Genomic DNA, 72,089 nt, shown 5'->3' with positions numbered 1-72,089 from the left:
AAGACTTTATATTCGTCATTACTTATGCTGCTGGTTAGCTGTGCTTTCACATTGATCCCAGTATTTTATGCTTAGCATCACTTTCTAGGGAAATGCAAAACCATGTTGGTCCTTCTTCTCTTTTCACAGAGTACAGCGGTGGCACAATCAAGCGCACAGTGTGGTTTGGGTTACCTTGTGTTTAATTGAAGTTAGAAAATATGTACCCTTATTTCATTCTTATGACGCTCTGAAACAACCATGAAACAAATATAGGTTGATACCAAAGGATCAGAATGATGTTACATGCAAAAGCATTTATCAAGTTTATTTAATAATACATCAAATCACAAGTGTAGCCACCTGTTTTATCACATCGAAATAATGTGTTAAAAACATATACAGGCATCAGTATACACATTTTGAAAGTAAGTAATACTCCAATGTAGTAAACACATGGTACACTGCATAAAACAATCAAGTCTTCGTGACCTGATTGTACATAGAGATGGTTATTTACACCCAGTTCACCACTATGATAATCTTTATTAAAATACTGCACCGGATTTCCAGACTCCTATGGACAAACGCTCACAAGGTGAGGGAAGAAAAACAACACTGCATCCGGTCCATCACGCATCTACATGCATGTTTGCAGCCTGCAACAGTGCATCGTGTGTAGGTCTTGGGCAGGATGAAGAATGCAATCCGTGTCACTGAATCGCTGACGTCAGCATCAGGCCATGTGTCTTCCAGCATGAGTATTCATCGCTCCCTGCAGGGGCACTGCAGCAGGGCACGGGAGATGATAGGAACACGGTGTCCTTTAGCCAGGACCATTAATGACTCAATACGTCCATTGTGCTGAAAACTCATTTAATTTTAAATGAATGCCGTAGAATTCGATTCCCATTTAGCCTGTTTGCATGTCATTGTCGAGGTCAGTGCACAACCTTATCTCTACATTAATTTAATATCAAATGAGTTTTAACCACCATCGATGTATGGGTTCATTAATAGCGCCAAGAAAAGAACACCATGTTCCGTATCCTCTTTCCCTTGCAAACATTGATGAGCACTCGTGCTGAAATGCACACTGTCTGGAGCACCTAAACAGTAAGGGAACATGTAAGGTACTTCTTTGCATATGGATAACTCTGAAACGCATTCATAATGACACATGCAATTGCAAACAGGCTTATCTCAAAGGTCTGGTGTGCACAGGAAGAAAAAATATTCCCTGTACCCAGCCAGGGCCGATAGATCATACTTCCTCCCACCCGCATGTGGAGGTCGTTGGCTTCTTGGACCCTAATGACATTTGGCAGAATTGTCCTTGAACATAGTGTTGATGTTCTTTAGTGGGTAGTAACATCTGTTTAGAACATAAACATCCGTGGTTATTTAACAAAAATATATATATATCAACTTGCACGCAGGGGGGGTCCAACATGCTGGGTCCGCTTCATGCAGTTTTCACTATTTACGAGTCAAGGTGCAAAACTGAAGAGCGAAACCCGATGAAAACGCCTTTACTCTTCAGTGTTCCTCTCCATCTTCTAAAAAAGTGAAGGCTGCCTGCAAAATATGTTTTGCACGTGGTGCTTGCACTCTTGGGGTGCTAATCTGAGGCAGATTCCATAGAAACCCATCTGTTTTATTCCTGCATGAATGTCATGCAGGGGCAAAGCAAAGTACTCAAACAAGATGGGGGATTACAGCAGGTCAGAGTGAGGCGTAAACGCTGCTCTGCGCCTCTCCTCTGCCTTGTGTAGCCATGAAAATGGACGGTCGTAGGGGAGAGCAAACAGATTACGCTTTGCTCACGCTAATTATAAAACAATGGCCATTGTGGTGTCTCTTGACATTGGCTGAAAGGGTCACCATATCCAGTACTTTAACTGCAGTAAGTCACATTTTAACTTTTACTTATTTCGGTACCACTGTTACCCACTTCTTCAACAATCATTTGTGCTCCCCCTTGGCCCTCTTAACCAACCACAAGAACTGCTTTTGGGGTTCTTAATTTTTAGACATACAAAGGAGCAATTTTGTCAGCATTTCACGTGCAGTTGATTTTGGAAACGCAGTTACTATGCTAATCTGAAGATATTTTAAGGCACGTGTTTCCCTCCTAACCAAGGCTTGTTGTATATCCAGCTTTCTTCTTTTATGTTGACATTAATAATGTCAAATGGGTGGACATATTTTAATAAAAACGCACAGAAAAAATAGCCAGGAGCGTTTGTTCTTGTCTTCACTTTACGTTTAATCACCACCAACAGCCATGCTTAAATTTGGAAAAGGCCAAATTCATTAAGGATGGTGTAGTTTGTAAATTCACATTCCTGCCCTGGATAGAAAGGGAAGTTAGAGAGTCCAAACGGCTCTTCATCCCCCGCCTTCTGTCCCTGCACTCACCCCTGCATGAGTGTTCTGTAATGGAACATCTGCAGCTTCAGTGAGCCTTTTGGCTTACTGCACAAAAACCCAGACTCATTTAAAAGTGGAAAAGGTCGCTTTAATGTGACAGGCCAAAGCTTACAATCATAACGCATAACTGGCTCCATGGCCTAACAAACTAAATGGCTATTTAAACAATCAATTAAATAACTTAAACATTTCCCATTTTCCCCCAACAATTAAATAATTAAATAACCCATTTCCTCCCTAATGATCCCTTGGATCCTACCGAATCCTTGCCCCTTTTCCAGGCGTCCCGCTTTTTTCCCAGGGGCCATGCCCCTCCAGGCTCAATACCTGATCCACCGGGGTGACCTGCTTGTGCAAGCAGCGCCACCCCCTCCTTTCCCGTGTCATTCCCCATTGTGCTCCCCCCCCCCCACATCAAAAGGGGCCATGCCCCCGGCACCCCGGACACCTTTGACCCCTTGAAACTCCCCTCTACACCAAACTCCTCTTACCTGAGACCTGCAGCCAGCCTGACCTGCCACATCAGCAACAATATTACACATAACTTCCCCGATGCCCTGGCCTGTCACACCAAGCTACCAACCCTACCCTCTTAACCGACCCCCAAACCATAAACCCCCCACTCTTCCTCATCATCCCCTGCCACAAGACCCCCCCATTACAAATAAATCCCCTAAACAAAATGAAGGGGAGGGAGGGCGGGACAATCGACAAGTCCTAACCGTCGCCTGTCTCCCGAACCTTCCCTGAGCCCTTAAGTACCCCGGGAAACAGGCGCTCTACCCCCCGCGGCCACTCGCTGGCCGAGTGCAGCGCCAAAATACTCCCCGGGGGGAAACGCTTCGCGTTCCCCCCGGGGCCCCCCTTTTGGCTTACTGCACAAAAACCCAGACTCATTTAAAAGTGGAAAAGGTCGCTTTAATGTGACAGGCCAAAGCTTACAATCATAACGCATAACTGGCTCCATGGCCTAACAAACTAAATGGCTATTTAAACAATCAATTAAATAACTTAAACATTTCCCATTTTCCCCCAACAATTAAATAATTAAATAACCCATTTCCTCCCTAATGATCCCTTGGATCCTACCGAATCCTTGCCCCTTTTCCAGGCGTCCCGCTTTTTTCCCAGGGGCCATGCCCCTCCAGGCTCAATACCTGATCCACCGGGGTGACCTGCTTGTGCAAGCAGCGCCACCCCCTCCTTTCCCGTGTCATTCCCCCATTGTGCTTCCCCCCCCCACATCAAAAGGGGCCATGCCCCCGGCACCAGAAAAACCCTCCCCCGAGGAGTTCTTTCTGCCCCAAACCCCCCCCCCTTACTACTTCAAACTTTTCACCCAGTCTCCCAGCCACGAACTCAAGTCCGCCAGGTAGTAACTGTTCCCGTATATGGACAGGTGTACCCCATCCCCTCTAAAAACAAGAAACCCCCCGTATGTTATCTCCTTATGGTCCATGACCCTCACTTCCACTGACGCACAAAATTTCTCCATTTCTCTGTTTATCCCCTTCCTAGCCCGTTCTATCGCTCCCTCATTCCTTGCTCCCCTCCAAACTCTTCTCGGCAACAACTTCGTCCACACCACCACCGCTTGAGGCCACATATCCCTAACCCAACCTAAGTCCCTCTTCATCTTTCTCAGCAGGGCAACCCCCGTATCCCGAACCAGGTCATTCTCCCCAGCATGCAGCATCACCACCTGAGGAACTCCATATCGCTCTTTCATTCCTGCCAATATGGGCAGCAGCTGATCCCATCTCAGGCCCCCCAAACCATGCCACCTCACCACCACTTCTTTATAACTACACCCCAGCTGTCTACCAAACACCCTTTTCTCCGCCTCTTTGCCAGCCCACTTCACAATTGAATGTCCAACGATCCAAACTTGCGCCAACTCCCCAATTCTTTGCGCAGCATCTGAAACAAAAATTACACAAATTACTGCCAAGTCATCTTATTACAACAAAACCTCTCGCCCTCCAGTCCTCCACTAACTGACTTCAGTAATCCCTTTTACCAAAATCCCTAACGTAACCCTTGTATTTTGCCGATCTCCAACGCCCCAAGCTTTTGACCCGTTCTTCAGAAAAACCCAGCCTGCTACCCTCAGATGCTGCGCCCATCCTAAAAGAATGAGTCCCAAACTCCTCCCCCTTTTCTCCTACCCTGCACAGCGCCTTACGCAATACTCCCAAAACCTGCGCTGCTGAAACCGGGGATCTATCCGCATGCTGGAAAACCAAACCAGAGTTAAACCCACAGCGCTCCTTCCATACCTTGCCCACCTTAATTGGGCATAGACCCTCGCTCCCTCGACCCAGCCGGACCCAAGAGCCCTTTCCCTTCTGATCCGTTTTTGACTTTTTAATCTTGATGTCTAGACCTTCCTCTGTAATCTGCACATCATCCCACTGCAGCCCCCCTAGCCCCCCTTTTCCCCCTACCAACTCAGAAACCCTAAAGGCCCCAAAAAATAACCATGTAAAACAAGCTGCAAACAATTCCACCTCCCATGCCGACCAGCAAACTCCCCCCAAAACCCCAACCAAACTCTGCAGTAAATCCGCCGATATCGGCCTCCTCCTATCTTTGTCCCTCTTACTCTCCCTTGCCCATCCTTCCAACATCCTACTTGCCATCTCCCCTCCACTTGGCTGAAAACCCCAAAACCATTTTCCGTAAAAGGATATCCCTGCTAGTTTTCCTGTTATCGTTGCCCTTGACCAGCCCCTGTCAATGCACCTCAGTATGAAATTAATCACGTCATCCCTCCTCCGCTCTTCCGCATCCCATCTACCCCTCCAACTACTAGCTCCTCCTTTAATAAACTCCTCCCAGGCCCTCCTGTATGACTTCTTGGATGCCGCGGCCAATGAACCCTCCACCAGTGCCAGCGCTCTCAGCCTCCTATCTTCCACAGCTCCTTCGGAATCTGCCGCCCCTCCCGATCTGCCTCTGGAGCCAATCCACGGAATCTCTGCCATTGAAAACGAGATAATGCATCAGCGATGCCATTATCCTTCCCTGGCACATGTGTTGCTTTAAACACCACATTCCATTCCATGCAACGCAGGACAAATTCTCTCATCAACCTTGCCACCCTCTGATCCCTTGCTGACTGCCTGTTCACCACATGGACCACGCATTCGTTGTCTACATTGAAATTCACCTTCTTATTCCGTAGCTCCTTCCCCCACAACTCCAATGCAACTAGCAATGGAAAAAACTCCAAGAACGCTATGCTCCTCCCTTCCTTCAACCATCTCTCCGGCCATTTTTCGGCACACCATTTTCCTCCCCAAAACACTCCAAATCCACCCGCCCCTGCTGCATCCGAGAGAATCTGAACTTCTCAAGTCACTGGATCTCCCTGCAACCACATAGACGTTCCATTGAAACTCTCCAAAAAACGCAACCAAATCCTACAATCCTCCCGCACTGCCCCCGATATTCTTATCCTGTGATGTGGGCACTTTGCTCCCGCCATGGCCCTTGCCATATTTCTGCAAAACGTCCTCCCCGGGGCCACCACCTTACATGCAAAATTCAGATGTCCCACCAATCTCTGCATCTCCACCAGCATCATTTTCTTGGCCCCTACTGTCTTTTCCAACAGTACCACCAATTTTCTCACCTTGTCGTGCGGCAAGCGTGAGGTCATGGCCACTGAATCCAACTCAATTCCCAGGAATGTTAACACCACTGCCGGCCCTTCTGTCTTGTCTTCGGCTAATGGTACCCCCAGTTCCTCCATCAAGTCTTGGAACAACTTTAGCATTCTTCTGCACTCCTCTTCCCTTTTTGCCCCGCTAATAAACAGAAAGTCATCCAAATAGTGCAACACACTCTCCCACCCTGAGCTGAATGAGAAAACCCACTGTAAGAAAGAGCTAAATCGTTCAAACAGTGCACAGGAGATTGCACAACCCATAGGCAATGCTTTGTCTATGTAAATACGGTCCTCAAATTGCAACCCCAACAACCAAAAATCCTCTGGGTGCACTGGCAATAATCTAAACGCCGCTTTGATATCGCACTTGGCCATGAAGGCCCCTCGCCCTTCTTTCCGTATTAGCTCCACCGCCTGGTCTACACTCGCATACACCACCCCACACTCTTCCGGGGCAATTAAGTCATTAACTGACATACCCTCCGGCCAAGACAAATGATGAATCAGTCTGAACTCTCCTGGTGCTTTCTTGGGCACCACCCCCAGTGGAGATATTACTAGGTCACCCGGTACTTCATCAAACGGCCCCACCATCCTGCCCGCTGCCAATTCCTTGCTCAATTTTTGCCTTACCACTTCCATGTTCTCTCTTGCTGACTTCAAATTTTCCGCCCATCTCCGCACCCTTGGACCCTGGTAACCTAATCTAAACCCCTGCCCAAAACCCTCACTCAAAATCTTCGCGCCTTCCCTATCCGGGTAGAATTGCAACCAATCCTCCAGCACCTCCACTTTAATTGGAGTAAAAGCTTTTCCCCCCAACCCCTCTTCCTGCCCCTCTCCCCCTTCCTCTTTCTCCTTGTTGGAAACACTGCGTGAGAGGATGTTTCCCCCCACACTTGCTGCACTCATGCTTGAACCTGCACATGGTTCTTGCGCAGCTCTCCTTATTGTACCCCCAGCATGCTGCTGAGGATTGGCCCCTGCCTCCTACCCCCGCCCCTTCATGGGCGGGGCGACCAAGAAAGGGCCGGAAAGGCACTGGCAGCCCGCTCGCCGTGTGTAATGTCGGGGCTGGCCCCGTTGGGGCCATCCATTGCAGCCAAAGATCCATATCTATCTCCCCCCAGACCGCCTGACTGTCCTCCGCCATTCTTGCTCTAAATTCCTCGTCATACCTTAGCCAAGCAAAACCCCCAAAGCTCGTGAAGGCCTTCCTTATTACATCCATGTATTTCAACAGAGCCACGCACCGCTCCGGGAATTTCTCGCAATACACGCTGGCATAAATGATAAAGGCCGACGTCCAATTCTCAATGGTCACCGGGACCCTCGGGCGTGAAGCCAACTCTCTCTCTTCCTCCTTAGACCCCTCTTTCGCTCTCACCTCCCTATGCAGCAACTTGAAGACATCCACAAACTCACCTCCCTGTATTTTCTCCCTGGTTGCTGCCATCAAATGTGCCCCCAATGGCTTTGTTATCCCCATGTATGGCAATTTCTTCTCTTTTCCCTTCACCTCCACCTCTTTATCTTTTCCCGCCTGCACCTCGAGCCCCACTGGCTCCACCACCTTGTCCGTTTGGACCTCCACTGAGCAAATGTTCCTTCCAACCCCTTCAGCTCCAAAAGCCTGCACCCCCACTTCCTTCATCACATTTAGTGGACCACCCCGATCATCCCCCGACCCCTTATTTGTGACCCCTCTCTGCCATGCAGATGACCATTCCCTTTCCCTCTCACCTCTTTCCACGCCTGCCATCTGCGGCCTGGCCTCCACACCGCTGCTCCTCCTCTCCATTCTCAGAGGGCTCCTGCTGCGGGGGCAAAACATGTCAGCACAATCGCCCAGCCAATAATTTCCTCGACCCGTTTCGCCCCGACCCCCTTGTACTTGCCTTTCCTTGTCCCACCTTGAACTTCTTCTCTCCTCCGCCCATTCCCTTTCCGCCCTGTAATCCTCAAATTCCCATTGCCCCCCGTATTCCTCCCAACCAACTTGATCATCCCTTAAATACCGTTGAGGATGCGGGCTCCTGCCCGAAATGATTTGCTGATCTTCTTCCGAGCCCGGGGCGTCCGCCCCGCCACTCCTCTGACGTCTTCCCGGCGGGGCTGTGGGAACCTCTGCCTGGTCCTCTTCTCTTGGGCGAGGCGTTCCGACCTCCACCCTGACATCCTCGTTGCTAGGGGCCGTGCTGTGCCCTCTAGGCTCTCCTTGCGATGACTGAGGAGGGGCCGTACAAAAACCCTCAACCTCCATCTGCACAGCGGGGGCTGCGCAGCGCCCTCCGCCCCCACTCCTCCTACCCGGGGGGGCCGTTCCGCGCCCCACCCTACCCTCCTCAAGTGACGGGGACCTCTCCCTCCTTCTCCCACCCGCACTCTTCTGCAGGTATTTTCCCCCTCTTCCTCTCTGCCCTGCCACACCCACCTGTCCTCCGCCCCTGCCCCCACTGTTGTTCCCTCGGTCTGTACCCTCCCGCGAACTCCCCTCTACCCTGGGGCTATCATACCCTTCCTCCCTTTCTAGCTGACCCCCAGCACTATTTAAACCCCCTTCTGCCCTCCTGTCTATCTCCCTCCTCATCTTCCTGCCCCTAGATTCCCAAATCTCCCCTTTTCCTGCCGTAGGGGTGCAAGCTACCACCGCCGCCAATGCACCGTCTGCCGCCGCTCTGCGCTGCGGCCGGCCCCCACCGCTCCCTTCTTCTCCCGTAACTTCCCCCACTGCACTTTCCAATTGGGCTTTAGTTGCCCTGCTAATGATTTCCAGGGCCTTCTTCAAGGCCCCGGCATCCACCAACCCCTTCTTGCTCGCCCCCCGGCCTGTCATTGTGCACACTAAAATGTATGTGCCAAGCCAATACAGCCCTCACAAATTGCCCTAAATAATCTATGCCCCCGAGCCGGGACCTACCCGTGGACTAGCCCTCACCACCTTGTAACCTCAGAAACTCAAAAGGAGCAAAGCGCCCCCAAAATTAACCACAAACCACCCACGCACCTAGTGTGAAAACTTTGAAACTAGCCTCCCTAGTAGAGACAATTAATAACAGGCCACCAATTTAAACTCACCTGCCTTAACTGTATATTATTTATTTATTTATTTATTTATTTATTTATATATATATTTTTTTTTTTTTTAAATTCCTGCTTCCCTACTGACAAATTGAAAATTAATAAATTAACCACAAAATTTTTTTTTTTTTTTTTTTTTTTAAATATTTTATTATTCCACCTGCCCCCACTACCACTTATAACCCTGCCTACCCCTTCCCCACCCCTATTACAAAAGAGGGAGCCCTGTAAAAGCTCCCAACAGCAAGCCCTTGTTAGCACTTGCTAATAAGCAGAACACTGCCACCTGGCTGTGTCCGGAGCGCACCGCACTCCACACAAACACTGGGGAGCGGCTCCTTTAAACCCGCCGCCCAGCCCCTTATATGCTCGAGCGTTAGATAAACAACGCCCACGCACGCGAAACGAAACGCTCGGAGCGGGAGGAGCACAAGGAAATCCCCGCGTGACCAGCTCTGCGGATCCGCTTATGCTCCGCTCCCCTTTATTTTATTCCTAACGCAGACCCGAACTGAGAGGATGCCTACTCCTCAACCGACACGGAGCCCCACAAGCCCTTTCCCTTGCTCGCGTGCCGCCCACCAGCAGGCCCAGGAACCTGGATAGGCCGGTAAGCCTAGAGGGGTGTCTTATTTACGGCACCCCTCCTACCCTGATTACAACCAACTTTACTTTTTTTTTTTTTTTTTTATATAATAATCCCCTACCCGCCCTAAAGCTTACCAAATCCCCTCTCTCACCTGAACTACCTGACAGCTAGGCCCAGTTACCCAGGGAAGGCTCGGGAGCAGGCAACGGGACCTGTACAATCGACAAGTCCTAACCGTCGCCTGTCTCCCGAACCTTCCCTGAGCCCTTAAGTACCCCGGGAAACAGGCGCTCTACCCCCCGCGGCCACTCGCTGGCCGAGTGCAGCGCCAAAATACTCCCCGGGGGGAAACGCTTCGCGTTCCCCCCGGGTCCCCCCTTCCCCCATTTATTTGTAGTCCGGCTTGGGGCAGATAACAAGCCCCATGCACAGCACAGAAGCAACCCCAGGTGCAGCCGGAGAGCATCCACTACTAGGGGAAGGTGGATGAGGAGGTTATGGCCCAGGTCTTTTGGTTGTAGTCCCTGATGGAAGCTCAGGGGCTACAACTTTAAGGCTATAGCTAGCCCCAAGTCCCGCCAGTCCTGACATTAGCTCAGCCCCTGATCTTTTCCAGACCGAACAACACCCGGCGCTACTGAGCGCACAAGCAAGGCGACTGGGAGTGGCACAGGCAAAGCATGTACTAAGTGATGCTTGCTGCTCTCCACCTTGCCAATGCCCAGTGCGGCAGTCTTACCGAAGGACAAGTCCAATGCAGATTTGTAGGGACCAGCGTATCCCAATGGGGTGCAGGAGTACAGTGAGCAACTTCACACCTGCATGTCAGCTCCTCAGAGGGTCTCTGCACAGTGGTGAGCCTAAACTCTTTTGACTGGGGTGGCACACGTAGGGCGCTGACTTCTGCAGGGGTGGCATAAAGTACTAGCAAACACACACATAATGATCATAGTTCAAGATAATGGGGTGGTACCCAGGGTGGCCAATCATATTCCAGGGGTAGCACGTGCCACCCCAGGCCACTCCATGGACACGCCACTGTATCTGCAACCCTTCATTCCCCTACAAACGAGCATTATCGGGTGCATGCTGTGTGCATGTTTGCTGCTTCCTGGTTCATGCACAGGCAAAGGGTCTGATCGATGTGCATTATTTGCTAATATGTGTGCGGACACATTCACACATTTTAATGAGACTGCCCCCATGTAAAGGAGGGAATGACACATCAAGAATGAGCACCCGAAAAGGTAGCAGGTGGCATTACCTCTTACAGGGTGGGACTTGTGGCCGCTTCTTTAATACCATAGTCTGCTCATGCAGATCAAACAGCATAATATGCCATTTGTGTAGCGAGTGCACCTATTGTAATGAGAATGCCCTACCTGAAGGAAGAGAGCTGCTCCTAGGTTATCCCACTCTCATTCATTGGTGTTTTTTCGTTTGGGCTATTAGGTGTCACTTGTATGCCTATGAGCCAAATCTATTGCATTAGAATACATATAGGTAGAAATGGCATGTGAGGGGAGACACAAAGCATGTAGGCGTTGTTCATTTATTTGCCCAGCCATTGACTGTCCATGGCCCTGCTAATCCCTATGGCCATTCGCGGCCCATTCCTGCCCCTCCCCACCCAAAACACTTTCTCATGGGAACTATTTGAGCTCACGCTAAACAAGCCTTACCAGCAAACATTGCACTTGAAGTGCCTGCAGGTGCTTAATGACTGAACTCCTGTTAAGAACAAACATTGACAGTGCCCATTTTGATTTGATTTTGAGTATTTGTATCGCGCTCGAGATGGACTAAACCGTATAGTGGCACAGCTGGAAGTTGAAAAAAAGTTGACAGGCAGATTGAAGCCAAAATCTAATTTGAAGCAGAAGTTCTTGTCATAACATGATGATATTCAATTATCTGAACAGGAACATTTTTAGTGCCCTACGGAATTGGTAAAGAGTGTCCAAAGCCCTGATCTCTCTAGGATTAAAACTATTCCAGAGCCAGCAAATCTTATATGCCTCCTTGAAACAAAGACAGATGAGGGGATACCCAATAGTAATTGGTCTTTTGATCGTAGGTACAGGGAAGGTTGGTAGTGGCTAATCCTACCCCTTAGGTAGCCCGGTGCTGTTCCATTTTGACATATGAATATGAAACATGCCAGTTTAAAGTTGATATGCTCTTCCACTGCCAGCCAATGAAGTGCCCGGTGGGAAGGTGATACATGGGCTGATTTACTCAGCCTACAGATAAATCGAACTGCCGTGTTCTGGGCCTTTTTGAAACCTATAAAGTTGTTGCAGACTGTTGCAGTAATCCAGATGGGCACTGATCAAAGCCCCCACCACTGTTGTCTGATCTTCTTCTGGGATGGCAAGACCTGCCGAAGTAGTCTCCGTGAATAGAAAATTGTCTGTACCTCTGGTCAAACTTGGCCTTCACTGCCTAAATTATCCTGCTAAATACATCCCAGATTCTTTAACTTAGAGGCAAATCTTAACTTTACGCCCAAGAGGTTGGGGACTGGCTGTTCTTTGGAGGCTGTGAGTAGCTGTCTATGTCCGAAGAGGATAAACTCTGTTTTGGATGCATTCAATTGAAGCTGTCTAGTAGACATCCACTCACTAACTTCTTCCAGGCAGTGTTTAACCCTAGTAAATGTTTCTTAAAGTTGCTGATTTTAATGAGGATCTGGGTGTTGTCAGCATGGGAATGGTAACTCATCCCATGACGCCTCAAGATCTAAATCAATGGTTGAAGGTATAGATTGAAAAGTAGTGGCAATAGAGAGGACCCCTGTGATACGTCACATCCCATGGTAATGGGGTCTGAGGTGAAACCTCCAAGTTTGATATGTTGTTGACCATTCTCCAGGAATTATTTGAACAATTTGATGGCATGATCTGATACTCTGCCAACCGTCTTCAGTCAGTCAATCAAGGTGGTATGATTGACCTTATCGTAGTCGGCAGACAAGTTTAGCATTACCAAAAGTGAGAGTTCATCCTGTTCAGCGAATTCCAGAAGCTCATCCTGGACCACTAACAAATCTGGGTCGAAAACCCATTGAAAGGGGTCCAGAAGTGACTCTTCCTTCACTAACAGCTGCAGCTGTTGGGTAATCACTTTCTCCATGAGTTTCGCCGGCTATGGAAGTCCTGCAATCGGTCGGTAGTTCTGGAGGACCAAGGGATCCAGTTTAGATTTTTGTAATAAAGGTGTTAAACTTGTATGTTTTAGTGTATGAGACACTGAGCCCTGATTCGGGGATTTGTTGTGTGTCAGGAATGGTGCAATTGCCTGGCCCAAATGCTTTGCTGCATATACGGCAGGGGAAATAAAGAATCATTAGTGGGTTTCAGGGCTTTAACTAGGGAGCATATATAGTTCTTCTAGTTCTTCTTTGGGCTCAGGTCTGGACTTTAACTGTAACATTATTCTTGATGCGTTCAATTTTCTCCTAAAAAAATGTATTGAAAGTATTGGCTTGTGCCAGTGATGGTGTAATAGAGGAGACCTTACAGATACGTTGACAGAACTTGGATACAATAGAAAATAGTTCTCTTGGTTGGTTGGTTACTAGCAGCTGTGATTTCTTTGTGTAAGACATCTCTTGTGGCTTCGAAAATGGCTTTTTTATAATTGATAAGTGCTCTGCCACCACTGCCTAGGGTTTGATTTGCTCGCCATTTACGCCCTGTTAGAATAACTAGTTTACACAGAGGGGTTAGATTTTGCCTAAACCAGGGTTTTGAAACCCTCCTCCTCTTGGGTTTCATGGGCGCTATGTTGGAACATATGGCATCCATGAACTCGGTCCCAGCAGTGAGGAATTACTCACTTGGTAGGGTAGTGTCAACAGAGGCTAATAGTTCCCTGATCTCTGATGTAGAGGTTTTGTCTAGACCTTTGAGTTTCCAAGTTAATATAGCGGGATTGTCTTTGGACCCTTGGTTATTCCCCGTAGAGGCAGTCAGGGTAAATATTTGATCTGACCAGTGAATGGGTAGGATGTCGCTTATGGAGGTATGATTGCCTGTCACCATGAGCACATCCAAACAGTGACCTTAGATATGAGTTGGTGAATTTCCTAAAGGCCGTAACCCATGCGTTTCTAGAATACACCAGAGTTCTTTTGAATCTTGCCTTTTAGAGTCATCTAGCAGCTATTCCAATCTCCTGCTGATAGAATCTCTCTGTGTTTGCTGCCTGCAGTTGTCAAAAAGGAGTCTACATTTTCTAAGAAGGTTCTACATGGTCCTGGGTGTCTGTATCCCAGCACAATGTAAAGAGCCACATTTGTAGACGATTCAATAGTCATTTGTCCCACTTGCGAATAGTGGTCCAATTCAAGAGTTATTAGATGGGATATTTTCAATGATCTCCTATAGATGATATACCCCCCTCACTTACTGACACGTTTGATGGATTGTATCAGGACGTTTTCTTGTAAATCTTGAAAGAGGGCATGTGAAGTGTCTGAAAACCATGTTTCAGTAATCAGGATGACGTCGAGGTTATGTTCCTCAATCAGGTTAGCCACTTCTGTTGCATGGGCACATGTAGATATGACGTTGATTAACGCTGCCTTAATACCCATGTGATGCTGCTAATAGGTACTTTCTTGCTAGACCGTAAGATACCTAAGTCTCTGGTTTTGTTTAACATTCTTAATGTAAAATCCCCATGGGTATTATCCAATGTCCATAATGTGGGTCCTTTGTATGTGTAGCCCCCCCATGATTACTAACGCAGTCACTCTGCGCTGATGAGATATAGGAGAGAAAGACCCATCTGATAGGCAGTATGCCCATACTGCACGCACAGTCATGACCTCGGACCGGCAACTTCCCCTTCCGACAGCCGTCCAGGCCGTAAACAGGCCTAAACAGGCTTCAGGTCTGCGCTTCGCGCTGACAAGGACCACTTAAAGCCTTTGGCACCCCGCAGTGCTGTCACACTGGTGCGCGCCACAAGTTCTGGTGGTATATGGAGTTCAACTCCAAAAAAGTGCTACGTGCTTTCAATCAATCTTCTCGGAATCTACTCAGAATGAGCATAGTATGTAGGCAATAGTTAAAATCACAACACTAATATAAAATACAATTTATAAGCTATTTATAAGCTACCCCAATGTCATAATAAAACCCTGTTGCTTTAAAAGATTCATGGCTCAATCTACTTAAAAATGCTGTCACTCTGTCCCGAGGGACAGAAAACTAAAAACATGTTTTGCATTGTGTATACGTTTTAGGCAATGCTATTAGATGCCCAGGTATTCATACCATTTTGCACCTGCTACCATAAAAAAAGAAGCAAACAAGTGAAGAGGAAGCCATTTCCGCTTCCCGCCTCCTCTCCAGTTGGACGCCATCACCACGAACAGCAGGTAAACCAATACTTTCAGGACTGTAAAAGCCCCCGTCCCATAAACTTAAATTCACACCCACCCTTACCCTTAATTTTAATCAATTTATCCTGAACCCTCTACACTTAATTTAATTATTTAATCCTGACCACTCTGCCGTTAATTTTAATTATTTAATTCCAACCCCTCTGCCCTTAATTTAATTGATTTAATCTGACCCCTCTGCCCTTAATTTAATTATCTAAATCCGAACGCCATAGCCTTAATTTTAATCAATTTATCCCGACCCCCTTTGCCCTTAAATGTAATTCATTTATTGTGACCCACTCCTTAATTTTAATTATTAATCCCCACCCATTTGCTGTTAATATTAATTAAGTAACTCTAACCCCTCTGCCCTTAATATTAATAATATTAATGATTTCATTCCAACACCTCTACCCTAATCAATTAATTCCAATACCCATACTTTAATATTAGTTATTAATGCTGACCCCAGCTGCTTTTAATTTAATTAATTAATTGTGACCCCCTTCCCTTAATTTAAATGAATAACACTGACTCCCTTCCTTTGTTTTACTCAATTAGCCCTTAGCCCATAACTTTATTCAGGGATGTCATTTAGGGGTCACCAGAGGTCACAACCGCGACCTCTGAGGTCTCCCTTGCGACCTCTAAAAAAAGCAAAAAGTATATATATATATATTTTTTTTGTAATAGAATCTCCTGGACTGTGGACAGCACCATGAGGCTCTTTACTTCTGGAGTGGCTGGCTTTATTGTTCAGGCCCCTTAAAAAAAGAAGAAAAATAAAAACAGGAGTGCATCAAGTCTAACACTTTCAGCACTGACCCTAAATAAGAAAGAATAGGAATACCAAATAATGTGTCTTTCCGGAATTCTATACAATAATTGCTAGGCTCATTAAAGGTTTATTTCAGGCATACTTCAGGGGGTGAGTCACTGATTTAGTCTGTTCTTAAATTCCTCAACTCAGCCTTTCATCCTTCTGAAGTCGATAAATGAGTACCAACACAGGTTGGGTGATATTGGGTGTATATTTTTTCTATATAAAGTGCTTAAGCGTAAGTACTTTATAATAAGACATCATTATCATTTGGTCATATAATAACACATCATTATCATTTTGTCATCGACGTCTGCTTGCATTCACAGTAATTTGATAATATGGGCCTATACACACTGATCTTAACGATACATATGGCGATCCATTCTTGTATGAAATGTGCATCACATTATAGTGATATCGTAACCATATTTTTCGTAGTGTACAATGCTATATGATGCCACTTCCTGTTTTGTCAACGGGTGAAAGGTTGTGTTCCAACGCTTCCCACGATATCACTTCGGGGTGGGGTCAAATGACTTCACTTCCTGTGATGTTGTCAAGGGTCGTGTGATGTAACTTCCGCTACACCTGGCATTTTGGTGAAATGACGTCCCTGACTTTATTGACTTTCACCCTTAAAAAAAAGAGAAAACAAAACACTCCTGCTTCCTATCCACATCCCAAGACTCTCCCCAACCTAAACCTCCACCCCTGATTGGTTCTGTTGAGGGTCACGTGCCCCTACCAGTAAAACCAAAGGAAAAAATAAGCTAACAAAGCAAGAGGAATCCATTTTCACTTCCCGACGCCTCTCCAGATGGACCCCAGCAGCCCGAGCAGCAGGTAAACCTAATCTTTCAGGTCTCTATCCATGCCAAAAGTCCCCCTCCTTTAAACGTAACTTTACCACAACCCCCTGCACTTAATTGTAATCAATTTATCCCAACCCCCTGCCCTTATTTTTAGTTATTTAATCACAACCCCTCTGCCCCTAATTCAATTGATTTAATCTGACCCCTCTGTCCTTAATTGTAATTGTTCAATACCAACCCATCTGCCCTTAATTTAATTAACTAAATCCGACTGCCTTATCCTTAATTTTAATCAATACATCCTGACCCCCTCTGCCCTTAAATGTAATACATTTTATTCAACCCAGCCCTTAATTTTCATTATTTAATCTTCACCCATTTGCCCTTAATATTAATGAACTTTGACCCTGCTACACTTAATATTAATTATTTAATTCCTACCCCTCTGCCCTTAATTTAATTGATTTAATCTGGCCCCTCTGTCTTTAATTGTAATTGTCCAACACGGGCCCCTCTGTCCTTAATTTAATTAACTAAATCCAACCACCCTAACCTTAATTTTAATTAATTTATCCTGACCCCTTCTGCCCTTAAATTTAATTAAATTAATCTGACCCACCCCTTAATTATAATTATTTAATCCCCACCCATTTGCCCTTAATATTAATTAATTAACTCCTACCCCCTCTGCCCTTAATATTAATTATTTAATTCCAAACCCTCTGCCTTTAATGTAGTTAATGAATTTAGAACCCCATCCCTTCGTTTAATTAATTCATTCCAATCCATATCCTTTAATATTAGTTATTTAATTCTGACCCCTCTGCACTTAATTAAATTAATTAATTCAAACCCATTTGCCTTTAATTTAATTAATTAATTCTGACACTGTTGTCATGATGCCTAGCCCCGGGGAACCAGACCAGGTCCAGCAATCCTGGAAGCAGGCATCAAGTTATTTTGAGCAAGCCCAAAAACCCCTGCTAGGGGCTGTTTGGGTGCGGTCCTGGCGCCTATGGCACCAGGCTCATATGGAGAGTCAGTCCTGGCGCCTGCAGAGTTAGTCCTGGCGCCAGGCTCATAGAGTAGAACTTACCTGATGCAAACCATGCTGCAAGCTTACCTGATGCAGACCATGCTGCAGAGCTCCAAGCCAAATGAGGCTTGGAAGGGACTATTTTACCTAGGGACTATTTTTTACTCGGGTGGGGCTGGGGAGGAATACTTACCTGGGACTACTTTGGAGGCTTTTTAAACCACGCCCGAAGAGCAGCACACGCTTCGCGTTATTCTGCATCCAGCAGCGTAACGCTCACCATGTCTGCAAGCCTGCATCCAGTCTTCTGCCACGCCCACCTTGAGTATGCAGCTCCTAGAAAAAGGGAGGAACAGAAGGAGAAGAGGTTAGAATAGGAGCAAAACCTTCGATCCTTACCTGAATTCCAGATTCACCGCGCCTTCGAGCTGGAAGAAAGAAGCATTTACGTGTGCCGCCTCGCCTTCTGCCGCGCCGCACTGAACTCACCGGCCTTCACAGCATCCTCACGATCAACTGCATCCTTCTGCATGTTCCCGCCGCACTCTGGCACCTAAGGGGAACACAAGAACAGCAAAGGTGAGCCAAGGGAATAAACAGAGGCAATAGTAATTACCCCATAGACTTACCTGATTACCGCTGGGGGTACTATTCCTCTTCACGGGCCGGCGCAGTCTCCATTGCATCCTCGCCGTACCCCGGCCCCTAAGGGGAACAAAAGGACAACAAGGTGAGACGAAGGGACAAACAAGGAGAACTCTTCTCACCACAATAGAGTTACCTAATTTTACCGCCGGAGGCATTATTCCCGAACTTCATATTTTCTCTCCACACCTGAATAAGGGAGCAAGCCACAGGTTACATTCTGGCCTTATTTTATTGAACTGTGGGATAAGCCAAATCCTTACCTGAACTTCGTCAGCTACCACGAGAAACTCTTCGCTGGGTTCAAGCTACAAACTGCAAGGAATCGGACAAGAGTGAAAGTCAGACATGTGAACTCTTACGAACTACATACTTTTCGAAGTCAATATTGTTCTGGAACTCACCAATTCCTTCGAGCCAGTGAAGCAACTGATTATCAACGCGCCCCTGCGCTCAATGCAGGATGGAGAGCTCATCTTTTCAAACCATCAGGTGAGACTATAAGAGGGGACATCAAAGGTGATCTGTGGGGAGAACAGCGGGGTGGGGGATTTACGCTCAATCCCATGGGTGTTTAATTCCCTTTCTCCATTTACAGAAGAATAGTCCTACGGGATAAGCAAATAAAGCTAGGTGGGCCAGTCCAGTCCGTCATCTCGCCCTACGTGTCACATTGCTATAGACCGCAGCTGTCCAGTTCAGACCGACGCCTCTGTGGGAGCCAGGTGAGCGTAACAGAACGTGAAGCCTGCCCACAAATTCCCACCCGGGCGTTATGGATACCTCAGAGACTGACCAATTGGCCCAATTACTAGGGGAACTGAGGGCTGAAGTGCATTCCGCCCGTCAAGAAACCAATGCTCTTAGGAGAGAACTGATTTTGTCAAAAGAGCAAACTGATGACCTTGCTAGGCAACTATTGCAAAGCCAGGCTGGACAAGCACCCCTACCTGGTTCTGGGGGAAATCCAGCTCCTGTATTATCGCGTAACCCTGTGCAAATAAACCTACCAGGAAATATTCCATTAGCCCCACCCGAACGCTTTGCCGGAGATCCCAAAAGGTTCGCCATGTTTATGAACCAGTGCCGCTTGCACTTTTTATGCAGACCTGGAGCCTTCCCAAACGATCAAGCCAAGGTAGCCTTTGTATTGTCATATCTCCGCGGCATTGCAGCTGATTGGTCAATTCCATTAGTTACTCAGGATGACCCAATTCTTTGGGATTTTCAGGGCTTTCAAACTAGCATGGAAAGACTATTTGCCCGGCAATCCCAAGGACAGGCCCTGGATAACAAACTTTTGTCTATACGACAGGGTAACCAGGACCTTCTATCCTACATCGCGACCTTTAATAGGTTAATAGTGGAACCTGGATGGCCTGAGGTAAAACAAATCACATTATTTCATCGAGGGCTTCGAGGAGAACTCAAGGATGTCTTGGCTCAAGTCGTGAACCCACCTCAAGACTGCGCTGAATATATAGACTTAGTGGTCCAGTTAGATCACAGACTTCTGAACAGAAAGGATGATCGAGCCAAGTTTGAGAATCGGGTGTTGGTAAAAACCCATGCTAACCCCAAAGGAGCAGATGCTTCAGAACCCATTCAAATCGGAGGGGTTAAAAGACCCTTATCCCAGAAGGAAGAGAAAAGAGACAGCAAATGCAATTGTGTCTATATTGTGGAACTTCTGGACATTTTCTACGGGATTGCCCTGTAAAACCACCCAAGAAGGTGGTAGGAGCTGCTGATAAAAGCCATATGGAGTCAGACTCGGGAAACGACCACGCCTGACAAGCGTAGAGGTCAGCTTGCCGAGCTTGAAGAAGGATACTCAGACCTCGCATTTCATCATACCAATGGTCCTCGTAGATCCAGGGCAGTCATCGCGTATGAACGCAGTAAGGGCATACATTGATAGCGGGGCCATAGGAAACTATGTGGACTATGAATTGGCTTCCAGGATGAATCTACCTCTCTGCCGAAAAACCACCTCAGGTGCCATCACCACAGTCGATGGAACTGAAATTGCCTCTGGGCCTGTAACTCATTCCACCGCAGAGATGACACTATTGGGTCAGGATGGGCATCGAGAGACTATTGTGTTTGACCTAATCAAAGCCCCACAGTTCCAAATAATACTGGGGATACCTTGGTTGGAAACACATAATCCTTCTATTGATTGGCGAGAGAAGAGAATAACCTTCCCGGATTGTGCACAAACCTGTTACCCAAAGAAAAATCAGAACGCAGGCCTGGCCACAGTAACCACAGCAGTCATGCAACTACCTCCAGAATACCCAGAATTCCAGGATGTCTTCCAAAAGGAACAGGCAAACACCTTACCTCCTCACAGATCGTATGATTGTCAAATCAATCTCATACCCGGTGCACAACCCCCTTGTAGCAGGTTCTATGCCCTTACAGAACCTGAGAACCTTCACCTACGACAATACTTAGACCAGTACCTTGCCAATGGCTTTATTCGCCCATCCAAGTCCCCTGCATCATCAGCTTTCTTCTTCGTACCCAAAAAGGAAGGTGACCTCAGAACATGCATAGACTACCACGTATTGAACCAGATAACTGTTAAGAACTGATACCCATTGCCTCTGATCCCTGAACTACTAGACCAAGTGAAGGACGCTTGTATATACACTAAATTAGATCTCAGGGGAGCATACCATCTGGTACATGTAAAAGAGGGTGACGAATGGAAAACTGCTTTCCGCACTAAGTATGGGTTATTCGAATACCAGGTGATGCCTTTTGGGTTGTGCAATGCACCAGCAGCCTTCCAATACTTCATGAACAATGTCCTTCGTGAACTCATTGACGTTCGTGTTTTTGTGTATATGGATGATATTCTAGTATACTCCTCTTCAGAATCTGACCATGTGAAGCACGTCCGAGCAGTCCTTGAGAAATTGCGCCAGCACAAACTATATGCAAAACTAGAAAAATGCGTTTTTCATGTCACAGAAGTTGAATTCCTTGGGTTTATCCTGACCCAAAAGGGAGCCCGAATGGACTCACGAAAGGTGGACGCAATCCTTAAGTGGCCATCACCAAGTTCAGTTAAAGGAGTACAAAGCATGCTCGGCTTTGCCAATTTCTACCGCAGATTCATCCCAGATTTTTCACATGTCGTACATCCCATCACAGCACTCTTGCGAAAGAATAAACGCTTGATGTGGACTGAAGAAGCTGAAAATGCCTTCCAAGAGCTGAAAGCGAAATTCAGGTCTGCCCCTGTGTTAAAGCACCCGCGCCCTGAACTTCCATACATAGTGGAAACTGATGCATCCAGTCTAGCCATGGGAGTTGTCCTGTCTCAAAAGGACCCTGAAACTGGCCAGCTTCACCCAGTAGCATTTTGGTCCAGAAAGTTCTCGCCACCCGAGTTAAACTATGCAGTTACTGACAAGGAGTTATTAGCCATTAAATCCGCCTTCAAGGCTTGGCGGCACTATCTTCTCGGTGCCAGGCATACCATTACTCTGATCACCGATCACCGGAACTCACAGCATTTGAAAACAGCCAAGTCCCAATCGTCACGTCAACTCCGATGGACATTGTTCTTTGCCGAGTTTGATTTCGTGATAACCTATCGACCAGGTTGTAAGAATGGTGAAGCAGACGCCTTATCACGAATAGGGATCGGAGAGACAGAAGTGAACCCAGAACCAGTACCTATAATTTCGGAACAAAGGATTCTTGGCATGACTTCTCTACAGACACTAGAGGACATTCAGGTAAAGATCCAGCAACTCTTTGATCCTACAGCCCTGCAGGACTGGGTAAAGAAAGGCCCGGACTACTCTGTCACCAATGATCTGCCTTATTACCAAGGGCGGCTATTTCTGCCACACAAGGATCTACAAGAGCTAGTCATTTCCCGTTAACATGATACCCTAATGGAGGGGCACCCAGGTATTGCAAAAACTGAAGCTAAAATTAAAAGACAATTCTGGTGGCCCACCTGGCGAAAGGATATTAAATCATTTGGGGTGTCTTGTGGCATTTGCGCCCAAACAAAAGTCAAAAGAAAAAACCAGCTGGACTCTTACAACCTTTAGACATTCCGCCTACACCATGGCACACCTTATCGTTAGACTTTATTACTGATCTACCTCCTTGTAATGGGTTTAACACCATTCTAGTTATTGTGGATCTTTTTTCCAAGATGGCCCACTTTATTCCTTTAAAAGGACTACCTTCAGCCTCAATCCTGGCCAAAGAATTCCTAGAAAACATTGTTCACATACATGGATTTCCGTCCGTGTTGGTCTCTGACCGGTGCAGTCAATTCATTTCACATTTCTGGAAGAAATGGTGTCAATTGGCGCAAATCGACATGAGATTATCGACCAGTCACCACCCCCAGACCGATGGTCAAACGGAGAGGACCAACCAGACTCTTGAACAATACCTGCGTTGTATGTTACATCAGACTGAGAGTAATTGGAAGGACATTCTTTGGATCGCCGAATATGCATACAATAATTCAGTACATTCTGGAACTGGACAAAGCCCCTTTTATACCCTATATGGGCACCACCCTCGAACCTCAGACCTTGACTCACCCCAAAACTTAGAAATGCCCACAGTGGACCATCTACACGCTACGATTACACAAGCCTTTAAGGAGGCAACTGCACATTTAAAACAGGCGAAGGAGAAATATAAGAAAGATGCTGATCGGCATAGAAGTGATACTCCACAGTACCAGATAGGGGACCAAGTATGGTTGGCCACAAAACACATACCTCTCAAGGGAACGCAGACCTTTAACCCTAGATATTTGGGACCTTACTCTATTAAGGCCATTATCAACCCGGTGGCCGTCAAGTTGGACTTACCTGCTAATATGCGAATTCACCCCGTCTTTCATGTGTCACTTTTGAAGCCAGTGCAACCAGGGACAAGACTAACCAAGCCACCAGACCCCATCCTTATAGACGGGGAACCCGAATTTGAAGTTAAGAACATCCTGGACTCCAAGATGGTGAAGTCAAAACTTTTTTATTTAATCGACTCAAAGGGTTACGGACCACAGGAAAGGTCTTGGGAACCTAGTGACCACGTGCATGCACCTCGATTGGTGAAAAGATTCCACCGAAATTTCCCAGACAAACCAAAACCACGGGGAAGAACGACTTTAGGAGGGGCCTTGGGGGGGAGTGCTGTCATGATGTCTACCCCCAGGGAACCAGACCAGGTTCAGCAACCCCGGAAGCAGGCATCAAGTTATTTTGAGCAAGCCCATAAAACCCCTGCTAGGGGACTCTCATATGGAGAGTCAGTCCTGGCACCACAGGCGCCAGGCTCATAGAGTAGAACTTACCTGATGCAGTGCATGCTGCAGAGCTCCAAACCAAATGAGGCTTGGAAGGGACTATTTTACCTAGGGACTATTTTTTACTCGTGTGGGGCTGGGGAGGAATACTTACCTGGGACTACTTTGGAGGCTATTTAAACCACGCCCGAAGAGCAGCACACGCTTCACGTTATTCTGCATCCAGCAGCATAACGCTCACTGTGTCTACAAGCCTGCATCCAGTCTTCTGCCACGCCCGCCTCGAGTCTGCAGTTCCTAGAAAAAGGGAGCAACAGAAGGAGAAGAGGTTAGAATAGGAGCAAAACCTTCGATCCTTGCCTGAATTCCAGATCCACCGCGCCTTCGAGCTGGAAGAAAGAAGCATTTACGTGTGCCGCCTCGCCATCTGCCGCGCCGCACTGAACTCACCGGCCTTCGCAGCATCCTCACGATCCACTGCATCCTTCTGCACGTTCCCGCCGCACTCTGGCACCTAAGGGGAACACAAGAACAGCAAAGGTGAGCCAAGGGAATAAACAGAGGCAATAGTAACTACCCCCGTAGACTTACCTGATTACCGCGGGGGTACTATTCCTCTTCACAGGTCGGCGCAGTCTCCATTGCATCCTCGCCGTACCCCGGCCCCTAAGGGGAACAAAAGGACAACAAGGTGAGACGAAGGGATAAACAAGGGGAACTCTTCTCACCACAATAGACTTAGCTAATTTTACCGCCAGAGGCATTATTCCCCGAAATTCATATTTTCTCTCCACACCTGAATAAGGAAGCAAGCCACAGGTTACATTCTGGCCTTATTTTATTGAACTGTGGGATAAGCCAAATCCTTACCCGAACTTCGTCAGCTACCATGAGAAACTCTTCGCTGGGGTCAAGCTACAAATTGCAAGGAATCGGACAAGAGTGAAAGAACTAGATACTTTTCGGAGTCAATATTGTTCTGGAACTCACCAATTCCTTCGAGCCAGTGAAGCAACTGGTTATCAACGCGTCCCTGTGCTCAATGCAGGATGGAGAACTCATCTTTTCAAACCAGCAGGTGAGACTATAAGAGGGGACATCAAAGGTGATCTGTGGGGAGAACAGCGGGGGTGGGAAGATTTACGCTCAACCCCACGGGTGGTTAATTCCCTTTCTCCATTTACAGAAGAATATTCCTACAGGCCAAGCAAACGAAGCTAGGTGGGCCAGTCCAGTCCGTCATCTCGGCCCTACACGTCACATTGGTGGAGACAGCAGCTGTCCAGTTCAGACCGACGCCTCTGTGGGAGCCAGGTGAGCATAACAACCGTCCCTTAATTTAAACAACTAATACTGACTCCTTCCCTTAATTTTAATCAATTAATCTTAATCCCCTAATTGTATTGACTTTCACCCTTAAAAAAGAGAGAACAAGAAAACAAAATGCTACCGCTTCCCATCCACATCCCACGCCTCTCCCCAACCTAAACCTCCACCCCTGATTGTACCTGCTGAGAGTCACGTGCCCCTACCAGTAACACAAGGCATAACATAAGCTAACAGAGCAAGAGGAAGCCATTTTCACTTCCCGAAACCCCTCTATAAGGACCCCAGAACCCGAGCAGCAGGTAAGCCCAAACTTTCAGGCCTCTACCACTTCCAAAAGTCCCCTTCCTTTAAACGTAACTTTACCCAACCCCTACCCCTCTGCCTTTAACTTTAATTAAATTGAATCCCTCTGACCTTAATTTTAATTATTCAACTCTGCCCTTATTTTATTTAATTAAATCTGACACCCTGCCCTTTATTCTAATCAATTTATCCCGACCACCTCTGGTCTTAAATGTTATTATTTAATTCCATCCCCTCTTCCCTTAATTTTAATTCTGCTTCCTCTGCCCTTAATTTTAATTAATTAACTGTGATCACCCTGCTTTTAATTTTCATCACTTTATCATGATACCCTGCCCTTAATTTTAATTATTTATCACAATGCCCTCTGCCATTAAATTTAATTAATTAAATCCACCCCATGCCCTAAATTGTAATTATTTAATCCCGTCACCTCGGCCGTTAATTTTAATTAAGTAACCCCAACCCAATTATTTGCCCTTAATTTATTAATTCATTCCGATTTGCGTCCTTGATTTTAATCAATAAATCCTTAACCCATAGTTTTATTGACTTTTATCCTTAAACAAAAGAGATGAAAAAAAAACAAGACCCACTTCTGCTTCCCATTACCATCTCGAGACCCTCTCCCAAACATCCCCTCTCTCCCCTTATTGTTGTTGCTGGGTGTCATCTGACCCTACCAGCAACACCAAGGGAAAAATACATAAACAAGGCAGGAGGAAGCCATTTTTGCTTCCTGTCTACTTTCCAGATTGACCCCAGCACCGCGAGCAGCAGGTAAGCGTGGACTGTCAGACCTGTATCTCTGCCAAAAGCACCCTCCCCTTACACTTAACTTTACCCCAAACCCTACCCTTAATTTTATTCAGTTTGTCCCGACCTCCTACCCTTAATTTTAATTATTTAATCCTACCCTTCTGATCTTAATATTAATTAAGTAAATCTAACCTGTCTTCCCTTAATTTAAAATAATTGAATTCCGACCCCCATGCCCTTAATTTAATTAGTGAAATCCAACGTCCGTGCCCTTAATTTTAATCAATTTATCTCAACCTACTGCCTTTAATTTTGATTATTTAATCCCAACCTCCTCAGCCCATATTTTAATTAATTATCTCTGAACCCTCTGCCCTAAATTGTAATCATTTAAATCCAACCCATCTGCTCTTGATTTATCTAATTCATTCTGACCGATAGCCCTTAATTTTAAATATTCAAATATTTAATTCATACTTTTCTGACCATAATTTAAATAACTACATGTAACACTCCTTCCATTAAATTTAATCAATTTGCACCGTTTGAGCTCCAGTTTTTTTTTTTGCTTTTTCTCGTTCTGCTGCTGTGGGGTCTCATCACATTTGAATGTTTCTCCTGTCGGGTCTCTACACATTTGAATGTTTCTCCTGTCGGGTCTCATCACATTTGAATGTTTCTCCTGTCGGGTCTCATCACATTTGAATGTTTCTCCTGTCGGGTCTCATCACATTTGAATGTTTCTCCTGTCGGGTCTCTACACATTTGAATGTTTGTTATGTGATTTCACCACATTTGACTTTTGCTACTGTGGGATTTCATGACATTTGCACTTTGCTACTGTGAAGTTTTTATCACACTTAAAGTTTGCTACTGTGCAGTTTCACCACATTTTAATTTTTATACTGTGGGGTTCCTCCACATTTGACTTTTGCTAATGCGACATTTCACCACATTTGTATTTTCCTACTGTGAAATTTCACCAGATTTGACTTTTGCTATTGTGGTGTTTCAGGAGATGTGCATGTTGCTATTGTGACATTTAACCATATTTTTATCTACTGACCAAACCAAACACTAAGATCCAGCAACGACATTCGCCTCGAGCCTAAACAAGACTCCAAGTGAACATTTGGTGGAACAGCGTTCTCCTGCATCACAGCAAAACTTTGGAACTCGACCCTGAAGGAAATAGTTCAGAAAATGTATAAAACCATGGCTCTTTAACTCACCAAGCTAAATATGAAACATCATTGAAGGGAAACTGCTAACACATCACAATATCAACAGCAAAAAAACAAACAAAAAAACCTGATTAACCGAAACGCAGCCACCCAAAGAAATAAAACATGTTACGGCAAATCTCTACAGGATAATATAACTCTACGGATTAGCATAACCTTGGCACAAAAGGACACAAATGACTCTCCGCTAACCCTACTAAAACTCTCTAATATTCTGCATACTCACCCTCAGGCAACGAACAAATTATATTCATATCTCCATTGCATTAAAAAAAAAACAACTGCACACACTCCACAACACCCGACAATAAACTAAACCAATCGCACACAAATCCACCATACACACACATACACCAACAGCACATAACCTATACCCACTAAAAACAAACCAGCACAGTGTCCGGTTTTTCTGAATTGAAGCTACCAACAGCACATCAAAGCTCTTTTGTGCTTTTCCCTTTCAATCCCACTAAGTCATCTCAGCACGCCTTCCTTTTCAGATCCACCAGGGCACCTGGAGACAATGAAAAAGGCAGCGGTGTGCAATATAAATCACAATAACATAACATAACATAACATATTAATTTTGCTACTGTGGGGATGCTCCACATTTGAATTTTGCAACAGTGAGGTTGCACCACATTTGAGCTTTGCTACCTTGAATTTTCACCACATTTGAATTTTGCTCTAGTGAGGTTTCACCACGTTTAACTATTGCGACTGTCAGGTTTCATGACATTTGACGTTGATACTGCGGTAGTTCTCCTCTTTCGAATTTGCTAATGGGGGGCTTTACCTCATTTGGATTTTCCTACTGTGAGATTTCATCACATTTGAATCTTGCCACTGTGGTTTTTTGCCACATTTGAATTCTGCTACTGTGAGGTTTTCTTAGAATCCTAGAGGAATCCTGGATGTGCACTCATGTAAGAAATGCATGGGTGCTGCCTCTATCTAGTCCCGGGTAGGGTAGACTGTGAAAGAGAAAGGAGATAGAGGCAAATCTGGAGGAGTTGGACGAACTGAAAGTGGGGTTGCTTTCAGTGGTTAAAAACCATTTTAATCATCATATTAAACACTATACATTATACAATTATCTCATAACAGTTAATAAAAAGACCGAAGCATGGATTGATGGATCATTGGTCAAACACATTCACAAATTGCCACCTCTGTGGCCAAGGTATCATCACAAACCTTAGTTAGATTAACTGTTGTCCTGTGGATTATCATTTCTTTTCACAAACCAAAGGTTCTGCATAACATTTTGTAAATGATTACATCAGTTTTGTAACTGCATTCTCATTAGACAGTATGAAATCTCAATATGTTTCATTTCATAAAGGTAGTCAATCCAGAACATTCATCAGGAGTAAAACCCTGGTATTTGTACAAGCGTATAGCCTCTGCTATTGTGTCAGTGAAGGGATCTGCATGGGATAAGGTCCTCCCCCTGTATTGGTGTTTTAAGAGGGCAAGGTTATTCGTAATAACAATCAGGGGTGCTTATTACGTCCTTCCTTAAGCCTCTCACGGCGAGGTTCGAGGCTCTGTTGTGGTACAGAGGGTGGTGTTCGTATTGATAATAGCCGGAGTTCTCCAATGTGCCTAATCGTATTTGTACTCAGGATTGGTTTTGTGCAAAGCACTGTAATCAATCGTCTGAGTGAGCTTGAACCCTGACTTCTTGTATGGGCTATCTTGGGTGGTCAAAACGTGTTCACAAATGTAGGTAGAGGTGATCCCGCGCTGTTGAATGTCAGTGATTCTCGGCGGCCAGTTGGGAAGCGCAGCGGGTGCTTTGTGGTCGTCCTCAAGTGGATAGAACGATTAGGAGTGCTCGCTGTGAGGTTTTGCCACATGTGAATTGTGCTGTTGTGAGATTCACCACATTTGGATTTTGCTACTGTGGGGTTTCACTACATTCAATGTTGCTACCCTGAGGCTTCACCACATTTGGTTCTTGCTTCTATGAGGTGTTACCACATTTGAGTCCAGCCACTTTGAAGCTTCACTGCATATGAATTTTGCAACTGTGAGTTTTCTCCACATTTAGATTTTGCTACTGTGAGATGTTTACCATTTTGATTTCTGCTGTTTTCAAATCTTGTCCACTTTGAATCCTGCCATTGTGGGGTCTCATCACCTTTGAATTTTGCAACTCTGGGTTTCTCCACATCTGGAAGTTGCTGCTGTGTGGTTTCACAACATCTGAATTTGGCAGCTGTGAGACTCCTCCATGTTTGAATTTTCCTAGTGTGAGATCTGCACCATTTTTCAGCTCTGCTGTTTTTTAATCTTGCTCACTCTGAATCCTAACACTATGGGGTCTCATCACATTCAAAATTTGCTATTGTGGCGCTTCATCACATTTACATGTTGCTGCTTTGGAGTTTCACCACATTTGAACTATGCTTTGGTGAGGTTTCACCACGTTTGAGTTTTGCTGCTGTGAGGTTGCGCCACATCTGAAATTTGCTGCTGGGGATTCCATCACATTTGAGTTTTGCTGCTGTGGGGTTTCACATATTTTTGAATTTTGTTCCTGTGACATTTCACCACATTGGAATTTTGTTACTGTAGGGTTTCACAAACTTTGAGTTGTAATGTTGTGGGGTTTCTTCACATTTGAATGTTTGCTGGTGTGAGGTGCACTACATTTTAGTCTTGCTTCTGTGAGGTTTCACCACATTTGGATTCTGCTACTGTGAGGTTTCACCACCTGGAATTTAACAGTCCTGAATTCTACCTCGTTGAATTTTGACATGTGGTGCATAACCACTGTGAACTTTTACCTTGACGATCCACCGCTTTGAACTTTTGCTACTGAGAAGCTTCACCACTTTGAACCTTCCCACTGTGAGATCTTTATCACTCCCTGAACTTGATTGCTTTGTGGTTTGCACCACCTTTTGAAATGTTGCTAATGTGAGGTTTCACCATTTTTCAACTTTCTGTTCTGTATCTTGCCAGTTTGTTGCTACTGCGAAATCTCACCACTTGCGAATTCTGCTACTTTAAGGTTTCCACCATGTTGATTTGCTACTGTGCGGTTTCCACCACCTCATTTTACTACTCTAAGACTTCACCACTTACCGGCCTTTAACTGAGTACTGCTTGAATTTAGTGATATTTGAATTATTCACTAAAAATCCATACTGGCTTGTGTTGTACTGCTCCTGAAACTCTGTTGCTCTAATAACAGTACTGCCTTGTTCCTGCTGCTCTAAACTAGGCTTTTTGGAACTCCCACCGCTCAGCCATTCTAAAACTATACTGATTCAATTCTGCTGCTCCGACACCTAACCACATTAATACTCCACCTACTTGATTCCTACTGTGCTTGAATCTCTTCATTTTAAACTCCTTACTACCTGATCCTAGCGAGTCACTGTTGTTCTTGACTTTTGAAATTAGCCGCTTCAAACTGTATGGATTTGTTCCTGACTGCCCCCAAAATGTTGTTCATTCGGAATGCTTGCTACCTTGAACTCCTACACTCAGAAAACCCTACTTAGCAGCTCTGCTTTTCAACGATCTGAACTCTACCGCTCTTAAACTTAACCACCTGGAATCTTCCAATCTAGTCATTACCACTTCCTGAACCCTGACATCTACTACTCATACCACAAATCTAAGTACTTCTGAATGTTGATTCATGGAATTTTAACCCAGTGATCCCACTGCTTTAAGTACATCAGCCCGAACCTTAATCACTCTAACCTAGACACTTGCTTGAACCTAACCACTCTGAATTTTGCCACTTAGAACTCTAACTGGCTGCATTTCTCTCTACCAAACCCCTGCCCACACGGAAATCCCAAGAACTCAACCCACGAAAATATTCCAATGACGAGGCAAGCTCCACAGGGAGTCTTCCGCCCTTGACTCCCCATGGCTATTTCAGTACCTCGCTCCCCAGAATTTACTATTTCAGTTCTTTCTGTGAGAAATTCCCCATCATAAGGATTATCAACCTCTAAATAACAGACCACACGAAGAAGCTCCTCCCCAGGAAACCCAATCTCCATCGCCCCAAACCTAACTATCTGATATTGATCACCAAGAACCCCTGAGAACTCCGGAGAGACCACAAAAATAAAAACAGGAGGGCTTTCACACCTGGAACAAAAAAAATGACAAATGACTAATACGAGATAAACAAGCCACAAGCCTCTAAACAATGACGCACCTGGACGCCTCGAGGTGAGTGCAGCACAGTCAAGACCCTTCTGGGCCCTGATTTTAGCTCCATCCGGCCCCTGCATAGGCCCCCTGCACCTGCGTGCACCGTTGCTTGTCCCGGCCCTCGCGCTCTCTCTTCCCCTTCCCGACCCTCCTCCCGCCTCCCAGCCCGCCCCCTCCCCTGATAGGCCACTTGCATTCCTGTGTAGGAAGTAGGCCCCTGCAACTCACCTCGAGCGCCACTTTCCACCTGGACGCCTCGAGGTGAGTGCAGCACAGTCAAGACCCTTCTGGGCCCTGATTTTAGCTCCATCCGGCCCCTGCATAGGCCCCCTGCACCTGCGTGCACCGTCGCTTGTCCCGGCCCTCGCGCTCTCTCTTCCCCTTCCCGACCCTCCTCCCGCCTCCCAGCCCGCCCCCTCCCCTGATAGGCCGCTTGCATTCCTGTGTAGGAAGTAGGCCCCTGCAACTCACCTCGAGCGCCACTTTCCACCTGGACGCCTCGAGGTGAGTGCAGCACAGTCAAGACCCTTCTGGGCCCTGATTTTAGCTCCATCCGGCCCCTGCATAGGCCCCCTGCACCTGCGTGCACCGTTGCTTGTCCCGGCCCTCGCGCTCTCTCTTCCCCTTCCCGACCCTCCTCCCGCCTCCCAGCCCGCCCCCTCCCCTGATAGGCCACTTGCATTCCTGTGTAGGAAGTAGGCCCCTGCAACTCACCTCGAGCGCCACTTTCCACCTGGACGCCTCGAGGTGAGTGCAGCACAGTCAAGACCCTTCTGGGCCCTGATTTTAGCTCCATCCGGCCCCTGCATAGGCCCCCTGCACCTGCGTGCACCGTTGCTTGTCCCGGCCCTCGCGCTCTCTCTTCCCCTTCCCGACCCTCCTCCCGCCTCCCAGCCCGCCCCCTCCCCTGATAGGCCACTTGCATTCCTGTGTAGGAAGTAGGCCCCTGCAACTCACCTTGAGCGCCACTTTCCACCTGAACGCCTCGAGGTGAGTGCAGCACAGTCAAGACCCTTCTGGGCCCTGATTTTAGCTCCATCCGGCCCCTGCATAGGCCCCCTGCACCTGCGTGCACCGTCGCTTGTCCCGGCCCTCGCGCTCTCTCTTCCCCTTCCCGACCCTCCTCCCGCCTCCCAGCCCGCCCCCTCCCCTGATAGGCCACTTGCATTCCTGTGTAGGAAGTAGGCCCCTGCAACTCACCTCGAGCGCCACTTTCCACCTGGACGCCTCGAGGTGAGTGCAGCACAGTCAAGACCCTTCTGGGCCCTGATTTTAGCTCCATCCGGCCCCTGCATAGGCCCCCTGCACCTGCGTGCACCGTTGCTTGTCCCGGCCCTCGCGCTCTCTCTTCCCCTTCCCGACCCTCCTCCCGCCTCCCAGCCCGCCCCCTCCCCTGATAGGCCACTTGCATTCCTGTGTAGGAAGTAGGCCCCTGCAACTCACCTCGAGCGCCACTTTCCACCTGGACGCCTCGAGGTGAGTGCAGCACAGTCAAGACCCTTCTGGGCCCTGATTTTAGCTCCATCCGGCCCCTGCATAGGCCCCCTGCACCTGCGTGCACCGTCGCTTGTCCCGGCCCTCGCGCTCTCTCTTCCCCTTCCCGACCCTCCTCCCGCCTCCCAGCCCGCCCCCTCCCCTGATAGGCCACTTGCATTCCTGTGTAGGAAGTAGGCCCCTGCAACTCACCTCGAGCGCCACTTTCCACCTGGACGCCTCGAGGTGAGTGCAGCACAGTCAAGACCCTTCTGGGCCCTGATTTTAGCTCCATCCGGCCCCTGCATAGGCCCCCGGCACCTGCGTGCACCGTCGCTTGTCCCGGCCCCCGCGCTCTCTCTTCCCCTTCCCGACCCTCCTCCCGCCTCCCAGCCCGCCCCCTCCCCTGATAGGCCACTTGCATTCCTGTGTAGGAAGTAGGCCCCTGCAACTCACCTCGAGCGCCACTTTCCACCTGGACGCCTCGAGGTGAGTGCAGCACAGTCAAGACCCTTCTGGGCCCTGATTTTAGCTCCATCCGGCCCCTGCATAGGCCCCCTGCACCTGCGTGCACCGTTGCTTGTCCCGGCCCTCGCGCTCTCTCTTCCCCTTCCCGACCCTCCTCCCGCCTCCCAGCCCGCCCCCTCCCCTGATAGGCCACTTGCATTCCTGTGTAGGAAGTAGGCCCCTGCAACTCACCTCGAGCGCCACTTTCTACCTGGACGCCTCGAGGTGAGTGCAGCACAGTCAAGACCCTTCTGGGCCCTGATTTTAGCTCCATCCGGCCCCTGCATAGGCCCCCTGCACCTGCGTGCACCGTTGCTTGTCCCGGCCCTCGCGCTCTCTCTTCCCCTTCCCGACCCTCCTCCCGCCTCCCAGCCCGCCCCCTCCCCTGATAGGCCACTTGCATTCCTGTGTAGGAAGTAGGCCCCTGCAACTCACCTCGAGCGCCACTTTCCACCTGGACGCCTCGAGGTGAGTGCAGCACAGTCAAGACCCTTCTGGGCCCTGATTTTAGCTCCATCCGGCCCCTGCATAGGCCCCCTGCACCTGCGTGCACCGTTGCTTGTCCCGGCCCTCGCGCTCTCTCTTCCCCTTCCCGACCCTCCTCCCGGCAGCCCATCGGCTAAGGACCCAAGGCAAAGGACGGTTCCTCCAGTGACGGCTCCAAGCAGTATCTGCAGGTATCAGCAGGAGAAGCAAGAAGACGACAATAAGTAAGTGTGGCAAGGGCAGGGACTGAGGCAACTACCTCACGCCATACTACCCTACCACTCATACGCCAAAAAAAAAAAAAAAAAAAACGCTGTTATCCCTCCCATCTGTAGTTTAACTGCATATAGAAGTGTACCTAAAAAGAGTTTCCCCAGATAGCCCCTCTGTGCACAGTTGAATCTAGAAGTGTGCCCATTAACATGCCCTGTTAGACTTCATAATTGTGCCTATATATCCAGTCTCTGCATAGGGTGGGTTCTGTCTCCTAATTGCATTGTATGATGTTCAGGTTGCACTGATGGGCCTCTCTCCCACTATGCAGATCTCCCAAATTTAGCAGGGGTTCTGTCTCCTAGTTTGCACTGCTTGATGTCTAGATTGCACTGATAGGCCTGTCTCCTAATTGCATTGTTTGATGTTCGGGTTGCGCTGATAGGCCTCTCTCCCACTATACAGGTCTCTCAAATTTAGCAGGAGTTCTGTCTCCTAATTGCACTGCTTGATGTCTACATTGCACTGATAAGCCTGTCTCCTAATTGCATTGTATGATGTTCAGATTACACTGACGGGCCTCTCTCCCACTATACAGGTCTCTCAAATTTAGCAGGAGTTCTGTCTCCTAATTGCACTGCTTGATGTCAACATTGCACTGATAATCCTGTCTCCTAATTGCATTGTATGATGTTCAGGTTGCACTGATGGGCCTCTCTCCCACTATACAGGTCTCTCAAACTTAGCAGGGGTTCTGTCTCCCAATTGCATTATATGGTGTTCAGGTTGCACTGATAGGCCTCTCTCCCACTATACAGGTCTCTCAAATTTAACAGGAGTTCTGTCTCCTAATTGCACTGCTTGATGTCTACATTGCACTGATAATCCTGTCTCCTAATTGCATTGTATGATGTTCAGGTTGCACTGATGGGCCTCCCTCCCACTATACAGGTCTCTCGAGTTTAGCAGGGGTTCTGTCTCCCAGTTGCATTGTATGGTGTTCAGGTTGCACTGATAGGCCTCTCTCCCAATATACAGGTCTTTCAAGTTGAGCAGGGGTTCTGTCTCCCAATTGCATTATATGATGTTCAGGTTGCACTGATAGGCCTCTCTCCCACTATACAGGTCTCTCAAATTTAACAGGAGTTCTGTCTCCTAATTGCACTGCTTGATGTCTACATTGCACTGATAATCCTGTCTCCTAATTGCATTGTATGATGTTCAGGTTGCACTGATGGGCCTCTCTCCCACTATACAGGTCTCTCAAAATTAGCAGGGGTTCCGTCTCCCAATTGCATTATATGATGTTCAGGTTTCACTGATAGGCCTCTCTCCCACTATACAGGTCTCTCAAATTTAACAGGAGTTCTGTCTCCTAATTGCACTGCTTGATGTCTACATTGCACTGATAATCCTGTCTCCTAATTGCATTGTATGATGTTCAGGTTGCACTGATAGGCCTCTCTCCCACTATACAGGTCTCTCAAAATTAGCAGGGGTTCCGTCTCCCAATTGCATTGTATGATGTTCGGTTTGCACTGATAGGCCTCTCTCCCGCTATACAGGTCTCTCAAATTTAACAGGAGTTCTGTCTCCTAATTGCACTGCTTGATGTCTACATTGCACTGATAATCCTGTCTCCTAATTGCATTGTATGATGTTCAGGTTGCACTGATAGGCCTCTCTCCCACTATACAGGTCTCTCAAAATTAGCAGGGGTTCCGTCTCCCAATTGCATTATATGATGTTCAGGTTGCACTGATAGGCCTCTCTCCCACTATACAGGTCGCTCAAATTTAGCAGAAGTTCTGTCTCCTAATTGCACTGCTTGATGTCTACATTGCACTGATAAGCCTGTCTCCTAATTGCATTGATAGCAGGGCCGCCGTGCCCAAATTGCATTGTCTGTTCTCCAAACTGCTCTGATAGGCTTCTCTCCCACTATACAGGTGTCTCAAACTTAGCGGGGCCGCCGTGCCCAAATTGCATTTTCTGTTCTCCAAACTGCTCTGATAGGCTTCTCTCCCACTATACAGGTGTCTCAAACTTAGCGGGGCCGCCGTGCCCAAATTGGACTGTCTGCTCTCCAAACTGCATTGATAGCAGGGCCGCAGGGCCCAATTGCATAATTTTTTTCTCCAAACTGCTTTGACAGGCCTCCCTCCCACTATACAGGTGTCTCTAACCTAGCAGGGCCGCCGTGCCCAAATTGCACTGTCTGCTCTCCAAACTGCATTGATAGCAGGGCCGCCGTGCCCAAATTGCATTGTCTGTTCTCCAGACTGTTTTTGATAGGCCTCTCTCCCATTATACAGATGTCTCTAACCTAGCAGGGCCGCCGTGCCCAAATTGCATTGTCCATTCTCCAAACTGCATTGATAGGCCTCCCTCCCTACTATACAGTTGTCTCAAACTTAGCAGGGCCGCTGTGCTCAAATTGCACTGTCTGTTCCCCAAAATGCATTGATAGCAGGGCCGCCCGACCCAAACCCACAGCCCCAAAACATACATAGTTAGCTCACCACAGTGAGCCACGCGAAGGGAGACCGAGACTAAAGAAAGCCACTGTTAAAACCCAACTAGATAACTATACAACCCTTAACTCCACCTTATACCCCGACTGAAACAACAACAAGACTAAAACAACTCGGAATCATACAATGCCGCGCAAACGGCCCACCCAGAGGGAAAGAAGAGAAGAAAGAACAAACACCCCGAAACTTCAACCAAGAACAACAACAACAGAACACACCCCCACAGACAGGTTCAGAGATCGGACCAACACTGAAAGAAGAGACAAATCCCTCTACCTACCTCCATACCTCGCCGAGACCTGCTCACCAGATCGAACCAACGCAACGCCAAAACCAACTACACTGAACAACCTACCAACATCACGAAGAAAGACGAACCCGACCAGATACAACAAGCACACAACTGAAGCTATAACACCATACATCACCAAAGCAAGAAGAACCCCCAACCCACAACCACGTCCCCTGGAAGACGAACCAGATGAAAACAAAAACCCTAGATTAAACCTAGAAGAACTACTCGAGGACGCCGACAACCTGAAACCTGCTCCTGAGCTAGATCAGAAAATGACCATAACAAAAAAAGGCAAACCAAGCTACACCTCTAAACTCCACTGCAATCTAATAAACGCAAGATCCATGTCAAAACATTCTGCAGAGATCTTCGACCTACTCGACGACAACGGCATCGACATCCTCTTCATCACAGAAACTTGGCTGGGCGACAACTACAAAATCACACTCCAAAGCTGCCTTCCAGCAAACTTTAAATGCCTTCAAATTAACAGGAAAAATAAAAAAGGAGGAGGCATCGCAATAGCCTTTAAAGAACAGCTGAAAATAAGAACAGACGAACCTCTCAACATCCCCAACTGCGAGTCCATGGTCATACACCTAACGGCCAGCCCAAAAACCAACATCACATTCATCCTGGTGTACAGACCCCCAACTTATGATGCATCCTTCGTCGACAACTTCATAGAAGCCATAACCAACATAGCAATCAACCACGAACACCTAATCATACTGGGGGACTTCAACATCTGGTTCGAAGACAGTCATGCCAACTCCCAAAACTCACTGATTGAACAACTCGCCACCATGAAACTACGACAACTAGTAAAAGGGGCAACTCATTCGGCAGGACACACCCTGGACGCAATATTCGCAGAGGAAAAACTCATCACCACGGCACCGCCAATACAAATACTGTGGAGCGACCATCTCATCATCCCATTCGTAATCACTCTGCCTACTCAAGTCTACATCCAACCTCGCAAACTCACAGCCACCACAAAAAGAAACTGGAAAGACGTCAAAAAAGGCAACCTATTCGAACAACTGGAGTTAACCAAGCCCTTAACAACAGAACTAGACCTAGCTGACCTAGACGGGAAAGCTGAGATATTACACAAATGGATTGCAGATACAATTGACAAGACGGCCCCAGAAAAACGATTCACACCATCAAAAAAGAGAGCAATGGCAAAATGGTTTACCCCACTACTAAGCACCATGAAAAAAGAAAACAAAAAGATGGAAATGGAATGGAGGAAAGATTACAACCCAGACAACAAAACAATGTTCCAGAAGCAAATTCACGCATACAAGAAGGAAATTCAAAAGGCAAAGAGAAGGCATTTTGATGACAGAATCACAAATGCCACCAACACACAAAAAGAAATGTTCCGTATCATTAAAGAAATGAGAAACCCACCAGGCTGTGACAACACCCCAACCCCCTCGGAGAAACTATGCAACAATCTTGCAGACCACTTCAAAAAGAAAATCAACGACATCCGACAAACCATCCAACAGAGACCAACTAGCAGCGACATACAACCAAACGAACCCAAATCAGAACCGCAGCACAAACTCAATAACTACCCCGAAATATCAGCAGAGGCATTCGCAATGCTGGTAAAACACAGCAAGAAAGCGGGTTCACCGATGGATCCCTGTCCCCCGGACATCTACAAATCAATCCTCGCACAAGGAACACCAGCAGAATACTTCAGAAACCTTCTAAATCTATCACTGGCAACAGGAACAGTACCAAGGATCTTCAAATCGGCTTTCATCAAACCACTTCTGAAAAACACAAGCGGGGACGTAGACGACCTCTCCAACTACAGACCAATCTCCAACATCCCCTACCCAGCCAAACTCCTCGAAACCTACGTATACAAACTAACCCAAGAATACGCTGAAGAACACCACCTGCTAGACCAAGCTCAAGTCGGCTTCAGACCCACAAGAGGTACAGAAACAGCACTACTATCCATCTGGGATGACCTAAAAACAAACGCAGACTCCGACACAACATCTGCCCTTATCCTGCTCGACCTCTCTGCAGCCTTTGACACAGTTAGCCATGACACCCTAACCAAAAGACTAGCAGACATAGGCATAACAGACACAGCGCTACGCTGGACTAAATCATTCCTAGCAGACAGAACTGAAACCGTCTGGATCAAACCATTCAAATCTACCCCACGAGTCAACGACTGTGGAGTACCACAAGGATCCTCACTATCACCACTGTACTTCAACATCTATCAAACCCCAGTAATCAGAATCTTCAAGAAACACAACATCAAATGCTACAACTACGCAGACGACACTCAAATCATCTACAAGATCGAAGACACCCAAGCCGATCATTCAAACTTAACCGACTGTCTAAAAGAAGTCTTCAACTGGATGAATGCCAACAACCTGAAAATCAACCCAGGTAAAACCGAAATCATGATCATATCCAAAAACCAACAAAAGGAAACCGCCATCCCGTGGCCAACGGAAATGGGATCTGCACCATCACCATCTAAGGTAGTAAAAAATCTGGGAGTCCTGATGGACAACACCCTAACCTTAGAACCGCAAATAAACGCAACAGTCAAGAAATGCTTCTTCCTCCTCCACACGGCAAGAAAAATACTACCTTTCCTCTCCTTCACACACAAAACACTCACCATCGTCGGCCTCATCATGTCAAGCATCGACTATGCAAACAGCCTCTACCTCGGTATACCGGAATACCTCCTGAAGAAGCTACAAAGGATCCAAAACACAGCAGCCAGACTACTCCTCAAACTATCCAGAAGAGACCACATCACCCCGGCCCTAAAAACACTACACTGGCTCCCAGTAAAACAGCGCATCATCTTCAAAACAATGTGCATAACGCACAGGGCAATCAGCGGACAAGGAGCAGAATTCCTACAAAAGAAAATAACAATCTACAAGCCAACGAGACCGCTCAGGTCAACCAATGAAATCCGACTGGAACAAAAACCTTACATCAAGAAGAAACTCGGAGGAACCGCTTTCTACCACCTAGCCGCGAAAACCTGGAACAGCATCCCAAAAATAATAAGGAACACCAAAGATCACCTCAAATTCAGAAAATTACTAAAAACCTGGCTCTTCAAAACCAGAGACTAAAACCGAAACAACAATAAGACAAATGACTCAACAAAAAGGACCTTGACACAGGGGTCCACCTGCGAGACCCAGGGAGACGGAGGGAACGACTCCAGCCAACCCTCACCATCCCCCATCACCCGTACAGCCACAACTAGGTACCACGAGCTGTGGAATGGACAAGACACAACCAATCACCACACAAACGGAAGTATGGACACTAGCAGCTGCGCTAGTCATGTGGGGGGGTGAGGAGCATGCAAAGTTATTAAGGGAGCGGGCGGAGGGGACAGCTAAATCCTCAAACGGCCTCGAATGGAGAAAAAAAAAAAAACGAGCACGTACCTCCTGAGGCACAGGGTGTACAAGCATCCCGTCGTGTAAGATTACACGAGCCCAACCGGCTCAATCCAGGATAGAGATGCCAACTAACCAATACCACTAACAACTTCCTTCTCTGCATACACCTCTCAAACTCCAAACCAAACACAACCACAAACCTCCAGCACAGCAAACCGCACGAACTTCACTACACTGCAACAACAAAACAAAAACACACATAGACTCGCACATCAGCACACGACGACTACCGGCCGCATACACCCCAGGCCCAGCCGACGGAACCACCGGGCTGAGGCTGCCAACAGCACATCACTGCAATCTTGCACTTTTCCAGCCTCCACCCACTAACCCACCCCTCCCTCCCTCTTTCAGAGCCGCCAGAGCGCCAGGGGACCACTCTGGTGGTGATAGTGCGCGGTACAAATGACCTTTAACATTAACATTAACATGCCACTGTGTGTAGCCCCCCATCAATCAATGTGTGAGACCAAGAATGAAGCCCATAAGGTCTTTCACTCTTAGAACAAATGACAAATCCGAGACCCCTGTGAGAAAGCAAGCCACCACAAATCTATAACAGCAGGGAGTGCACCGGCTCTGTGGGCAGCCCTACACCAATCTACCCAGTCAACAATCGTGTAACACTATGGTTTACCTGCCATGATCAAAACCAACAGGAACTATCAGCAAGAGAGAGCCTCCCAACTAGGGAGCCTACTACCATAACAGCTTAACACACAACCAGAACTACAGTAGAACATGATCCACAACAGTCACAAAACACTACATGCCACAATACAAGAATGAAACCTCACCCCTGCGAACAACAGGGACTACCTACTAGAATTCACACCACCTCAAAATCACCATCAACCACCTCTAAGTGAACTAAAGATACAGACAAAAACAAGAATAAAGACATCATACATCTTATGCTACCTCTCCTCCTACTATACTATAACAGTGGAAAACAAACGACCCACAACAAAGGACCCAGGAATGCCAGAATGGACCCCACCAGACTTTCAAACCACCCAATACAATGCACAGAACCTGGCAATGTGGAAAACAGCTTTGGGAAAGACACCTATAACCAGAGCTAAGCTACAATCCTTAACCATGCACGCCACTTACATAACCAGAGATTGGAAAAAGGACGCCATAGACAATCAAACACCCCAATACAACAAATCAGAATAGAGAAACCAGACCCATTGTGCAACTTAATGGAACCCCTCAACACATGGAGAGAGGATTCAACCATGCACCCAGCAAAAGACAAACTCACCCAAGAGAGAGCAAAAGAATTGACGATCACTACCCCAATTGAAACATGAAAAATGACACTTAACAAAGCACAAGCAAACTCGCGCACACTACACTGCAGCCTACACAACGTACGATCTATGGCAAAGCATGAAACAAAAATGTACAATCTCTTAGGCAAAGGCGGGACACATATGCACTTTCTCAGAGAAACATTGCTATCTGACAACTACAAAGTAATCACCCACAAAGCCATACCCGATAACTACAAACGAATACACTCTAACAGAGAAAATGGAAGAGGAGGAGGAATCGCCCTAGCGCACAAGAATAAAATCTGCTCAAAACCCCTCTCCTCAATCGACATAGAAGACTGTAACTCACTCCTAATAAATCTCAATCAATCCAACCTACTGTTCCTTTTGATCTACAGACTGCTGATCTACAACTGCACTTCACCACAAATATCACTGACACCATTGCCAAACTCTCTACAAACCATGACAACATAATTGTTTGAGGGGACTTCAACATTTGGTTCAAAAGAGGAAATTAAACCACTACAAACATCCTTGGTGCTTATTGGAAAACCTTAACTTCATACAAATAATAAACAGTCCCACCCTGGAGCAGCGTAGACAAACTTTACATGCAGTCACCTGCAGGGATGGACTCTCAACCGCCACCCCACCGGTACCAAACATATGGAGCGACCATCATATATCCCATTCTCTGTCAAAATCATATGTCCCGTAATGATCAAAAACATAAAATTCCCAGTGACAAACAAAAGAAACTGGAAATGACTTGACCTGCAAACCCTAACAGATATATTGGCATCTCATCCCTTTGTTCTTAATTTCGGCAAATAAATTGAAATCTATCAAACCCAACATTTCACTGTTAAATATAATGACACTGGACCTAGTGAAAGAGACGCTTCACACCTGGATCATAGACGCGCTAGATCAATTAGCATCCTTAAAACTCTTCATACCTACTTCAAAGTAATTCACAGTGAAATGGTTCACAGGGGAACTGAGGGAACTAGAACAAAAACATAAACTAGAAAATATATGGAAAAAACAACAACCATGTGGACAAAACCAACTACAAACAGCAAATCTGAATATACAAATCATCAGTCTTGAAAGCCAAAAAAGCATACTAGGCCACAAAAGTCCAATCAGCAACAAATCCACAAAAAGAAATGTTCCAAGTCATCAAGGAACAAAAAACTTCTTGCAACAATTGCATCATACCATTGCAAACACTATGTGACAATATCACAAACCATTTAAGATTAAAACGACAAGCAATACCACGCACCATTGACACAATCTGAAGAACCACAAACACCCTCCCAGAAACCAGCACTCCCTCACCCACCAAAATACTTGATCAATTTCAACCCATAAGCGAGGAAAGTTTCAACAAACTAATAAAATACACCAATGTCACTGGATCTCCCAGTAACCCATGCCCACCGGGTATCTACAAAAAACATCTTATCTACAAAACACAAGCCTTATACTTCCGACCACTAATGGATCTATCGTAAACACAGGAAGAGTACAAAAATGCAAAAAAACCACGCCGATAAAGAACTGCTCAATCATGTATAAAGCCACCAAATATGTGACTTTCCCAAGGAGACTTCAGACCCATGAGAGGTACTGAATCGGCACTCCTCTCAATATGGGATGACCTATAAATAAACACAGACAACAGCCCCCAATTGGCTTTTATAAAACTATACATATCTGCCACCTTTGACACAATCAGACACACAGCGCTAACAAAGAGGCTGGAGGAATGCAGCATTAAAAGCTCTGCACTACAATGGCTGAAATTTGTCCTCACTAACCAAACAGAATGTACAGACCTACTGCCATTTACATCAAACACTAAAAATATCACCTGCTGTGTACCACAAGGACCAAGTCTCTCTCTGTTTCTCCTCAACATCGACATGAGCCCCCTAATGAAACTCATTCAAACCCATGGACTGACAGCTTGCAACTACACTGACGACACACAACATATCTTAAAGATAACATTCGATGAGACCCTGACACCCCCCTCACTAAATGTCTCACTGACAGGAACACCTGGATGACAAACAACAACCTCAAACTAAACCCAACCAAAACAGAAATAATATTATCCACACCAGAAGACAATACAACACAGGCATATCTGTCCTGGCCACTGACCATGGGAACCCAACCGGAGACTTCAACAGTGATAACAAATCTGGGAATTCTCATGGACAGCTGCCTCTCTTTGGAACTACACGTCACTCATATCCACTAAAAAATCTGACCACTTGCAATTAATAAGAGGGATCATTCCTTACCTCAATTTTCCACACATAAAATTTGCAATCATCTCCTTGATATTATCAAGAATAGACTTGTGCCTTTCCTATGGCTACAAAAAAGCCGAAACTGTTTGCATTGCCACTGCTTTTTTTAACCCCTGAGTGTCCATACCCTGGATACACCTGCTGGGTATTCTCACTTTGATCATCAGACTGGGTGGCAAAATTAAATGGAAGGAAGCTACAAGCCCCTGTAGAGGAGGTCCCAAATATGGCCTGCCCTCCAGCCCCCCATTTTGAAGTACCAGGAACGTTCACACCGAAATATGTGACGTATGATGAGCATATAAACCAGCAGAGAGCTGCGTCAGGACTCTGCCCAATACCCATCAGAAGAGAAACACCTATTGAAGTGCCAATAACCAGACAACCATGTACAGTAAGGTGTCTATTGAGACAACCCTACCAGCAAATGACACAAAATGAAGGTTGCTTAAACACTGTCCCAGAAGAAAATCAAAAGACCTTAATTGAAGACGAATGTTGAAGACACAAGGGCCCGGACAGACTCACAGATGAATGAAACGACAATCGAAAGAGGACACACAAAGATGAAATGTCATGAATAAGGATATCATGAACTCGGAAGGAGAGACGATGTTGAAATATAAAGAAACTCAAGCTTTAAAGCAGGGTGAAAATATCCAACCAGTTAACACCAGTACATACGCTTGTAACCGCAAGAAGCTAAGAAACCGTGCTGCTTGTAATGCTTAGAAGAAAAGAGCGACAAGCGCCAACTATATATCTACCTTAACGCAGCACACTATATAAGTGCACGTCCACGTTATACAAAAGCAGAATTATCCCAGGTTACTAAGGGTCAAACAGGACAGGAAAAAAACAAGAAAAGAGATGGCAGAATTGAAACTCAGCAAGAAGCAGCCCGTGCCTGGGAAATCAAGGTCAAACCAAGAGAGGGAGGAAGACAGTATCTTCGGAGAATCAAAGCTTAAGAGCAGAGCAGTCTGCCCCTTGAAGGTCGAGATAAGAAGGCCCAGGTAGGTGGCAGGCCAAAATGAGAATTAAATGCACAAATAGAAGGAAAACGAAGCAGATTCACGGTGTGCTAACATGTCACCAGCCAAACGCGTAGAGGCACCAACGTCTTATACCCAAAGAGTGTGGGGAGTTTTTTCCTAATGAACTATAATGAGATGGAGATATAACAGATGTTGAACTGTTGTTTTTTATATGTAGACCATTTTTCGAAAAAATTAATTGCTGAATAAGAGATTGATGAGATGAGTATGTATGTGAATGAATGAAAAGTGAATGGGTCACAACGTCATATGAACTGTTTAATTTTACTTTTAGATTGTGTATAAATAAACTAATAAAGACTTGGAAATTGAAACCAAGTTAAATATAAAAATTATCTAGGCATTCTGTCATCCTGATTTGTCCACTAGTTCGAGTGTGTTTATATTTTCAGAATCAAAACTCAGCAAGAAGCAGCCCGGGCCTGGGAAATCGAGGTCAAACCAAGAGAGGGAGGCAGACAGTATTTTCGGAGAATCGAAACTTAAGAGCAGAGTAACCTGCCCCCTGAAGGTCGAGATAAGAAGGACCAGGCAGGTGGCAGGCCAAAATGAGAATTAAAGGCACAAATAGAAGGAAAACGAAGCAGCTTCACAGTGTGCTAACACATCACCAGCCAAACGCGAAGAGGCACCAACGTCTGATGTCACCCAAAACAGGAGATACCATAACTTTTCCTGACAAGAAGCTACAGTTTCGAGGCCGACTACAGCCAACTAATTGACACATAGCCATTTGAGTACTGATTGATGGAAGGGAGGCTGGGTGAATCTTGGGGCATCCTGCACCTGGTTGACCATTCTGCGTGCTGCTAATTAAAGTGGAGATTTGTGCTTGGGATGTAACCAACCCAATCACAATGGACCAAATATTCTAGGGTCCTATAGCTAGTAGAACCAATGAGACATCATACTTTTAGTGACGTCTACATGAGTAATGTTAGAGGGAAGGGTGTAGACACCTTCCTGATAAGGGTTTACCAATCCTTACTCTCCGTTACCATATACAGATATAGCACCTATACTTAAGTTACCTTTTCCAACCAATAGAACTGCATGACAAATTTATGAGTGTTACACATCAATGATGACGAATTTTGGGTATAACTGTCACTGTTTGAATGAAGTTGAAGCGAGACGGGCTATCGCATCACTGTTGATTTCCATGTTTCCCTGTTTTCTGCACTTGTCATTAAACGGACTCCCATTTGCCAAACCATTGAGTTGTCCTGATTAGTGTTGGAGTAAGAAATCCTGCACTCCTTCCACCTAAAGGTGCAGCTATCTTCTCTTAAAGTACTCAAGGGCGAGCTCTGACTCTATGGGCCGGTCAGGGGTCACTCCCTCTCTTGTACACTTGGTAGCAGGGGATGGTTGGAAACCATTGATTATTGATTATTGATTATTGATTAAAATAAGACACCTATTGACCATCGACACAAAGTAACTCTAGGTCTTCGGCAATATCATGAGACCTTCGCCATTCGGCTGAGTAGACTGTGAAGCTCCCCGTAGACAATGGTAGTGTAACTGACCCAAGACTGCAGTCGGGCCTGAAGGGACTCGTATTAAAAACATATGCCTTCCCATTCCGATAGGCAGCTGATCGGACGAAAACCTGAAGGAGGCGGTAATGGAGGCAGTGATCCCGAGTGTCCAGAGATGAACGGTGCGAATGGTGAGTGAAAAAAAAAAGAAATTGAGTGCTTTTGCAAACGACATACGCCTTAGAACAAGTAAAGGGAAAAGGTAATGGAAGGAGGAAAAACAAAATAATTAGAAGTAGAGAAGAACTCTATAAATATATATATATATATATATATATATATATATATATATATATATATATATATATATATATATATATATATATATGGTGTTTCCATAGGAAGAACACTTTTTGGGCGGCTTATAACTTCGCTCTCCCTTGATGAATCCTCACCAAACTTTGCAAAAAGGTATATGGCCCACACCATTTTGCAAAGTTTGGTGAGGATTCGTCCAGGGGGGGGGTGGGGGGGGAGTTATAGGGGGAGACCCAAAACTTTTGTTTTTTCCCATAGACATAATGGGAAAAAACTTTGCTCACACCTACAGCCCAAACCGCTGGACGGATTTACACCAAATTTGTGGCAGGAACGGAGGCTTGGTCCCGAAAGCGTGCTTTGCTTTATTTGTTGTAAATCCGTCCAGTAGTTTTTAAAGAAATGACAAAAATGTAAGTGAAAAAAATGAGTGATATCTGTGTTCGCTTCGCAGACACACTTCCATGTTCGCTCCGCGGACAGGACGTGATTGGGCAAGCAGCTTGCGTGATGTCCACGGACATCTGACGTGCTTTCTCATTGGATGCGGTGAAAGCGTGCAGTGCGTCTGGCTTCAGAGACGCCCGCCATCTTTGTTCCTCGCATGAGAGGCTTTGTCAGCAGGAGCGGGATCTGCCGCCTGCACAGTAAGTCTTTCGTGCCTGTCTCCTGTTACTCCCACCCCCGCTCATGCCCCGTGTGTCCTTCTTGTCCCCCCCACCCCAACTCATGCTCCGTGTCTCCCCTGTTCCTCCAGCCCCCCGCTCACACCATCGACACACAGTGGCCAGCGGAGGGCCGAGGAGTGGGATCTACCGCCTGCACACGAACGCTGTGTGTCTCTCTCCCTCCGCCCACCCCCCGCTCATGCCCCGTGTGTCTCTCTCCCTCGCCCCACCCCACGCTCATGCCCCGTGTGTCTCTCTCCCTCCCCCCACCCCCCGCTCATGCCCCGTGTGTCTCTCTCCCTCGCCCCCACCCCCGCTCATGCCCCGTGTGTCTCTCTCCCTCCCCCCACCCCTGCTCATGCCCTGTGTGTCTCTCTCCCTCTCCCCCACCCCCGCTCATGCCCCGTGTGTCTCTCCCCCTCCTGCCCACCCCCCGCTCATGCCCCGTGTGTCTCTCCCTCCCCCTCACCCCCGCTCACACAACTGAAGCTATAACACCATACATCACCAAAGCAAGAAGAACCCCCAACCCACAACCACGTCCCCTGGAAGACGAACCAGATGAAAACAAAAACCCTAGATTAAACCTAGAAGAACTACTCGAGGACGCCGACAACCTGAAACCTGCTCCTGAGCTAGATCAGAAAATGACCATAACAAAAAAAGGCAAACCAAGCTACACCTCTAAACTCCACTGCAATCTAATAAACGCAAGATCCATGTCAAAACATTCTGCAGAGATCTTCGACCTACTCGACGACAACGGCATCGACATCCTCTTCATCACAGAAACTTGGCTGGGCGACAACTACAAAATCACACTCCAAAGCTGCCTTCCAGCAAACTTTAAATGCCTTCAAATTAACAGGAAAAATAAAAAAGGAGGAGGCATCGCAATAGCCTTTAAAGAACAGCTGAAAATAAGAACAGACGAACCTCTCAACATCCCCAACTGCGAGTCCATGGTCATACACCTAACGGCTAGCCCAAAAACCAACATCACATTCATCCTGGTGTACAGACCCCCAACTTATGATGCATCCTTCGTCGACAACTTCATAGAAGCCATAACCAACATAGCAATCAACCACGAACACCTAATCATACTGGGGGACTTCAACATCTGGTTCGAAGACAGTCATGCCAACTCCCAAAACTCACTGATTGAACAACTCGCCACCATGAAACTACGACAACTAGTAAAAGGGGCAACTCATTCGGCAGGACACACCCTGGACGCAATATTCGCAGAGGAAAAACTCATCACCACGGCACCGCCAATACAAATACTGTGGAGCGACCATCTCATCATCCCATTCGTAATCACTCTGCCTACTCAAGTCTACATCCAACCTCGCAAACTCACAGCCACCACAAAAAGAAACTGGAAAGACGTCAAAAAAGGCAACCTATTCGAACAACTGGAGTTAACCAAGCCCTTAACAACAGAACTAGACCTAGCTGACCTAGACGGGAAAGCTGAGATATTACACAAATGGATTGCAGATACAATTGACAAGATGGCCCCAGAAAAACCATTCACACCATCAAAAAAGAGAGCAATGGCAAAATGGTTTACCCCACTACTAAGCACCATGAAAAAAGAAAACAAAAAGATGGAAATGGAATGGAGGAAAGATTACAACCCAGACAACAAAACAATGTTCCAGAAGCAAATTCGCGCATACAAGAAGGAAATTCAAAAGGCAAAGGGAAGGCATTTTGATGACAGAATCACAAATGCCACCAACACACAAAAAGAAATGTTCCGTATCATTAAAGAAATGAGAAACCCACCAGGCTGTGACAACACCCCAACCCCCTCGGAGAAACTATGCAACAATCTTGCAGACCACTTCAAAAAGAAAATCAACGACATCCGACAAACCATCCAACAGAGACCAACTAGCAACGACATACAACCAAACGAACCCAAATCAGAACCGCAGCACAAACTCAATAACTACCCCGAAATATCAGCAGAGGCATTCGCAATGCTGGTAAAACACAGCAAGAAAGCGGGTTCACCGATGGATCCCTGTCCCCCGGACATCTACAAATCAATCCTCGCACAAGGAACACCAGCAGAATACTTCAGAAACCTTCTAAATCTATCACTGGCAACAGGAACAGTACCAAGGATCTTCAAATCGGCTTTCATCAAACCACTTCTGAAAAACACAAGCGGGGACGTAGACGACCTCTCCAACTACAGACCAATCTCCAACATCCCCTACCCAGCCAAACTCCTCGAAACCTACGTATACAAACTAACCCAAGAATACGCTGAAGAACACCACCTGCTAGACCAAGCTCAAGTCGGCTTCAGACCTACAAGAGGTACAGAAACAGCACTACTATCCATCTGGGATGACCTAAAAACAAACGCAGACTCCGACACAACATCTGCCCTTATCCTGCTCGACCTCTCTGCAGCCTTTGACACAGTTAGCCATGACACCCTAACCAAAAGACTAGCAGACATAGGCATAAAAGACACAGCGCTACGCTGGACTAAATCATTCCTAGCAGACAGAACTGAAACCGTCTGGATCAAACCATTCAAATCTACCCCACGAGTCAACGACTGTGGAGTACCACAAGGATCCTCACTATCACCACTGTACTTCAACATCTATCAAACCCCAGTAATCAGAATCTTCAAGAAACACAACATCAAATGCTACAACTACGCAGACGACACTCAAATCATCTACAAGATCGAAGACACCCAAGCCGATCATTCAAACTTAACCGACTGTCTAAAAGAAGTCTTCAACTGGATGAATGCCAACAACCTGAAAATCAACCCAGGTAAAACCGAAATCATGATCATATCCAAAAACCAACAAAAGGAAACCGCCATCCCGTGGCCAACGGAAATGGGATCTGCACCATCACCATCTAAGGTAGTAAAAAATCTTAGAACCGCAAATAAACGCAACAGTCAAGAAATGCTTCTTCCTCCTCCACACGGCAAGAAAAATACTACCTTTCCTCTCCTTCACACACAAAACACTCACCATCGTCGGCCTCATCATGTCAAGCATCGACTATGCAAACAGCCTCTACCTCGGTATACCGGAATACCTACTGAAGAAGCTACAAAGGATCCAAAACACAGCAGCCAGACTACTTCTCAAACTATCCAGAAGAGACCATATCACCCCGGCCCTAAAAACACTACACTGGCTCCCAGTAAAACAGCGCATCATCTTCAAAACAATGTGCATAACGCACAGGGCAATCAGCGGACAAGGAGCAGAATTCCTACAAAAGAAAATAACAATCTACAAGCCAACGAGACCGCTCAGGTCAACCAATGAAATCCGACTGGAACAAAAACCTTACATCAAGAAGAAACTCGGAGGAACCGCTTTCTACCACCTAGCCGCGAAAACCTGGAACAGCATCCCAAAAATAATAAGGAACACCAAAGATCACCTCAAATTCAGAAAATTACTAAAAACCTGGCTCTTCAAAACCAGAGACTAAAACCGAAACAACAATAAGACAAATGACTCAACAAAAAGGACCTTGACACAGGGGTCCACCTGCGAGACCCAGGGAGACGGAGGCAACGACTCCAGCCAACCCTCACCATCCCCCATCACCCGTACAGCCACAACTAGGTACCACGAGCTGTGGAACGGACAAGACACAACTAATCACCACACAAACGGAAGTATGGACACTAGCAGCTGCGCTAGTCATGTGGGGGGGTGAGGAGCATGCAAAGTTATTAAGGGAGCGGGCGGAGGGGACAGCTAAATCCTCAAACGGCCTCGAATGGAGAAAAAAAAAAAAAACAAGCACGTACCTCCTGAGGCACAGGGTGTACAAGCATCCCGTCGTGTAAGATTACACGAGCCCAACCGGCTCAATCCAGGATAGAGATGCCAACTAACCAATACCACTAACAACTTCCTTCTCTGCATACACCTCTCAAACTCCAAACCAAACACAACCACAAACCTCCAGCACAGCAAACCGCACGAACTTCACTACACTGCAACAACAAAACAAAAACACACATAGACTCGCACATCAGCACACGACGACTACCGGCCGCATACACCCCAGGCCCAGCCGACGGAACCACCGGGCTGAGGCTGCCAACAGCACATCACTGCAATCTTGCACTTTTCCAGCCTCCACCCACTAACCCACCCCTCCCTCCCTCTTTCAGAGCCGCCAGAGCGCCAGGGGACCACTCTGGTGGTGATAGTGCGCGGTACAAATGACCTTTAACATTAACATTAACATGCCACTGTGTGTAGCCCCCCATCAATCAATGTGTGAGACCAAGAATGAAGCCCATAAGGTCTTTCACTCTTAGAACAAATGACAAATCCGAGACCCCTGTGAGAAAGCAAGCCACCACAAATCTATAACAGCAGGGAGTGCACCGGCTCTGTGGGCAGCCCTACACCAATCTACCCAGTCAACAATCGTGTAACACTATGGTTTACCTGCCATGATCAAAACCAACAGGAACTATCAGCAAGAGAGAGCCTCCCAACTAGGGAGCCTACTACCATAACAGCTTAACACACAACCAGAACTACAGTAGAACATGATCCACAACAGTCACAAAACACTACATGCCACAATACAAGAATGAAACCTCACCCCTGCGAACAACAGGGACTACCTACTAGAATTCACACCACCTCAAAATCACCATCAACCACCTCTAAGTGAACTAAAGATACAGACAAAAACAAGAATAAAGACATCATACATCTTATGCTACCTCTCCTCCTACTATACTATAACAGTGGAAAACAAACGACCCACAACAAAGGACCCAGGAATGCCAGAATGGACCCCACCAGACTTTCAAACCACCCAATACAATGCACAGAACCTGGCAATGTGGAAAACAGCTTTGGGAAAGACACCTATAACCAGCGCTAAGCTACAATCCCTAACCATGCACGCCACTTACATAACCAGAGATTGGAAAAAGGACGCCATAGACAATCAAACACCCCAATACAACAAATCAGAATAGAGAAACCAGACCCATTGTGCAACTTAATGGAACCCCTCAACACATGGAGAGAGGATTCAACCATGCACCCAGCAAAAGACAAACTCACCCAAGAGAGAGCAAAAGAATTGACGATCACTACCCCAATTGAAACATGAAAAATGACACTTAACAAAGCACAAGCAAACTCGCGCACACTACACTGCAGCCTACACAACGTACGATCTATGGCAAAGCATGAAACAAAAATGTACAATCTCTTAGGCAAAGGCGGGACACATATGCACTTTCTCAGAGAAACATTGCTATCTGACAACTACAAAGTAATCACCCACAAAGCCATACCCGATAACTACAAACGAATACACTCTAACAGAGAAAATGGAAGAGGAGGAGGAATCGCCCTAGCGCACAAGAATAAAATCTGCTCAAAACCCCTCTCCTCAATCGACATAGAAGACTGTAACTCACTCCTAATAAATCTCAATCAATCCAACCTACTGTTCCTTTTGATCTACAGACTGCTGATCTACAACTGCACTTCACCACAAATATCACTGACACCATTGCCAAACTCTCTACAAACCATGACAACATAATTGTTTGAGGGGACTTCAACATTTGGTTCAAAAGAGGAAATTAAACCACTACAAACATCCTTGGTGCTTATTGGAAAACCTTAACTTCATACAAATAATAAACAGTCCCACCCTGGAGCAGCGTAGACAAACTTTACATGCAGTCACCTGCAGGGATGGACTCTCAACCGCCACCCCACCGGTACCAAACATATGGAGCGACCATCATATATCCCATTCTCTGTCAAAATCATATGTCCCGTAATGATCAAAAACATAAAATTCCCAGTGACAAACAAAAGAAACTGGAAATGACTTGACCTGCAAACCCTAACAGATATATTGGCATCTCATCCCTTTGTTCTTAATTTCGGCAAATAAATTGAAATCTATCAAACCCAACATTTCACTGTTAAATATAATGACACTGGACCTAGTGAAAGAGACGCTTCACACCTGGATCATAGACGCGCTAGATCAATTAGCATCCTTAAAACTCTTCATACCTACTTCAAAGTAATTCACAGTGAAATGGTTCACAGGGGAACTGAGGGAACTAGAACAAAAACATAAACTAGAAAATATATGGAAAAAACAACAACCATGTGGACAAAACCAACTACAAACAGCAAATCTGAATATACAAATCATCAGTCTTGAAAGCCAAAAAAGCATACTAGGCCACAAAAGTCCAATCAGCAACAAATCCACAAAAAGAAATGTTCCAAGTCATCAAGGAACAAAAAACTTCTTGCAACAATTGCATCATACCATTGCAAACACTATGTGACAATATCACAAACCATTTAAGATTAAAACGACAAGCAATACCACGCACCATTGACACAATCTGAAGAACCACAAACACCCTCCCAGAAACCAGCACTCCCTCACCCACCAAAATACTTGATCAATTTCAACCCATAAGCGAGGAAAGTTTCAACAAACTAATAAAATACACCAATGTCACTGGATCTCCCAGTAACCCATGCCCACCGGGTATCTACAAAAAACATCTTATCTACAAAACACAAGCCTTATACTTCCGACCACTAATGGATCTATCGTAAACACAGGAAGAGTACAAAAATGCAAAAAAACCACGCCGATAAAGAACTGCTCAATCATGTATAAAGCCACCGAATATGTGACTTTCCCAAGGAGACTTCAGACCCATGAGAGGTACTAAATCGGCACTCCTCTCAATATGGGATGACCTATAAATAAACACAGACAACAGCCCCCAATTGGCTTTTATAAAACTATACATATCTGCCACCTTTGACACAATCAGACACACAGCGCTAACAAAGAGGCTGGAGGAATGCAGCATTAAAAGCTCTGCACTACAATGGCTGAAATTTGTCCTCACTAACCAAACAGAATGTACAGACCTACTGCCATTTACATCAAACACTAAAAATATCACCTGCTGTGTACCACAAGGACCAAGTCTCTCTCTGTTTCTCCTCAACATCGACATGAGCCCCCTAATGAAACTCATTCAAACCCATGGACTGACAGCTTGCAACTACACTGACGACACACAACATATCTTAAAGATAACATTTGATGAGACCCTGACACCCCCCTCACTAAATGTCTCACTGACAGGAACACCTGGATGACAAACAACAACCTCAAACTAAACCCAACCAAAACAGAAATAATATTATCCACACCAGAAGACAATACAACACAGGCATATCTGTCCTGGCCACTGACCATGGGAACCCAACCGGAGACTTCAACAGTGATAACAAATCTGGGAATTCTCATGGACAGCTGCCTCTCTTTGGAACTACACGTCACTCATATCCACTAAAAAATCTGACCACTTGCAATTAATAAGAGGGATCATTCCTTACCTCAATTTTCCACACATAAAATTTGCAATCATCTCCTTGATATTATCAAGAATAGACTTGTGCCTTTCCCATGGCTACAAAAAAGCCGAAACTGTTTGCATTGCCACTGCTTTTTTTAACCCCTGAGTGTCCATACCCTGGATACACCTGCTGGGTATTCTCACTTTGATCATCAGACTGGGTGGCAAAATTAAATGGAAGGAAGCTACAAGCCCCTGTAGAGGAGGTCCCAAATATGGCCTGCCCTCCAGCCCCCCATTTTGAAGTACCAGGAACGTTCACACCGAAATATGTGACGTATGATGAGCATATAAACCAGCAGAGAGCTGCGTCAGGACTCTGCCCAATACCCATCAGAAGAGAAACACCTATTGAAGTGCCAATAACCAGACAACCATGTACAGTAAGGTGTCTATTGAGACAACCCTACCAGCAAATGACACAAAATGAAGGTTGCTTAAACACTGTCCCAGAAGAAAATCAAAAGACCTTAATTGAAGACGAATGTTGAAGACACAAGGGCCCGGACAGACTCACAGATGAATGAAACGACAATCGAAAGAGGACACACAAAGATGAAATGTCATGAATAAGGATATCATGAACTCGGAAGGAGAGACGATGTTGAAATATAAAGAAACTCAAGCTTTAAAGCAGGGTGAAAATATCCAACCAGTTAACACCAGTACATACGCTTGTAACCGCAAGAAGCTAAGAAACCGTGCTGCTTGTAATGCTTAGAAGAAAAGAGCGACAAGCGCCAACTATATATCTACCTTAACGCAGCACACTATATAAGTGCACGTCCACGTTATACAAAAGCAGAATTATCCCAGGTTACTAAGGGTCAAACAGGACAGGAAAAAAACAAGAAAAGAGATGGCAGAATTGAAACTCAGCAAGAAGCAGCCCGTGCCTGGGAAATCAAGGTCAAACCAAGAGAGGGAGGAAGACAGTATCTTCGGAGAATCAAAGCTTAAGAGCAGAGCAGTCTGCCCCTTGAAGGTCGAGATAAGAAGGCCCAGGTAGGTGGCAGGCCAAAATGAGAATTAAATGCACAAATAGAAGGAAAACGAAGCAGATTCACGGTGTGCTAACATGTCACCAGCCAAACGCGTAGAGGCACCAACGTCTTATACCCAAAGAGTGTGGGGAGTTTTTTCCTAATGAACTATAATGAGATGGAGATATAACAGATGTTGAACTGTTGTTTTTTATATGTAGACCATTTTTCGAAAAAATGAATTGCTGAATAAGAGATTGATGAGATGAGTATGTATGTGAATGAATGAAAAGTGAATGGGTCACAACGTCATATGAACTGTTTAATTTTACTTTTAGATTGTGTATAAATAAACTAATAAAGACTTGGAAATTGAAACCAAGTTAAATATAAAAATTATCTAGGCATTCTGTCATCCTGATTTGTCCACTAGTTCGAGTGTGTTTATATTTTCAGAATCAAAACTCAGCAAGAAGCAGCCCGGGCCTGGGAAATCGAGGTCAAACCAAGAGAGGGAGGCAGACAGTATTTTCGGAGAATCGAAACTTAAGAGCAGAGTAACCTGCCCCCTGAAGGTCGAGATAAGAAGGACCAGGCAGGTGGCAGGCCAAAATGAGAATTAAAGGCACAAATAGAAGGAAAACGAAGCAGCTTCACAGTGTGCTAACACATCACCAGCCAAACGCGAAGAGGCACCAACGTCTGATGTCACCCAAAACAGGAGATACCATAACTTTTCCTGACAAGAAGCTACAGTTTCGAGGCCGACTACAGCCAACTAATTGACACATAGCCATTTGAGTACTGATTGATGGAAGGGAGGCTGGGTGAATCTTGGGGCATCCTGCACCTGGTTGACCATTCTGCGTGCTGCTAATTAAAGTGGAGATTTGTGCTTGGGATGTAACCAACCCAATCACAATGGACCAAATATTCTAGGGTCCTATAGCTAGTAGAACCAATGAGACATCATACTTTTAGTGACGTCTACATGAGTAATGTTAGAGGGAAGGGTGTGGACACCTTCCTGATAAGGGTTAACCAATCCTTACTCTCCGTTACCATATACAGATATAGCACCTATACTTAAGTTACCTTTTCCAACCAATAGAACTGCATGACAAATTTATGAGTGTTACACATCAATGATGACGAATTTTGGGTATAACTGTCACTGTTTGAATGAAGTTGAAGCGAGACGGGCTATCGCATCACTGTTGATTTCCATGTTTCCCTGTTTTCTGTACTTGTCATTAAACGGACTCCCATTTGCCAAACCATTGAGTTGTCCTGATTAGTGTTGGAGTAAGAAATCCTGCACTCCTTCCACCTAAAGGTGCAGCTATCTTCTCTTAAAGTACTCAAGGGCGAGCTCTGACTCTATGGGCCGGTCAGGGGTCACTCCCTCTCTTGTACACTTGGTAGCAGGGGATGGTTGGAAACCATTGATTATTGATTATTGATTATTGATTAAAATAAGACACCTATTGACCATCGACACAAAGTAACTCTAGGTCTTCGGCAATATCATGAGACCTTCGCCATTCGGCTAAGTAGACTGTGAAGCTCCCCGTAGACAATGGTAGTGTAACTGACCCAAGACTGCAGTCGGGCCTGAAGGGACTCGTATTAAAAACATATGCCTTCCCATTCCGATAGGCAGCTGATCGGACGAAAACCTGAAGGAGGCGGTAATGGAGGCAGTGATCCCGAGTGTCCAGAGATGAACGGTGCGAATGGTGAGTGAAAAAAAAAAGAAATTGAGTGCTTTTGCAAACGACATACGCCTTAGAACAAGTAAAGGGAAAAGGTAATGGAAGGAGGAAAAACAAAATAATTAGAAGTAGAGAAGAACTCTATATATATATATATATATATATATATATATATATATATATATATATATATATATATATATATATATATATATATATATATGGTGTTTCCATAGGAAGAACACTTTTTGGGGCGGCTTATAACTTCGCTCTCCCTTGATGAATCCTCACCAAACTTTGCAAAAAAGTATATGGCCCACACCATTTTGCAAAGTTTGGTGAGGATTCGTCCAGGGGGGGGGGGGGGAGTTATAGGGGGAGACCCAAAACTTTTGTTTTTTCCCATAGACATAATGGGAAAAAACTTTGCTCACACCTACAGCCCAAACCGCTGGACGGATTTACACCAAATTTGTGGCAGGAACGGTGGCTTGGTCCCGAAAGCGTGCTTTGCTTTATTTGTTGTAAATCCGTCCAGTAGTTTTTAAAGAAATGACAAAAATGTAAGTGAAAAAAATGAGTGATATCTGTGTTCGCTTCGCAGACACACTTCCATGTTCGCTCCGCGGACAGGACGTGATTGGGCAAGCAGCTTGCGTGATGTCCACGGACATCTGACGTGCTTTCTCATTGGATGCGGTGAAAGCGTGCAGTGCGTCTGGCTTCAGAGACGCCCGCCATCTTTGTTCCTCGCATGAGAGGCTTTGTCAGCAGGAGCGGGATCTGCCGCCTGCACAGTAAGTCTTTCGTGCCTGTCTCCTGTTACTCCCACCCCCGCTCATGCCCCGTGTGTCCTTCTTGTCCCCCCCACCCCAACTCATGCTCCGTGTCTCCCCTGTTCCTCCAGCCCCCCGCTCACGCCATCGACACACAGTGGCCAGCGGAGGGCCGAGGAGTGGGATCTACCGCCTGCACACGAACGCTGTGTGTCTCTCTCCCTCCGCCCACCCCCGCTCATGCCCCGTGTGTCTCTCTCCCTCGCCCCTCCCCACGCTCATGCCCCGTGTGTCTCTCTCCCTCCCCCCACCCCCCGCTCATGCCCCGTGTGTCTCTCTCCCTCGCCCCCACCCCCGCTCATGCCCCGTGTGTCTCTCTCCCTCCCCCCACCCCTGCTCATGCCCTGTGTGTCTCTCTCCCTCTCCACCACCCCCGCTCATGCCCCGTGTGTCTCTCCCCCTCCTGCCCACCCCCCGCTCATGCCCCGTGTGTCTCTCCCTCCCCCTCACCCCCGCTCATGCCCCATGTGTCTCTCCCCTCCTGCCCACCCCCTGCTCATGCCCCGTGTGTCTCTCTCCCTCCCCCCCACCCACCGCTCATGCCCTGTCTCCATCGTGTACCCCCTCACCCCCGGCTCAAGCCCCATGTGTCTCCTGTTGCCCCCACCCCCCGCTCACGCCCCGTGTGTCTCCCCTGTTCCCCCACCCCCCGCTCATGCCCTGTGTGTGCGCCCTGTTCCCCCACCCCCGCTCATGCCCTGTGTGTGCCCTGTTCCCCCCACCCCCGCTCATGCCCCGTGTACGCCCTGTTCCCCACCCCTGCTCATGCCCCGTGTCTCCCTCGTGTTCCCCCCAACCCCCACTCATGCCCCATGTCTCCCTCATGTACCCCCTCACCCCCCGCTCATGCCCTGTGTGTCTCCTGTTGCCCCCACCCCCGCTCATGCCCTGTGTCTCCCTCATGTTCCCCCAACCCCCACTCATGCCCCGTGTCTCCTTCGTGTTCCCCCACCCCCCAACCATGCCCTGTCTCCATCGTGTACCCCCTCACCCCCTGCTCATGCCCTGTGTGTCTCCTGTTGCCCCCACCCCCCGCTCATGCCCCGTGTCTCCCTCATGTTCCCCCCAACCCCCACTCATGTCCCGTGTCTCCCTCCTTTCCCCCACCCCCCGCTCCTGCCCCGTGTGTCTCTCCCCTCCCCCCCACCCCCGCTCATGCCCTGTGTCTCTCCCCTTCCCCCTGCTCATGCCCCCTGTGTCTCTCCCCTTCCCCCGCTCAAGGCCGTGTCTCTCTCCCTTTCTCCCCACCCCCGCTCATGCCCCGTGTCTCTCTCCCCTTCCCCCCGCTCATGCCCTGTGTATCTCTCCCCTTCCCCCCACCCCCCACTCATGCCCTGTGTCTCCCTCCTTTCCCCCCACCCCCGCTGATGCCCCGTGTGTCTCTACCATTACACCCACCCCCGCTCATGATCCGTGTCTCTCCCCTTCCCCCCGCTCATGCCCTGTGTGTCTCTTCCCTTCCCCCACCCCCCACCCCCCACTCATGCCCCGTGTCTCCCTCCTTTCCCCCAACCCCTGCTCATGCCCCGTGTGTCTCTCCCCTTCCCCCACCTCCATTCATGCCCCATGTGTCTCCCCTGTTCCCCCCACCCCCCGCTCATGCCCCGTGTGTGCGCCCTGTTCCCCCACCCCTGCTCATGCCCTGTGTGTGCCCTGTTCCCCCCACCCCCACTCATGCCCCCTGTGCACCCTGTTCCCCCACCCCCACTCATGCCCCGTGTCTACCTCGTGTTCCCCCACACCCCGCTCATGCCCCGTGTCTCCCTCGTGTACCCCCTCACCCCCCGCTCATGCCCTGTGTGTCTCCTGTTGCCCTCACCCCCACTCATGCTCCGTGTCTCCCTCGTGTTCCCCCCAACCCCCACTCATGCCCCGTGTCTCCCTCGTGTTCCCCCCACCCCCCACTCATGCCCTGTCTCCATCGTGTACCCCCTCACCCCCCGCTCAAGCCCCATGTGTCTCCTGTTGCCCCCACCCCCACTCCTGCCCCGTGTGTCTCCTGTTGCCCCCACCCCCCGCTCATGCCCCATGTCTCCCTCGTATTCCCCCCACCCCCGCTCATGCCCCTTGTCTCTCTCCTTTCCCCCCACCCCCGCTCATGTCCCGTGTGTGCCTTGTATCCCCCCGCTCATGCCCCGTGTCTCCCTCCTTTCCCCCCACCCCCTGCTCATGCCCTGTGTCTCTCTCCCCTTCCCCCCACCCCCTGCTCATGCCCCGTGTGTCTCTCCCCTTTCCCCCCACCCCCTGTTCATGCCCCGTGTGTCTCCCCTGTTTCCCCCCACCCCCCGCTCATGCCCTGTGTGTGCATCCTGTTCCCCCACCCCGCTCATGCCCTGTGTGTGCTCTGTTCCCCCCACCGCCGCTCATGCCCCGTGTGCGCCCTGTTCCCCCCACCCCGCTCATGCCCCGTGTCTCCCTCGTGTTCCCCCCACCCCCCGCTCATGCCCCGTGTCTCCCTTGTGTACCCCCTCACCCCCACTCATGCCCTGTGTGTCTCCTGTTGCCCTCACCCCCGCTCATGCCCCGTGTCTCCCTCGTGTTCCCCCCACCCCCCACTCATGCCCTGTCTCCATCGTGTACCCCCTCACCCCCCGCTTAAGCCCCATGTGTCTCCTATTGCCCCCACCCCCCGCTCCTGCCCTGTGTGTCTCCTGTTGCCCCCACCCCCCGCTCATGCCCCATGTCTCCCTCGTATTCCCCCACCCACCGCTCATGCCCCGTGTTTCCCTCGTGTTACCCCCAGCCCCCCGCTCATGCCCCGTGTCTCCCTCGTGTTTCCCCCACCCCCCGCTCATGCCCCTTGTCTCTCTCCTCTCCCCCCACCCCCGCTCATGTCCCGTGTGTGCCTTGTATCCCCCCGCTCATGCCCCGTGTCTCCCTCGTGTTCCTCCCCACCCCCGCTCATACCCGTGTCTCCCTCATGTTCCTCCCCACCCGCTGCTCATGCCCCGTGTCTCTCTCGTGTTCCCCCACCCCCGCTCATGCCCCGTGTTTCCTTCCTTTCCCCCAACCCCCTGCTCATGCCCCGTTTGTACCCTGCTCCCTCTCACCCCCTGTTCATGCCCCGTGTGTCTCCCCCCACCCCCCGCTCATGCCCTGTGTGTGCATCCTGTTCCCCCACCCCGCTCATGCCCTGTGTGTGCTCTGTTCCCCCCACCGCCGCTCATGCCCCGTGTGCGCCCTGTTCCCCCCACCCCCCGCTCATGCCCCGTGTCTCCCTTGTGTACCCCCTCACCCCCACTCATGCCCTGTGTGTCTCCTGTTGCCCTCACCCCCGCTCATGCCCCGTGTCTCCCTCGTGTTCCCCCCACCCCCCACTCATGCCCTGTCTCCATCGTGTACCCCCTCACCCCCCGCTTAAGCCCCATGTGTCTCCTATTGCCCCCACCCCCCGCTCCTGCCCTGTGTGTCTCCTGTTGCCCCCACCCCCCGCTCATGCCCCATGTCTCCCTCGTATTCCCCCACCCACCGCTCATGCCCCGTGTTTCCCTCGTGTTACCCCCAGCCCCCCGCTCATGCCCCGTGTCTCCCTCGTGTTTCCCCCACCCCCCGCTCATGCCCCTTGTCTCTCTCCTCTCCCCCCACCCCCGCTCATGTCCCGTGTGTGCCTTGTATCCCCCCCGCTCATGCCCCGTGTCTCCCTCGTGTTCCTCCCCACCCCCGCTCATACCCGTGTCTCCCTCATGTTCCTCCCCACCCGCTGCTCATGCCCCGTGTCTCTCTCGTGTTCCCCCACCCCCGCTCATGCCCCGTGTTTCCTTCCTTTCCCCCAACCCCCTGCTCATGCCCCGTTTGTACCCTGCTCCCTCTCACCCCCCGCTCATGCCCATGTGTCTCCCCTGTTTCCCCCCACCCCCCGCTCATGCCCTGTTGTGTTCTCTTTATACACCCCGCCTTGCCTTTTCATGGTGGCCATCTTTTTTTTTTTTTAGCACCCGGCGTTCCCACTTTGAGGACATAAGATGTTAGTGGTCTTCATCTATTGAAAAGGATGTTATGGTGACGTTGCACTAATAAAAACCTTTAAAATTTAGTATAAAAAAAAATGTTACAGGGACGTTATGGTTAAGTTGCACTAATAAAAACCTATGAAATTCAGTCAAAAAACTTTGTTAAAGGGACGTTATGGTTAAGTTGCGCTACTAAAAACCTATGAAATTCAGTGAAAAAACTTTGTTAAATGGACGTTATGGTTAAGTTGCGCTACTAAAAACCTATTAACAAATTCAAAAAGCAGCACACAAACACATTATATATAGTAATACATAAGAAATGTAACCCATATATGTAACACACTAACCATTCATTTAAATACAATATGTTCTGAAATGGAATATGCCACAAGAAGATAAATTGGCTTCCAACATAATTACCTCACAAACACATAGTAAATACGCAATACTAATGCTTCTACGTTACAATGCAGATGGTACCAAAAAACAACTGCAAGCTGACTGGATTCACACATAGTCAAATATCACTTGGTAAGAAAACCTTCACAACAATAGGTATAATCTACCACGCAGGAGCCACAACCAATTCAGGGCACTACACGGCATATATAAAAAAGAAATGTGGATGGTTTGAATGTAATGATAGTACCATTACTCTAAAGCAGAGATTACCAGCAAATCTTACAAACGCGTATTTGATGTTCTTAAAACCAAAATTTGATAAATAAACTGTATTTAAACCTTTAAGTAAATTTGTGTTAAAAAATATAAACTGTTAGAATACTCCAAAAGCTATCTAACTGCTCAAAGATTCTACAACAACTAATCAGATAAATGAATACCACTAAATTAGACCAAAAAATACACAGTTAGAATACGCCAATTGGTATCTAACTGTCCCAAAATTATAAATTTGTGTTAAAATAATATAAACTGTTAGAATACTCCAAAAGCTATCTAACAGCTCAAAGATTCTACAACAACTAATCAGATAAATGAATACCACTAAATTAGGCCAAAAAATAGACAGTTAGAATACGCCAATTGGTATCTAACTGTCCCAAAATTTAACAATATCCAAATAGATAAATCAAAACCACTAAAATATATTACAAAAATAGACAGTTAGAATACGCCAATTGGTATCTAACTGCTCCAAAATTTAATAATATCAAAACAAATGAAGAATCTGTTACTGCTCCAAAAAAAATACAACAAAGCAAAGTATAAAGCATTAGCCAGAAACAACAAGTGAACACTGAAAACGAACAAACAAATAAACTTTAGCATAACAGAAAAAGGTTTTTTTTTTAATCCAACATGGATTTTTTTTTCTCCCACAGACCCAATGATTTTAGCAACAAATACAGAAACTGAGCAAATTGCACAGTACTCTGATTTGTACTCTACTAAATATGAGGGTCGAAAAAAAATAAAAGTATATTGCTTATACAATGTAATAAGTCATTACAAAATACTAATACTAACATGCTATTTTCTTTTATCACAGAAATGAAGAAGAAAAACATGGACTCCCATTACTAGACCAAACAGTAAGTATACAATAATAAGGACAACCATAGCAGCATATCACATCCATAGTATCTAATACCTTTGTTCCTTATACATTTGTTTTTCACCCAAAGTTATAAGCAAATATGAATGTGATATGCAGCATATCACATCCATAGAGTCAAACATTTTAACTATGATCTATGGGAAACTTTTAATGTCCGCGAACAATGTGAGTGTTCTTGGAACACTTTGAACTTGCCAGCGAACAATACGAACACCGTTTTCAGGACACCCCCTAGGAACATTTCAGAACAACGCGATAGTTCTTAGAACACTTTCAACTTAACAACGAACAATATGGACAGCGTCCTAAGGACACCCCCTACGAACATTCCATGACACCGGGAGTGTTCTCAAAAACATCTTCAGAACACCCCCATTTTGTTTATTTGCGAACATTTCAGGACACCGCGGGTGTTCTTAGAACACATTCAACTTGACAGAGAACAATACGGACAGCGTCCTCAGGACACCCCCTACGAACACTCCCCGGACACTGCGAGTGTTCTTAGAAGCGTCTTCAGAACACCACCATCTTGTTTATTTGCGAACATTTCAGGACACCGCGAGTGTTCTTAGGACACATTCAACTTGACAGAGAACAATACGGACAGCGTCCTCAGGACACCCCCTACGAACATTCCAGGACACCGGGAGTGTTCTTAGAAGCTTCTTCAGAACACCACCATCTTGTTTATTTGCGAACATTTCAGGACACCGCGAGTGTTCTTAGGACACATTCAACTTGACAGAGAACAATACGGACAGCGTCCTCAGGACACCCCCTACGAACACTCCCCGGACACTGCGAGTGTTCTTAGAAGAGTCTTCAGAACACCACCATCTTGTTTATTTGCGAACATTTCAGGACACCGCGAGTGTTCTTAGGACACATTCAACTTGACAGAGAACCATACATTTGTTTTTCACCCAAAGTTATAAGCAAATTTGAATGTGATATTCTGCGGTGGTTGTTGCCAGGGCATAGAGTCTTGGGTGCATAGCCAAATGCCCTGGCAACAACCACCGCAGCATATCACATCCATAGAGTCAAACATTTCAACTATGATCTATGGGAAACTTTTAATGTCCGCGAACAATGTGAGTGTTCTTAGAACACTTTAAACTTGCCAGCGAACAATACGGACACCGTTTTCAGGACACCCCCTAGGAACATTTCAGAACAACGCGATAGTTCTTAGAACACTTTCAACTTAACAACGAACAATACAGACAGCGTCCTAAGGACACCCCCTACGAACATTCCAGGACACCGGGAGTGTTCTCAAAAACGTCTTCAGAACACCCCCATTTTGTTTATTTGCGAACATTTCAGGACACCGTGGGTGTTCTTAGAACACATTCAACTTGACAGAGAACAATACGGACAGCGTCCTCAGGGCACCCCCTACGAACACTCCCCGGACACCGCGAGTGTTCTTAGAAGCGTCTTCAGAACACCACCATCTTGTTTATTTGCAAACATTTCAGGACACCGCGAGTGTTCTTAGGACACATTCAACTTGACAGAGAACAATACGGACAGCGTCCTCAGGACACCCCCTACGAACACTCCCCGGACACTGCGAGTGTTCTTAGAAGCGTCTTCAGAACACCCCCATTTTGTTTATTTGCGAACATTTCAGGACACCGTGGGTGTTCTTAGAACACATTCAACTTGACAGAGAACAATACGGACAGCGTCCTCAGGACACCCCCTACAAACATTCCAGGACACCGCGAGTGTTCTTAGAAGCGTCTTCAGAACACCACCATCTTGTTTATTTGCGAACATTTCAGGACACCGCAAGTGTTCTTAGGACACATTCAACTTGACAGAGAACAATACGGATAGCGTCCTCAGGACACCCCCTACGAACACTCCCCGGACACCGCGAGTGTTCTTAGAAGCGTCTTCAGAACACCCCCATTTTGTTTATTTGCGAACATTTCAGGACACTGCAAGTGTTCTTAGGACACATTCAACTTGACAGAGAACAATACGGACAGCGTCCTCGCCCCCCTACGAACACTCCCCGGACACCGCGAGTGTTCTTAGAAGCATCTTCAGAACATACCCATTTTGTTTCTTTGCGAACATTTCAGGACACCGCGGGTGTTCTTAGAACACATTCAACTTGACAGAGAACAATACGGACAGCGTCCTCAGGACACCCCCTACGAACACTCCCCGGACACTGCGAGTGTTCTTAGAACAGTTTCACTTTGCTTGCGAACAAAACGGACACATATTGAGTCCTTAGAAAACCCTCCAGTCAGTTTATTTAGAACATTTCAGAACACCCGTGATGTCCGCAAACAAATCGAACACAAAAAGAACATCTAACACATAAAAAACACAACTTTCATCCTATCTCATACACTCCCACTCTCCCCAAACACTCCTACACACCAACACACTCTACTAAATACACATTTTGAACAAAGTTTCACCGCGCTGTGCGTGAATCCAAGATGGCGGGCGCTACCGAAAAATCTGACGCGCTTCACGCTCCACGCCGTCCAATCAGCGAACACGTTGCATGTCCGCGAACATCACGCAAGACGATTGGCCAATCAGGACACTGTCCGCGGAGCGAACAGGGAAGTGTGTCCGCGAACCGAACACAGATATCACTAATTTTTTGGTCATTTTAAAAAAAAACTACTGGACGGATTTTCACAAAATTTGCAAAAGCACGCTTTCGGGACCAAGCCGCTGTTCCTGGTCCAAATTTGGTGGAAATCCGTCCAGCGGTTTGGGCAGTAGGCGCAAGCAAAAACATTTTCCCATTAAGTCTATGGGAAAAAAAAAGTTTTGGGACCCCCCCTTTAACTTTGCCCCCCTGAACGAATCCTCACTGAACTTTGCAAAAAAATTCAGAGTGACCCAAATACTTTTTTTGCAAAGTTGTGTGAGGATCCGTCCAGGGAGAGCGAAGTTATAAGCCACCCAAAAAGTGCTCTTCCTATGGAAACAGCAACTTAACCATAACTACATGGCCACTACCGTGGCCATGTAATATATATATATGTATATATATATATATATGGGGATAATGACTCGAGAATAATTAAACAAATAGAGAATACCAGGGTGGACACCCGAGAAGAGAGAGGATACCAGGGCAGACACCTGAGTAGTGAGAGGATACGCCTTATTCCTGCACGTTAATATAGTGGGCAGAAGAAACGTGAACCCAGAGTCCCACATAATGGGGAACAATTAGACTATCACCACGTTTAAAGACGTTGTGAACAAGGTTCGTTTAAACTCCATGTAGGGGTAATGATTAAAGGCAGAGATATTTGTGTCCAGCTGGTGTCTGTCTAGTATGTTAAGTGTCTGTCCTATATGTTTTGTGTGGCATCATCTGTGAAATTGTTATTATGAAAACTGGTTGAAAATTGTTGCGCAATTCGATAATTGAGACTGAATCGCACCTGAACTAAATGTTTTTTGAGCAAATTGGTGATATAAGAGATTTTTGGTGGAAAATTTGGTTTGGAGCTTGCAGTGTTTGGTGCTTGCTCATATTGTTACAAGGTGTTTTAATCATACAAAGTATTAACAAGTGTTGTGCAAGAGGAAAGAGAACAGGTTTAAACATGGAAAACATAACTCCATTAGCACACTCATGCAAACAGTTGCCGAAACACACACCCAAGCTAAAGAAGTATAGCACCGCGTGGGTTAAAGGTACTGCCCACAAGATGTTTATGCCATGGCCACAAAATGGGTCTTTATCCAAAGCCGTCTTACAACACATGACGACATATTTGCACGCCACATATACAGGCACAAAGCTAGAGAAACGTCTTGCTTTTCTAGAGCTCTGGAAGATGGTTGAACAGGCAAAAGTGGAAGAGCCACCAGCTGATTGGATACTTAATTTATGCACAGAGGGGAGTGAGACGCCTACCGCGCCACCTGCCCCCCCGAAACAGAACCCGAAGAGAGTAAGACTGAGGGACTCTAAGAGAGCTTAAAGCAGCCACAGGGTACAGCAACCCTGCATATGAGTCACCTACATACAGTAGTGACAAAAATCAAGGGTAGGATAAGGACAAGAATCTTACCTCTGCAGTCCCGAGGGACAAGGGGAGATACGATGATGAAAGAAAGGATCAGGCACAGACAAGTGCCTCTCTCGACAAGGAGAGAGAGGGAAAGAAGTGGAAAGGAAGCGAAGACAGAACTGATGAGATAGCATTTGCAAAAGATGAATGGATGGGAGGACAAATCTTATTGAAACTCGATGGGATATGAAGTGATGATGTGATACCTAAAGAGAGGTTAGATGAGACACAGAGAAAGGAGAAGGAAAAGGAACTAAGGGACAAAAGTATAAGAAGGAAAGATTGAGGCGAGAACAGCTATATCGCGAAGAGCAAGAAAAGCAGCTCGATCGCAAACCGAAAGCAGCCTATGATCAAGACAGACAGAAACAGCAAAGGTTAGAAGAAGAGCAAAGGGTACATGAAAAAAGGATAAGGAGACGAAGAGATGAGGAAATTCGAAGGACAGATGAACGTAGAAATGAAAAGAGAAGGGAAGAAGATAGGGTCAGAGAAGAGGCGAGGAAGCGCAAATAATTTGATGATGATATTGAACGTAAGTAGAGACAGAGAGCATGCGATCGTGAATATTTGGAGAGGGAAGATAAAAAACCCGATCCAGTTGTAGTCTGGGAAGACATTGAAGAATTATTTCCTGCGTACGATTCAGTACCAGGCATGTCTAGGGCACATATTGAAGATGACTTCAACACCAGAAGCATCGGTGAAATGATCGATAAAATATATGATGAAATGGGGCTAGAACAATTACCCCAGGGGGAGGGGGAAGACGAGCGCCTGGAGAGCACTCAGCTATATGACACAGAGGCTGTCACCCCAAGAAGTGGGAGTAGGAAACTGTCCCTGGATAGATTAGAAATCACTAGAAACAATGATGACACAAGAATTTGTGTGAATTGGGAACAAACAATGTCCGACTCCGAAGAGGAGGAGCGCAAAGCAAATGAAGAAGGGAGACAGTGCAAAAGTAGACTCCCAAGGGAAAGAGGGGTACGATGGTCAGATACTAGCGAGTCCGTACCGAGGGAATCAGAGTCAGCCACACAGTCTGACCGGCATGAAGGAATACCCCATGGTCAGAGGGGGGTGTCGTCACCGCCCTATGTAGACAGATTAAGGACATTGCTAGGTAGACGGCGATGCTGGAATATTACCCCTGCGATAGAGAGGAGAACAATGTGGGAAGCGAAAGAGGGCTGCGCACTCCAATTTCTGCTACTAGAAAAGGGGGGAGCAAGACCACAATATATTCCATGGCCACACATGGATCGAGAAATCCTGAAGAACAAACTTCCAATGCTGACATTGGGAGCCGGAAATGGATACATGAGTTAGAAAAAGTGACAGGAAGAAACACACTAGATATATGGGACATTAAAGGTCTCCTGATCACCATACTTGGTGAGAGAGCAGACGATGTGTGGACACGAGCAGGCTACCCTGGTGTAACCACAATTAACACTGCGCATGACGGAGCGCCATTTAACAACTGCAGAGCAGCAGTATGGAAAGCGCTATGAGTTCTTTACCCAGACACTTCTGATATGGGAGCTATAATGACTCAAAAAATGAAGGAGTCGTAAGATCCATTAATTTATATGCAGAATTTCCAAGATGTGTGGGTGCTCGAAATGCATGAATCTTGGATTAAATCAATACCAGTGTTTTACCACATATTGTGCCAAGGGTTGCCAGAACCAGTGCAGAAACAGCTCAAGAAATTGGTAGGAATTGAGGCTAAACCTTGGGCTGAAATACAGTTGACTATCGCACATTACTGTAGACTGTTGCAAGAAAAGAATAGGAAAAAAGAGGCGACTCGAAAGGGTGAGGAAGCGAAGCTGGTGCAAAAGAAATTATCAAAGTATGCTCTTCAAAGAGCTATGCTAACTAACTCAGCTGAACAAAGCATGCAGCAGGTGGTTAACCCGCAACAGAATAACCAGGGTAACATAGGATTTTACCCGAGGGGAAGAGGATTTAGAGGAAGAGGATGGCAGACAAATCAGGGAGGTTTCCAAAATAATCAAGGAGGCTTTCAAAATGTGCAAATTGGTAAACCAGATATGTCAAATGGACAAATAATCCGACCACTGCCAGTATGCTGGCTGTGTGGAATGACAGGACACTTGGCGCGCACGTGCAGAAATCAAGGCATGATGCAGAATAGCCAAGGAATGGGAGCAGGCATGGCGAATCCACCTGCACTCTCACAACAGGGCATTGTGCAGAATCACATGGTGCAACAGCAAGCGTCAGGAGTGCAGCAAGGTGCGCAACAAGGGGTGCAACCACAGAACATGGGGAATTTTCCACAAGGTCAATCCCAACAGACACCATTGCAACTACCACAGATCCAGAACCCTGGATGGGGAAGAAACACTGGGAATGGGGAAAATCCACAAGTGCACAGTGGGCCAAACTTATATATAAACTAGGACAGCTCACTGGGAACCCTGCTATGCTCTATCGTATCAGTGACACCAGACCCTCACAGGGAATTTAGGGTGGATGTTGTTATAGGGGGTAAAGAATATTCCTTCCTAGTGGACACGGGTGCAATACGCTTGTGCATACGTGAAGGCAAGTTTTCCTTGCCTGGCGAGGCCATAGATACTCAGAGTTTTCCAGGAGCTCACAGTCGAGTTCCCTTTACAGACGCTCGCCCAGTTTCCATAGGAGAGTGCGAAATGAATGTACCTTTGTTGTATTCACGGCAGACCACAGTAAACATTTTGTGTCGAGACTTAATGACAAAATTGAACATGACAATTTCATTCACGGAGGAGGGCATAGTATGCTCCACCGCAGGAATGCACTATTCAAATGTATGCGAAATGATTAGAGCATACTCAGGACACATAGCCATGAGGGCCATACCATTGGAGCCAGAAATGTTTGCATATGGCATGAATGTGCTTATGGCAGGATTGCCAGGCCTTGCAGATAGAACTATGAGAACCTCTGATGAGTTTTTATTCAGACCAAGAATACCTTTTCATGAGGAGTAGGGACAAGTATTTCCCTTGATGATACATAATGCAGCAGTGCGAGGGAAAGTAGCATTGGTTGACTGATATGATGATGAAGGCAGAAAATGGTGCGTGATTATCCTAATTAACAAGGGGGGTCCTGGGAGTCCCTCTGCCAGACATTAGTCCTGGTTACGAGAGACTTACCCAGAGTCTTTAGCTCACTATCTTTCACAGAGAAGAAATATCCCAAACATATCAGTCTTTGTCCTGCCCAGGGGCAGTCCAGCACTGAAATGCTAGGCAATTCTCCTCTGAACAAGAGTACCAACAGAAACCTCAGACACGTGTTTGGGTCTGGTTGGACCTCATCAGTAGGGTGGATCTGTGCCTCTCTAAGAATAGTGAGCAAGGGGTCCACGTCTGTATTCCCCTAGTAACTTAGGGTGAGACCCAAAGTTACTTAAATATGCTAATTAACAAGGGGGGTCCTGGGAGTCCCTCTGCCAGACATTAGTCCTGATTACGAGAGACTTACCCAGAGTCTTTAGCTCACTATCTTTTACAGAGAAGAAATATCCCAAACATATCAGTCTTTGTCCTGCCCAGGGGCAGAACAGCACCGAAATGCTAGGCAATTCTCCTCTGAACAAGAGTACCAACAGAAACCCCAGACACATGGTTCGGTCTGGTTGGACCTCATCAGTAGGGTAGATCTGTGCCTCTCTAAGAATAGTGAGCAAGGGGTCCACGTCTGGATTCCCCCAGTAACTTAGAGTGAGACC

Source organism: Ambystoma mexicanum, chromosome 1q (genome assembly GCF_040938575.1).
Source record: "Ambystoma mexicanum isolate Mex_15411 chromosome 1q, UKY_AmexF1_1, whole genome shotgun sequence".
Lineage (NCBI taxonomy): Eukaryota > Metazoa > Chordata > Amphibia > Caudata > Ambystomatidae > Ambystoma > Ambystoma mexicanum.
Note: the sequence above shows the minus strand (reverse complement) of the source record.